At 43.3% G+C, this 65,000-nt stretch overlaps 6 protein-coding genes and 2 long non-coding RNA genes across 8 annotated transcripts in view; 7 read left to right on the top strand and 1 right to left on the bottom strand.

Annotated features, from left to right (window-relative positions):
• Positions 1–1,808, top strand: part of tmem192 (transmembrane protein 192) — a 7,459-nt gene extending 5,651 nt beyond the window's left edge. Inside the window, exons 5-6 of the mRNA XM_083693023.1 lie at positions 846–951; positions 1,531–1,808. Of these exons, the coding sequence (XP_083549149.1) occupies positions 846–951; positions 1,531–1,645 (221 nt within the window). The 3' untranslated portion in view covers positions 1,646–1,808. The remainder of the gene's footprint in view (positions 1–845; positions 952–1,530) is intronic.
• Positions 1,809–3,277: 1,469 nt separating this feature from the next.
• On the bottom strand, positions 3,278–6,534 carry apela (apelin receptor early endogenous ligand). Its single transcript, XM_083693033.1, has 3 exons — positions 5,980–6,534; positions 4,109–4,198; positions 3,278–3,406 (listed from the first exon to the last, which is right to left on the bottom strand). The coding sequence occupies exons 1-2, from the start codon at positions 6,056–6,058 to the stop codon at positions 4,110–4,112; spliced, it is 168 nt and encodes a 55-aa protein (XP_083549159.1). The 5' UTR covers positions 6,059–6,534; the 3' UTR covers positions 3,278–3,406; position 4,109.
• A 5,903-nt stretch (positions 6,535–12,437) lies between these two features.
• Positions 12,438–13,963, top strand: LOC310821008 (uncharacterized protein; the record flags this gene model as incomplete). Its single annotated transcript, XM_083692852.1, has 4 exons — positions 12,438–12,647; positions 12,735–12,803; positions 13,319–13,366; positions 13,673–13,963. The coding sequence occupies exons 2-4, from the start codon at positions 12,750–12,752 to the stop codon at positions 13,961–13,963; spliced, it is 393 nt and encodes a 130-aa protein (XP_083548978.1). The 5' UTR covers positions 12,438–12,647; positions 12,735–12,749.
• Positions 13,964–23,957: 9,994 nt separating this feature from the next.
• LOC310821134 lies at positions 23,958–24,470 on the top strand. The gene is made up of 3 exons (XR_014554857.1): positions 23,958–24,003; positions 24,134–24,199; positions 24,422–24,470. It is a non-coding gene; the product is annotated as an uncharacterized lncRNA (long non-coding RNA).
• A 5,573-nt stretch (positions 24,471–30,043) lies between these two features.
• Positions 30,044–33,236, top strand: LOC310821007 (uncharacterized protein; the record flags this gene model as incomplete). Its single annotated transcript, XM_083692851.1, has 6 exons — positions 30,044–30,101; positions 30,243–30,305; positions 30,513–30,818; positions 31,450–31,506; positions 32,817–33,032; positions 33,156–33,236. Exons 1-6 carry the CDS (start codon positions 30,087–30,089, stop codon positions 33,234–33,236), a joined length of 738 nt encoding a protein of 245 aa, XP_083548977.1. The 5' UTR covers positions 30,044–30,086.
• A 3,938-nt stretch (positions 33,237–37,174) lies between these two features.
• Positions 37,175–37,929, top strand: LOC310821133. Its single transcript, XR_014554856.1, has 3 exons — positions 37,175–37,192; positions 37,544–37,586; positions 37,882–37,929. It is a non-coding gene; the product is annotated as an uncharacterized lncRNA (long non-coding RNA).
• A 1,341-nt stretch (positions 37,930–39,270) lies between these two features.
• On the top strand, positions 39,271–44,060 carry LOC310821006 (uncharacterized protein; the record flags this gene model as incomplete). The annotated part of the gene is made up of 8 exons (XM_083692850.1): positions 39,271–39,301; positions 39,515–39,582; positions 40,475–40,534; positions 40,746–40,823; positions 40,957–41,010; positions 41,475–41,546; positions 43,761–43,790; positions 43,947–44,060. Exons 2-8 carry the CDS (start codon positions 39,529–39,531, stop codon positions 44,058–44,060), a joined length of 462 nt encoding a protein of 153 aa, XP_083548976.1. The 5' UTR covers positions 39,271–39,301; positions 39,515–39,528.
• Positions 44,061–58,410: 14,350 nt separating this feature from the next.
• LOC310821005 (cyclic nucleotide-gated channel alpha-1-like) lies at positions 58,411–62,424 on the top strand (the record flags this gene model as incomplete). Its single annotated transcript, XM_083692849.1, has 4 exons — positions 58,411–58,508; positions 59,555–59,661; positions 60,366–60,976; positions 61,516–62,424. Exons 1-4 carry the CDS (start codon positions 58,480–58,482, stop codon positions 62,422–62,424), a joined length of 1,656 nt encoding a protein of 551 aa, XP_083548975.1. The 5' UTR covers positions 58,411–58,479.
• Positions 62,425–65,000: the final 2,576 nt, after the last annotated feature.

Genomic DNA, 65,000 nt, shown 5'->3' with positions numbered 1-65,000 from the left:
ATGTTACGGGTGTGAGAATGGAGGCTGTAAGTGCAGGATACGACGCCTCATAAGGACTCTAAGTGCAGGATACGTGTGTGTGTGTGTGTGTGTGTGAGAGAGAGAGAGAGAGAAAGAGAGATATGACAGCCGGGGTGTGTTCTTCCACACCTAGAAGGAGGTGTTTAGGGTGATTAGGATGGGTTCTAAGTTCCAGTCGCTACAGGTGAAGTGTGAGGGGATTTAATTTCAACCGAGTTCATCCGAAAACAAATTAAAATGGAGGCTTAAAGTGGTGCATCTGGGTTATTGTATCATTTCAGCCACAGGCACTGACCCGATTGAGCAGAGAGAGGCACACCTCCGTACTCTTTGTAAAGCAAACGTTTGTTTGCGTTTAAACTGAAGACTGTGCGGTCTGACGAGATAAGAAATCGATTAACGTTGTATCACAAACCGTGCAGTCAGCACTAAAGCCCAAAATTGATTGAAGAAAGAATTAGCGACAAAAATCCTGTAGCATCTCTTTAATTCGGGCTAGGATTAATTGTGTATATAAATATATATTTATATGAATTTGAATCTGTCCTATTACTTATGGTGGGCTGAAAAAGGGCAATTTCAAAATGGTGAAACGTATGTGTACACAAATCCCATCAAATACAAGCTGAGTGTCTCCACTTGAACCCCCATAGTAGTTGTTTGATTTCAAATACACACTTTTGGAGTGTCGAGCCAAAAGAAGAAACAATGCTTCACTGTCCCATTACTTATGGCAGGGCACTGTATATATCCCCCGTGTGTGTGTGTGTGTGTGTGTGTGTGTGTGTGTGTGTGTGTGTGTGTGTGTGTGTGTGTGTTCCCAGTCAGGGTGATGCGGTTCAACAGAGAGCGAGCCGGCCCAGACATCAGTCACGAGGAACGCTCTCAGATGTACTGGAACACCAGCCTGCCCACTGAGACTGGCTTCAGGTGTGTACACATACATACATACACACACACTAATATACACACATACACACATGCTAACATATACACACACACACACTAATATACACACATACATACATACACACACACTAATATACATACATACACACATGCTAACACATACACACACACACACACACTAATATACATACATACACACATGCTAACACATACATACACACACGCATACATACATACTCATGCACACACACACATGCTAACACATACACACACGCTAACATTTACACATGCACATGCTAACACACACACACATACGTACACATGCGCACTCGCGATACACAAACCTCACATGCGCTGGCACACACACACACACACACACACACACACACACACACACATAGCAGTAGCAGGCGCAACACCACACTACCTACCGAGACTGGCTTCATAAACACACACACACACACACACACACACACACACACATAGCAGTAGCAGGCGCAACACCACACTACCTACCGAGACTGGCTTCATAAACACACAAACACACACACAGAACGTGGTCCTAACGTTGCTGTGTGGTTGTTTCTCTGACACTCTCAGGGAAGGCTCCAGCCTGGAGGAGGTGGTGGAGAAGCAGGCCGACCTGATTGAGTATCTGAAACAACACAACACCTTACTGAGCAAGAGACTGCTCAACATGACCGCCCAGCACTGACCACAACCTGACCACAGCCTGACCACAACCACCACCACCCCTGCACTGAACACGCAACCCTGCTTGACTTAACCTTACCAAGCGAGAGACAGTCCAAGCTGCCCAGGAAACATTGAGAGGGAGGGACAGAGGGACCTGGGGGTGAGGGGGTTTTTAGAGAGAAAGAGGAGGGGGGGGGGGAAGAGATGTCCTGGATAAGAGACGGGCTCTGGAGATATCCACTGTTTACTGTGTAAGGGAGCTCTGTACACACACACACACACACACACACACACACACACCTAAGCACACAGAAGAGAGAGAGAGAGGGGGGGGGTCCTCTGAAGAGAAGGATGAACGGACTGAGATGAACAGATAACTGAGGAGGAGAGAGAAAAGAGGAGGAGAGAGTGGAGGATGGAAGAAGAGAGGAGGAGGAGGAGGAGATAGGACACGGGTCATAGATCAGAAGGGAGGGGTTTTATTACTGGGTGGTGACCCCAAGTGACCTGTGTGTGTGTGTGTGTGTGTCTCTGTGTGTGTGTGTGTGTGTGTGTGTGTGTGATTGCTCAAGAGATCATGTGATAAGTTGAGATGGTGACAAAGCACTGAAGGAGACAGGAGAGGGGTTGGTCTGATGCTGAAGCTGCCTAAAATGTTATTTAACTGAATAAGTACTGGTGTGTGTGTGTGTGTGTGTGTGTGTGTGTGTGTGTGTGTGTGTGTGTGTGTGTGTGTGTGTGTGTGTGTGTGTGTGTGTGTGTGTGTGTGTGTATGTGTGTGTGTTCTATAGATGGGGTGTTTATAGCCTTCATTTTGCACAACCTCCATGTTTTTCTACTATTTGTCAGATTGATATTGAGTTCCTGTTTTATAATATATATGATAATGTTCCAATTAAATACTAATATTGTCTGTTGAATACGAAGCGTGTGGAGTTTTCTTCTGTCTTCAGTGATCGGGTTGAACACATGGTTTGTTTTTATGTTTATTCCGTCAATGCAGTTCCACTCATTTCTACCCCCCTCCACACACACACACACACACACACACAACCAACTAATTCAAGAGTTAGACCAGGATGAAAAGATTTTTTTATTTTTTTTATTAGAAAGTCATTCATTCAACATATTTGAAGTGCATTACATATATAAACACTTTGTACGGATAATTAACGGACATTGTTTCCATCTCAACAGCAGTCCATGTACTGCAGAACCTGGAGAGATCAGCATTTGGCTCTTCGATGACTCCACCCACAACATGGGTTCTATGGCACTGATATAGAGGTTGTATTTACACAGTGAAGTCAAGTCTGTAGACTCTCAAACACACACAGGCTTATATATATATATATATATATGAGGTTGATATCTATGGTTTATCCTGTTTGGGACTTTGTGACAGGAATCGCCACTGGCCTCAATGGTAGAGAAGGCAGCAGGGAAGAGGGCCGAGGCGGTGGTCCTGTGTGGTCCCAGTGGGCCACAGTTTCTGTCCAGAACCTGTGAGACCCCCCCACACACACACACACACACACACACATCTTCTCAGGGTTCAGTTTGGTGTGTGTCTCCCGCGTTTGAGTCTATGTCTCTGGTGTGTGTGTGTGTGTGTGTGTGTGCGCGTGTGTGTGTGTGTCTTCTCTGTTGGTGACACTTTGGGAAAATGTGTGTGTGTGGTGGGGGTGGGGTCTGAGGGCAATGTTTTGGTCACGGAGGCTTCAGCTGCATCTCCTTCGCCTTTCTCTCTCTTTCTTCACTTCCATTTTCACGCTCACTCCTGTAACAAAAATAAGATTTAGAGAGTGTGACAGAGGCAGGGAGCAGTTTCAGTGTGACACCCTGGTTCTGAGAGTCAATGTTCTGTCTGTGTTTTCTCTGGAGTGAATGTGTGTGTGTGTGTGGAGAGGGGGGGGCATAGGGGTGAGAGGGCAGTGACCCTCAGCTTAAACAAAGGCACATAGAAAACGTTTAAAGCACAGAACCCCCTCTCTCACTCTCTCTCACACACACACACACCACTGCTCTCTCTCTCTACTCTAAACGACCCCACTCATGCACACTTAGATCACCCCTCCTCGCCTTCGTTAGTGAGATTTATGTCTGAGCTCGTTTTTCTGCCCAGAACTCCTGCTGCGTAAGAATACACACCTCTGGTGCTAATGACACACACACACACACACACACACACATTTTAGCTGCCACCTGCCACCACTTTAACCTGTTTCTCCGTGCCATGCATCAGAGGCTCTGGACAGCTCATAACCTAACCCTAATGAACTCACTAACTCACTCACTCACTCTCTCACACACACCGTCTGTTGGCGATCAGGCTGGGTAAGAGATGTGTCTGTATTTGCCCCCACCCCCTGTAGAGTGGTAACACTGTTCACACACTGTGGAGAGAGAGTGTGTATGAGAGAGTGTGAGAGACGGAGAAGTGTGTGTGTGTGTGTGTGTGTGTGTGTGTGTGTGTGTGTACCTTAGGGGAAGGGCACTCTGGAGTGGAGGGGCATGCAGCGTCTGTTGGCACAGTGATGTCTGTGGAACTTCCGTCGAAGGTGCATGTACTCTGTAACACAAACACAGAGAAGTGCATTGGTTAGAATTGGTGTTACACTGATGCAATCTGACGAAAAACATTATGCACGAAATACAAATAATTTCCTCACTGTTTAGGATTATGATAGTGAGAGTAGAAACTGAGTCAAAAGGGGAGGGGGTTCAAATTAGGCTTGGCCAGCACACATGCCGATTCCCATCCCATGCAATTTAGAACAGGTGTGTCGTCTGACAAAGGAAGAAGCGAGTGCCCAAATGAAACCGACACGCAGGACTAGAGCTCCACGTCCCTGTAGGCTACCAAGTCATTTCAGGTAGGCTAGTACTTACTTCACATTCTTACAAAACCGCGGCGAAGTCGAAATGATGGTTAGAACGTTGTATAGCTCTATTCTAGAGTTTTCACCTGCGTAATAACTATCGCCCATTACCTGTCTAGGAAGTTGGGAACTGGCCGTGCACCTATAAAGCCATACGACAGTTTAAACCCAGTAATTAAATATAAGTAGACCTTGCCACCTTTATGGCCAAGAACGTGAGGCCTAAATTGATTGTTTTAAACCTCCGTAATAAACCAACCGTTACTGCTACCCATAGTTCCCACGAGTCAAGCACAGGAAGAGATAAAACTACCGGATGACTTTATGACCGAGAGCGCTCCCCTCTCCTACCTCCTCCTCTCTGTCCCCTACTATCATCCCCTATATTCCCCTTATCCCTCCCTCTTCCCGGAGTAACCTCACCACCCCCCCCCCCCCTCTCTCCAAAAGTATAGGTGCTCCCGCTCCATGTCATGTTAATCAGACTCGCGCATTAGCATTGCGTTAAACACCATAATTAACAATAGCCCTGCGCGCGGGAGCGCCGTCGAACGGACAATAGACCGGTGGGACTACTGCTGTGCCCCGGCGGCGGTCCCCCGGTCTCCCTCCCTCACTCACTCTCTACTCCCTCTCACTCATACACAGCTCTCGGCCTCCCTCTCTCTCCTCCATCGCGGCAATAGAGCCTGCTGGCAAATTAAGCCTGGTCACCTGCACCGGTGGCTCAAAGTCACCCCTCATAATACACACACACGGTCCTTATGAAGTTCCAGGCCGCAGAGCGCGACCCCAGAACGGTTCTGGTAAATGTCTGGCTTTCGCCAGTCCCGTCTCATTACCTCTAATTAAAGCGCGCACAAATCATCGGGAGGGGTCGAGTAACGGGACAGGCGCGTGTTTAAACCGGCACCGTAGACACGCGGCTGCTGTAACCTGACACAGAATGTTCCTCTCCGCGGGTGTGCACAGAAACATGAATTACACCTCGTTCTAACATGATACATATGTTGCACTCTTGGTGGAATCTGCGCGCTCTGGAACTCCTGTAGCGCGCAACGGTTTCCCCTTTTGGCCTAGGTTTGTGTTGATACTAAAGATGCTTCACAATGTGTCCCTACTCGTCTGCGTTCCTTTTAATGAATGAAGGTTTGCGGTGACATATGGTTGATGTACTAGTGGGCTATAGGCGTTACACAAGTTGTTCTTATTTAAATATAACTGTTACCACTTTCTCTCTCTCTCTCTCTCTCTGCTGAAATAACACCAATGAGGTGTATGGGGTATAGACTAAAGCATGAAATGGTAATAATGAATTAATAATATGATCGTTTGTACAAACAACAATGGACCGTGTATATCTTGTATGTCTTATGTCAAATATAATTTGAAAATGTCATTAAAAAAAAAAGAATGCATTGCTCTTGAGTCTAGATAAATCTACTGATCTATATAGTGCTTATCTCATTACCTGGTCTGGGAGCAGCAGAGACTGATCCTAGCACAGCTGCCAACAGCAGGACCAGGTAGAGCAGGTTGAGAATCCTCATGGCTGTGTCGTAGTGGCTGACCCAGGGTCAGGGGTTATAGCGTTGGGGAATGAGCTGGCTGGCTGGCTGGCTGGGTGTCCAGGGTGGTGATGCTCCTCTCTTTCCCCAGGACTGAGTGTCTCTCGCTGGGCAGGCTCTCGCTGTTGGTCCCCCCTGCTCAGTCTCTCTCTCCTCCTCTTTCTCTCTCTCTCCCTCCCTCTCTCTGTGTTTGTCTCTCTTTCAACCCTCCTCTGTCTCCTCTCTCTTTTCTCTGAGAGATCCAGGCCGCGGGAGAATCAAACACACTCCAGTCTTCTTTTCTCTCCTCTGTAGACAATCAGTCTGTCCCTGTGGAATGTGTGTGTCCAGAGTGTGTGTGTGTGCCCAGTGTGATTGACTCTGTGACTAAGAGCAAAGTGACAAAGCTACCCCTCTACCCCCCCTTTATACAGCCATCAGAGGGAGGGGGGTAGTGGCCCTACCCCACCCCCGACACACACACACACACACACACACACACACACAACACACAACACACACACACACACACACACACACGTGTATATACATGCACTATGTCTCACACACACAACCCAAGCTGCACATATTGACCCCACATGTAGGTAATACAAGTGACAGGAAACCCCCCCCCCCCCCCCCCCCAACAGCCTTAACACACTCTATACTGCCTCACTCTGTGTGCGTGCGTGTGTATGTGCATGCATGCACGTGCGTGTGTGACGCACACAGAGTGTACTAAGGAGGAACTAAGGTCCAGTGTGTGTGTGAGTTCAGTAAGTGCTTAAATAAGGGTGTGTATGAGGGAGAGTGCAGAGAGACATCTGTATATGTTCCTCTGTTGCTTTTACTGCTTCTCTCCCCTCTCTCTCTCCCATTCCCCCTTCCCCCACCCCCCTGAACCCCTAACCATGGGGACACACATCTGGGGAAGGGGGGGGGGGGGGAGGGGAGTAGAGACTGGCCTCTGATTGCTGAGACTCCAACGTGGCATAGAACCGACTAACACTAGTCTGGGAACAACAATGATGGGACAGTGTTTACCGGTGTGTGTGGTGTGTTACATCTCTGTATGTGTGTGTTGTGTAGCATCTGTAGCGTAGGCCTATACATTAACTACAGCTGTGCGTGCGTGTGTGTGTGTGTGTGCTAATATAACTGCAGTGTGTATATTGTGTCCGTGGTATATGGTGTGTATGTTGTTGTTTCTCAGTGTGAATGTGTTTAGTAGTCTGCAGCATGTGTGTCAGTGCAAAGACAAGTTTTATAGCCTCATGCAACAACAGCACAACTTGTTGAAGGCGCTGGCAGGAACAACTCAAGATCCAGAATGGATAAACGGCCAAATAAATAATAAACAGATAAACTTAGAAGGACGACAACCGACCTTGCACATAAAAGTCTTTGATTCAGCGTAACAAATGGAATTGCTTAAAAACAGTGTACACTCTGAAATATGAAAAAGAAAATGTGAACTATGGTTGGTCATTGTCTTTCCAAGTGTGTGGATGTTCCTAATATTTTGGATCTGCTGTGTGTGTGTGTGTGTGTGTGTGTGTGTGTGTGCGCGCGCACGTGTGTGTGTGTTTGTTGTGTAGAGAGCAGCTATGCTAGTTAGCATCAGCTCCCTTAACGTCTATGCAAAGAGAGGGTCTCATTAGCGTGTGTGCTAACGGCTGACTCTGTAGACTGAGCCCCTCCATTCAGCACGGCCTGCTAATGAATTAACACATTAAGATGAAATGTCGGCCATTACATGTGAATGAGGATTAGAGAAACCACAGGACACTAATGGACCCGGGGGCACAAAATGGCCGCTGAGACTTTGAACAAGCATCTGGACCCATCAGCTCACTTTATCAAGGTCCCAGAGAGGGAGAGCGGGAGGGAGGGAGGAGTGTTGTGGTTTTGTGTGTGTGTGCGTGCCCTTGGAAATGTGTTTTTTATTGCTTTATGATGTTTGCAAAAATGTTGCTCTGACTGTTACACATTCCTCATGGAACTGACCGACACATACCCGCACACACACATATGGACAGTGTGAAGTCTAGCTGAGGTATTTGGTTCATTCAGTCACTGTAAAGCTGTAGTTTGCACATCAGGTTCTTTTGTCTTTAAAACTTTTATATTCCTTATTTGCATATGTTAATGAATGATCTTTTGTCATTCAGACACCGATGCCTACAAGTACAAGTCTCAATCTCTCCCTCTTTCTTTCTCTCTCTCTCTTTCTCTCTCTCTCGCTCTCTCTCTCTCACTCACTCACTTGCTTAGAGCAGACACAGGTGTACAGATTGCAGGATTATTTGTGTGTGTAGTGTGTTGTAATGTTTGCTCTGCTTGGGGATTATATGTCTTTACAGGGATTACCCAGTCTGCTCAAACACTCCTTACAGTTGCAGAGCGAGAGCACACACACACACACACACAGACGCTCACACACCAGTTTTAGTGTTGAAATGTCACCGTGTCACAGTATTTGCTCTATTGTTGATGGTGTTCCAGTGATACTCAAGCTCTTTTGTTGCTGTGCTATGCATTGAAATTTGTGGTGTGTTGTGTTGGCCAGTGTATTCAAAGTAGTGTGTAGTGTTGTGTAGGCTAACTTGTGTGTAGTGTTTTGTTGGCCAGTGTAGTTTACTAGTGTTGTGTTGTCCAGTGTAGTGTACTAGTGTATAGTGTTGTGTAGGCTAACTAGCGTTTAGTGTGTTGTTGTGTATGCAAACTAATGTGTCGTGTTGTCTGTAGTCTAACTAGTGGTGTGTAGCGTTGTGTCGGCTAACTAGTGTGTGGTGTGTGTTAACAGAGTTATTGTGTGTTATGGTGTAATAATGGGTGTTACTGCCTCTCTGGTAGCTGTGATGTTTATGACTGCAGAGGAAGCCCTATCTTCTCTCCTCCTCTCATCCTGTCATCCCCTCTTCCTCTCCATTCCTCTCTTCTCCAGAGTTGTAGAAATAAAGAGCTTCCTCCCTGATAACACTCTCACTAGTGACACACACACACACACACCTCACCAGAAATTCCCAGGTTGACAGCGGTCCACACACAAGTTTGCCTGTGGTTGTGTAGGTGGGAGAGGAGTGTGTGTGTATGTGTGTCTGTCTGTCTGTGTGTCCGTCTGTCTGTCTGTGTGTCCGTCTGTCTGTCTGTGTGTGTGTGTGTGTCTGTGTGTCTCTGTGTGTGTTAATTGTGGTCTGATGGGTCAGTCTGATTCTCCGTCGTTAGTCTCAGAGTGCCTCTGTTGTCATGCCAACGAGGTCGTCACCCCTAACGAGCGGCGTGGCCTGGGCTTAATTGGTCTTAAGACCCTTCAAGTCTCAAATTGGTCAATACAGACGCCAATGGACAGACATGCACATGAACGCACACTCTCACACATCCAATACGCACTCACACACACACGCACACTCACACCCATGCACACATAGACTCAACACACATGGTGAGCGATATCACACCACCTTATGTTCCAGAATCTAGCTGACAGTCTACTCATGATGATGTCATCGCCATTCTGGAGCAAACAGGACAAACAACACTTTTCAGTCAGGCTTTACATCCAACAGGGCCGACCTGAACCATGCCGCGCTGGCCCGGATAGTTTCCTTTCACACCGTCACCTTTCCAGCACTGTTTCAGTAACTGTGATTGGTTCTGAAATATTGTTTTCCTTGCCCGCTGTCTTGGACCAGGTCTGTCTTGGAAAAAGAGATTTCATCTCCATGAGACTAACCTGGATAGATAGAGGTTACATAACACACAAGCTATAGTCGATGTGTAGCCCAGCCCAGTTCAGCTCAGGTCAGCTCGGTTCGGCTCAGTTCAGCTCAGCCCAGTTCAGCTCAGGTCAGCTCGGTTCGGCTCTGTAGTGTGAACGTTAGGGTTTAGTCCTAGTCTGGAGGCAGAGTTCAGCTACAGTCTGTTAGCCTAGTGGGGTCTCTGTCCCCCGCCCCTCACCCCCCCCCCCCCCCACCCCTCCAGCCTCTAGACGGGTGACAATGAGGAACGGGGGGGGGGGGGGGGATCAGTCTCAATGGAGGCGAGCATCACCACCCAAAGAGGGCTTGGGGGGCAGAAGTCACTCAGTCATTCCCCATAACACACACACACACACACACACACAATCCTCTTCTGTCAAATCTTTGCAGTAAACATCATTACTATATATATATATATATTACTATATAGGATTATATTAGTCATGTCAGGATTATGGTAATAACTGATGATGTACAATGAGTTGTTGGGTTGTGTCTGGTGGATGAGCAGAGGAACTTAACCACAAAGAGGCAGTTTATTAAGGAATAGCGCCACCCAGTGGCAAACAACTGATGCTTCATGTATTCACATGTGCGTGTGTGTGTGAATGGCTTGATGAGTGGTTTTTCGGTTTATCACTCGCTGCTTACTCGCTCTTCGGGACTTCTCCTTGTCTTCACATGCCTCTTTCTCTGCAATTCGACACACACATTCATGATAACGATTATTTTCATGTACGTTTGTGTGTGTGTACGTGTGTACGTGTGTGTACGTGTACCTTGATCGGTGCAGACAGAGACCATGGCAAAGAGCGTTAACACGATGAAGGCGATGATGATGAAGGTTAACTCGAAACCAGAGAAGGGCAGCTCCATCTGCACAAATGCACATCACACAACACACACCACTCAACATTAACACACATATACACAACACACACCACTCAACATTAACACACATACACACAACACACACCATGCATTAGCACACATCCTAAACACACAACATGTATCTTCCAAATTGTTCTACACTCGTAGTCAACGTCAATAAACGTCATTAATTTTGTAAAATCAACATTATTGAATTAATCTAAATTATATTTTTCTGCAGTCACTGGACTGTGGCTTCGTAGAGCATTCCTTACACTTGGGCCTCTAGCTGAACCTAAGCTGATAACAGGAGCTTTGATGGGGAGCTCCATATCACTATCCTCAAACCCAGCGTAAAATGAATTTAGCTCCTGCTGCTACAATAATTCTGTATATTCTATGTATTATTTATTTGACTGTATTACTGTTATGGTGCTTATATTTATGTTTACTTTTTCTACTTATTACACTGTATTGTTGATGTTGGTAGATGTTGTTGAGCTGCTCTGCCTCAAGCATTTTGTCTGTTCCTTGTCGATGATGTCATGACAAACAAACTTGAAACTTGAACTTGAGAAGAGAGGGAGAGGCAGAGACTGTCATAGCCAGACTTACTCTACCTGTTGAAATAAGTGGGTTGATCCAGGTCAAGATCCAAAACAGATGATCACATACATACATACATACATACATACATATTCACACACACATACTCACCCACACAGAGGTCTTTAAATTGGTGCATATATCCAGTTGTAAGTGTGTCAGTACTGTCCAGGCCAGTGTGTTAGTGTGTGTGTGTGTGTGTGTGTGTGAGACAGAGAGAGTGCGACAGCAGCAGCCACTCCTCCAGGGCCTCATCCTGGAGGCAGGTCCTCTGAGGCAAAGTACACACACAGGCCAATAACACACCCACACCCTGAGTCAGGTGCATAGGTCAGAATTCTGTGCTGATGCAGGCTGGGCATGTCTCCTCCAATCAGCACTCTGGAATAAATAAAGCCTTTCTCTGAGTGGAGAAACCACAGCATCAGCTGTGACGTGTGTCATTTAATACATCAATGAAACGATGATTAATTACTATTACGATTGCAATTGATTAGCAATTGATACTGATGGCAATTGATTAGTAATTGATACTGAATTGTTTTAGTGTTGATAGGTAACAACTAAATATTTCTATCATACATCCTGATGGGAATAGTGATGAGTAGTTATTATAATATATTATAAATAAATGACGCATTGGTGTTCCAGTAGTCGGACCGGTTATAGGCTACTTCCCTTTGTCTTTCTCTCCCTCCAAAGGTATTTGTTTTGTTTCAGGCCAAGCTGCTGGTTCCGTTCCCACACTTGGCCTGTGCCCCAACCTTCAGCATTGTATCACATGTTGACCTCGAGATGGGCACCAGCAGGCCATGTGACAAGGCAGACAGCGAGAGAGGGGCTGAGTGAGGTCATTCCATTTGTGGTACTTTGGCTGTACAAAAGCTGCTGTATGTGCAACTCTCTCCCTCGTACTCAACCTGAGAAAGACTCTTGTGATCTGATTTCCTCTTTTTTGATTTCACACATCATACCTGAATCCAATCATTTCCAACCGTCATGGGTGTTAGTGCTGTAGTGTCACAACATGGAAGTGCTCTCCGAAGAGCCAGCGCCAAGGACATGAATCATACAGTTTCAAAACCCCTTAAATCTCTCAAAGTTTCCTCACACCTGTGAAACATCCATTGTGGACACACACACACACACACACACTCTTTCGGCCTGTCTACCAAAATAGGTAATTTCATCATATTTTGAAGTCTTTAAAAACAGAATGGATCATAACAACATTGTTGAAAGCTGATTGGTCGATTGTTGGACCTAAATTGTATTTAAAAAGGACTTTCTACCGATGCCAAGTTACAATCCAGCTGCAGTGTCTCCATTTTGAAAATATCTTTCGTCTTCAACAGGTAAGATTTTCAAAGATGAAACATTATTTTTTTTTAACAAGTTTAGGTGACTGCAGACAGATCTAAGTGTGCTTCTTCTCTTGACAGGAGCCGTCGACAACCATGAAACTTCTCTTCCTAGTGATGAGTCTGTTAGGGCTGTGTTCTACCATTCCTGTGAGTACTGTATAGACCAGGGGAGGCTGGTGGAGGTAGACATCGGAGGACGGGCTCATTGTAATGCATGGGATGGAAAAAGGAATGTGTTTGATACCATTTCCTCTTTCCATTCCATGCATTACAAGAAGCCTTTCCTCTGATCTTTACCAGATTTTCAGCCTCCACTGGTATAATCCCCCAAAACATATTTAGATTCTGAAATTGCCTTAGATTTGAGAACTGCAGCATGTGTAAACAAATAGCGCAGTACTAGAAAGCCCAGCAGTAGAAATTGTTCAGGCTTGTTCACTTGTTCAATTGTCATGACATCATATACAAGTAAAAAGCTATCGCTAATGTTTTTTTGTCTGTAACGTACCCCAGGAAGACCTTGTTGTTGCTTAGGCAGCAGCTAATGGGTATTATACAATTATTGCACTCCTTGTTTCTACGAACATTTTGTATGTTGATTGTATAAAACAAACTGGTTGTTGATTGAATTAACTTTTAGTTGTTGGTTTGCTTGTGTACAGGTGTCTGAAGAGGAGCATGATCGAGTGGAACGCTCAGCAAGTGATGAGGTCAGAGTTTACCCTCGCCACTGTACCCTTTTTATTTACTGAACTTATACAACTCTTCATTTATTCTCCCTTTCTAGAAGGAAAACATATGCACATCCAACAGGTGCTGCACAGAAAACACTCGTGTAATGGAAAAAAGACGAGTGGTATTGTCTGTGATATTCTCCTGTTGGGATTTAGTTTGACACACAAACGGATAGCATTTCTATCCTACTGAGATCTTCCTCAGGTCAAGGTATTCAACCCTAACCATTTCTCTTTCTCTCTCTACCCCTGTCCCTCTCTCTCTCTCTCTCTCTCTCTCAGGGGTTCCGGGGGTTCGGAGGGTTCAGAGGATTCGGAGGATTCGGAGGGTTTGGAGGGTTCGGAGGAGGTTTCTCCCCCTATCTCCCACAGCAGCCTCAGTACCGCCCCTCTTTCATGCCCTACCCAGTCCCCTCATACATGCCCTATGCCCCGCCCCTCCAGCCCAACTCCAACTCCAACTCCAACTCCGCCCTCCTCACTCTTCTGCCCTTCCTATTGACCAACCTAGCTGCGACCCCTGCTGCGACCCCAGCTGCGACCCCAGCAGCGGACGCGGCCGCAGCAGAATAATGAGATGGCTGATTATTATAATCAATAAATGAATTGAAATAAAAAAAGAGCTGTTCTTGTCTATATTTGTTGTATTGTGTGGGGTTTCCTATTGGTTGAATGTGAGTACACTCTTGTGTAGGACACGTGGGTGTCACCTTTTGGATAAACAGTTTCCAAATCAGACATTTCAGAGTTTCCTATTTCTGAGAAGCACATGAACACAGCATCAGTGCTTGTCAGAGTTGGGTTGAATTCCATTTCAATTGATGTCTTCTCTAATATGGTGAGGTTGCCATGACACTAATCACATGTGGAATGGGGCAAAAGAGAAGCAACAACAATAAGGATGTCTGTTCAATTATAAATCCACCTTCCTCAAAGAGACCTCACGGATTCAATCCAGGAAGAGATATTAAACTTCTTTAATATGGGGAGGAAGCCCAGAAATAACACTCTAAAGTGAACAAATATGAAATCATGAAGTTAAAAGGGTTAAAGGGATGTTTCTGGGTTTTTTAACCATATCTACTGTATGTATTCTACTCACCAGCAGTGCTGTCGATCCATGGGTACTGTTTTTTAACCTGTCTGTCCTCTCACTCATATAGAGCTCCTTCACCCGATAGCATTTCCTCATGAACCACAATGCTACTGCAAGTACACAGGGCAACACGTTCAGTCTGTCCAAAAAGCACCCAAATAAACTGCTAAATAAATCCTTAATAAATCCTGCTAATAAAATATATATTAAAAAAACTATAAAAAAAACTAGCCTACTGGCATTACGACTGCCAATGGCCCCTGGTGTGAGCATTGATTATTTTGTCTTATGATGACTGTTGGATAGATGATTCACTTACTTAAACAAATGTATTTGTTGTACGTCGCTTTGGATAAAGGCGTCTGCTAAATGCCATGAATGTCAAATGTAATGTAAATGTAAACTCCACATGACACTTGCAACTAATAATAAAACTGCGGCATACCATCGAAGATAATTAGATTTTCAATACCATCATTTTGAAATCAAATTTAACGTTCAATCCATTACTTGTGGTGGAACTTTTTTTTCTTTTCTTTTTTTAGTACTCATGACTGTGTCCCTCCACGTAGCAGCAGCGGAGGGATACGTTGTGCCCTGCGATACAGTCTCAGTCTACAACGTATCCCTACGCAGCTGCTGGGGGGCATGAAGTTCTTATGGGTGTTCTTGGGGACCCCCAAGGATGTGAGAAAGAATTAGGGGGGGGTAGTAGACAAGGTGTCGGCCATGTGTCCTTCAGGGGGAGGAAGGCTTGGCCTCCTCCACTCTGGCATAGGCTCGTCATGTTGGAGCCCCCCCATTTTGTCCTTTCAGACACCACAGCTGGGGGTCTTTGCACAAGAAGGAGCTGTATGTCGTGACAGTCAAGGCTGTACACAAAGATGCTTTGAGTGGTAAAAAGGCTTTGAGGTGGTCGGGACGTTTGGGGTCTGACACCACCCTGGAAGGATACTGACCCCTAACGAGCGGCGTGGCCTGGGCTTAATTGGTCTTAAGACCCTTCAAGTCTCAAATTGGTCAATACAGACGCCAATAGACAGACATGCACATGAACGCACACTCTCACACATCCAATACGCACTCACACACACGCACACTCACACCCATGCACACATAGACTCAACACACATGGTGAGCGATATCACACCACCTTATGTTCCAGAATCTAGCTGACAGTCTACTCATGATGATGTCATCGCCATTCTGGAGCAAACAGGACAAACAACACTTTTCAGTCAGGCTTTACATCCAACAGGGCCGACCTGAACCATGCCGCGCTGGCCCGGATAGTTTCCTTTCACACCGTCACCTTTCCAACACTGTTTCAGTAACTGTGATTGGTTCTGAAATATTGTTTTCCTTGCCCGCTGTCTTGGACCAGGTCTGTCTTGGAAAAAGAGATTTCATCTCCATGAGACTAACCTGGATAGATAGAGGTTACATAACACACAAGCTAGTCGATGTGTAGCCCAGCCCACTTCAGCTCAGGTCAGCTCGGTTCGGCTCTGTAGTGTGAACGTTAGGGTTTAGTCCTAGTCTGGAGGCAGAGTTCAGCTACAGTCTGTTAGCCTAGTGGGGTCTCTGTCCCCTGCCCCCCACCCCCCTCGCTGCTTACTCGCTCTTCGGGACTTCTCCTTGTCTTCACATGCCTCTTTCTCTGCAATTCGACACACACATAATTGATACTGAATTGTTTTAGTGTTGATAGGTAACAACTAAATATTTCTATCATACATCCTGATGGGAATAGTGATGAGTAGTTATTATAATATATTATAAATAAATGACGCATTGGTGTTCCAGTAGTCGGACCGGTTATAGGCTACTTCCCTTTGTCTTTCTCTCCCTCCAAAGGTATTTGTTTTGTTTCAGGCCAAGCTGCTGGTTCCGTTCCCACACTTGGCCTGTGCCCCAACCTTCAGCATTGTATCACATGTTGACCTCGAGATGGGCACCAGCAGGCCATGTGACAAGGCAGACAGCGAGAGAGGGGCTGAGTGAGGTCATTCCATTTGTGGTACTTTGGCTGTACAAAAGCTGCTGTATGTGCAACTCTCTCCCTCGTACTCAACCTGAGAAAGACTCTTGTGATCTGATTTCCTCTTTTTTGATTTCACACATCATACCTGAATCCAATCATTTCCAACCGTCATGGGTGTTAGTGCTGTAGTGTCACAACATGGAAGTGCTCTCCGAAGAGCCAGCGCCAAGGACATGAATCATACAGTTTCAAAACCCCTTAAATCTCTCAAAGTTTCCTCACACCTGTGAAACATCCATTGTGGACACACACACACACACACACACTCTTTCGGCCTGTCTACCAAAATAGGTAATTTCATCATATTTTGAAGTCTTTAAAAACAGAATGGATCATAACAACATTGTTGAAAGCTGATTGGTCGATTGTTGGACCTAAATTGTATTTAAAAAGGACTTTCTACCGATGCCAAGTTACAATCCAGCTGCAGTGTCTCCATTTTGAAAATATCTTTCGTCTTCAACAGGTAAGATTTTCAAAGATGAAACATTATTTTTTTTTAACAAGTTTAGGTGACTGCAGACAGATCTAAGTGTGCTTCTTCTCTTGACAGGAGCCGTCGACAACCATGAAACTTCTCTTCCTAGTGATGAGTCTGTTAGGGCTGTGTTCTACCATTCCTGTGAGTACTGTATAGACCAGGGGAGGCTGGTGGAGGTAGACATCGGAGGACGGGCTCATTGTAATGCATGGGATGGAAAAAGGAATGTGTTTGATACCATTTCCTCTTTCCATTCCATGCATTACAAGAAGCCTTTCCTCTGATCTTTACCAGATTTTCAGCCTCCACTGGTATAATCCCCCAAAACATATTTAGATTCTGAAATTGCCTTAGATTTGAGAACTGCAGCATGTGTAAACAAATAGCGCAGTACTAGAAAGCCCAGCAGTAGAAATTGTTCAGGCTTGTTCACTTGTTCAAATTCACGTTTATTAGTCATGACATCATATACAAGTAAAAAGCTATCGCTAATGTTTTTTTGTCTGTAACGTACCCCAGGAAGACCTTGTTGTTGCTTAGGCAGCAGCTAATGGGTATTATACAATTATTGCACTCCTTGTTTCTACGAACATTTTGTATGTTGATTGTGTAAAACAAACTGGTTGTTGATTGAATTAACTTTTAGTTGTTGGTTTGCTTGTGTACAGGTGTCTCAAGAGGAGCATGATCGAGTGGAACGCTCAGCAAGTGATGAGGTCAGAGTTTACCTTCGCCACTGTACCCTTTTTATTTACTGAACTTATACGACTCTTCATTTATTCTCCCTTTCTAGAAGGAAAACATATGCACATCCAACAGGTGCTGCACAGAAAACACTTGTGTAATGGAAAAAAGACGAGTGGTATTGTCTGTGATATTCTCCTGTTGGGATTTAGTTTGACACACAAACGGATAGCATTTCTATCCTACTGAGATCTTCCTCAGGTCAAGGTATTCAACCCTAACCATTTCTCTTTCTCTCTCTACCCCTGTCCCTCTCTCTCTCTCTCTCTCTCTCTCTCTCTCAGGGGTTCCGGGGGTCCGGAGGGTTCAGAGGATTCGGAGGATTCGGAGGGTTTGGAGGGTTCGGAGGAGGTTTCTCCCCCTATCTCCCACAGCAGCCTCAGTACCGCCCCTCTTTCATGCCCTACCCAGTCCCCTCATACATGCCCTATGCCCCGCCCCTCCAGCCCAACTCCAACTCCAACTCCAACTCCGCCCTCCTCACTCTTCTGCCCTTCCTATTGACCAACCTAGCTGCGACCCCTGCTGCGACCCCAGCTGTGGCCGCAGCAGCGGCCGCAGAAGGGGACGCAGCAGCGGCAGCAGAATAATGAGATGGCTGATTATTATAATCAATAAATGAATTGAAATAAAAAAAGAGCTGTTCTTGTCTATATTTGTTGTATTGTGTGGGGTTTCCTATTGGTTGAATGTGAGTACACTCTTGTGTAGGACACGTGGGTGTCACCTTTTGGATAAACAGTTTCCAAATCAGACATTTCAGAGTTTCCTATTTCTGAGAAGCACATGAACACAGCATCAGTGCTTGTCAGAGTTGGGTTGAATTCCATTTCAATTGATGTCTTCTCTAATATGGTGAGGTTGCCATGACACTAATCACATGTGGAATGGGGCAAAAGAGAAGCAACAACAATAAGGATGTCTGTTCAATTATAAATCCACCTTCCTCAAAGAGACCTCACGGATTCAATCCAGGAAGAGATATTAAACTTCTTTAATATGGGGAGGAAGCCCAGAAATAACACTCTAAAGTGAACAAATATGAAATCATGAAGTTAAAAGGGTTAAAGGGATGTTTCTGGGTTTTTTAACCATATCTACTGTATGTATTCTACTCACCAGCAGTGCTGTCGATCCATGGGTACTGTTTTTTAACCTGTCTGTCCTCTCACTCATATAGTGCTCCTTCACCCGATAGCATTTCCTCATGAACCACAATGCTACTGCAAGTACACAGGGCAACACGTTCAGTCTGTCCAAAAAGCACCCAAATAAACTGCTAAATAAATCCTTAATAAATCCTGCTAATAAAAAAACTATAAAAAAAACTAGCCTACTGGCATTACGACTGCCAATGGCCCCTGGTGTGAGCATTGATTATTTTGTCTTATGATGACTGTTGGATAGATGATTCACTTACTTAAACAAATGTATTTGTTGTACGTCGCTTTGGATAAAGGCGTCTGCTAAATGCCATGAATGTCAAATGTAATGTAAATGTAAACTCCACATGACACTTGCAACTAATAATAAAACTGCGGCATACCATCGAAGATAATTAGATTTTCAATACCATCATTTTGAAATCAAATTTAACGTTCCATTACTTGTGGTGGAACTTTTTTTTCTTTTCTTTTTTTAGTACTCATGACTGTGTCCCTCCACGTAGCAGCAGCGGAGGGATACGTTGTGCCCTGCGATACAGTCTCAGTCTACAACGTATCCCTACGCAGCTGCTGGGGGGCATGAAGTTCTTATGGGTGTTCTTGGGGACCCCCAAGGATGTGAGAAAGAATTAGGGGGGGGTAGTGGACAAGGTGTCGGCCATGTGTCCTTCAGGGGGAGGAAGGCTTGGCCTCCTCCACTCTGGCATAGGCTCGTCATGTTGGAGCCCCCCCATTTTGTCCTTTCAGACACCACAGCTGGGGGTCTTTGCACAAGAAGGAGCTGTATGTCGTGACAGTCAAGGCTGTACACAAAGATGCTTTGAGTGGTAAAAAGGCTTTGAGGTGGTCAGGACGTTTGGGGTCTGACACCACCCTGGAAGTGCTCACACACACACAGACACCGTCTGTGTGTGTGTGTGTGTGTGTGTGTGGGGGGGGGGGGGGGTTTAGCAATCTGCAAGAGCAGACAGCATAATGTTCTGGTGGCGGGGTCAATGGTCATGTTGATTGTATTGTAAGTTTTGCCTATTGGTTGTACTTGTGTGATTATGTGGTTGATTATGGTGGTTGGTGCCAATAAAGTTTTTTTTAGAATTAAAAATCTCTCTCTCTCTGTGACATGTTAAAGCTCGTTTCGTCTCCGGCTCCCGGAAGTTCTGCTGTAGGGAATGAGATTGAGATTGATGTTGAGATTGAGATTGAGATTGAGGTTGAGATTGAGATTGTACGATGGTGTGTTTTTATTTTAGCATCAAGCTGTTAAACTGTCTCCAGTTCTGACCATACAAGCCTATGGTCTTTGATTATAAATTCTAAGATTATTGACTTTGATATTGAGGAAAATAGAGAGGACCCAACCACATATTCGATTTGAAGATGTTACACTGCAGGTAGCCCTGTAGAAATGCAGCATTTCGATCTTCAGCCGTGAGTGACACTGTGTGTGTGTGTGTGTGTGTGTGTGTGTGTGTGTGTGTGTTATCGGCCTGTATAAGTGGTTGGCATGTGTGTACTTTGCTTCAGGATATGCCAACCACTTATACAGGCCAATAACACGCGCACACACACACACACACCCTGAGTTACAGTGTCAGGTTCATAGGTCAGAATTCCGTGCTGACGCAGTCTGGGTTCAACTAATCAGTCTGGGCATAACTCCCTCCAATCAGCACTCTTATTCACAGAATGAATAAGACGTTTCTCTGGTTGGAGAAACCACAGCCGTATCTCAAACCAAAAAGTATATCCTAGAAAGATTTGTTTTGTCTCAGGCCAAGCTGCTGGTGCCTTTCCCATACTTCTGACCTTGGGATGGGCACGGCAGCCCATTTGAGGCAGAGAGCGAGATAGTGGCTGAGCGAGGTCATTACATTTGACCTCGCCGCCCCCCCCCCCCCCCCCCGAGACAACACACCACCCCGCCCCCCTGGATTTTGTATTCCACATGACTACCCTGTTGTGTTTTTCTTTATTCAATCATTCGTAATGGTGTAGTCACAACACGTAACTGCCCACCACAAACCCAGAGACAGGGACATGATTCACACCATTTCAAAATGGCTCAAATGTCTAAAAGTTTCCTCACACCATTGAGACACACACACACACAGATTATTTAGGATTATCCACCAAATAGGTAATTTCATCATATTTTGAAATCTTAAAAACATGGGTCATTGTTGAAAGCTGATTGGTCGATTGTTGGACCTAAATTGTATTAAAAAAGCACCTTCGACCAGTGCCAAGTTACAATCCAGCCACAGTGTCTCCATTTTGAAAAAATTCTCCAGCAGGTAAGAATCACATAAAACATGACTTGTGTCCACGTCTAGGTGAGTGCAGACATCTAAGTGTGTTTCTTCTCTTGACAGGACCCAATGACAACCATGAAACTTCTCTTCCTAGTGATAAGTCTGATAGGACTGTGTTCTACCATTCCTGTGAGTACTGTATACACACAAACATGTTTTAGATTCTGCAACTGTCCTAGATTTCATGAATCTATCTTCTGAATTATTTAAAATGAATGATTTCAATCCTTCAAACACTGTCCAATAATCAAGCTACAGTTGCTATTGCATGTCTTTACATCTGGTTTTTGTGGACCTCAGGAAGACTAGTTGTCTCTTAGCTGTTTTACGAACAGTTTGTATGTTGATTTGACAAATCAAATTGGTTGTTTATGAACTTTATTTGTTGGTTTATGTGTACAGGTGTCTGAAGAGGAACGCTTAGCAAGTGATCAGGTCAGAGTTTATCCTCACCACTGTACCCTTTTATTAATTCACAATAATGCCAGAGAGGCTGTGATTCATGGTGAATATTGTTAGGCACGAGTGCAGGCACAAACCCCTACCAAGTGACAATACTGACCATAACTCACAGCCTCAAGTGCATTACTGCCTTTATAAAACGGTTACACAACAAATCCGAAAATTGTGACAGGAAAACAATGCTTTAAGTATTTATTTTGTGATAGATTGTGGTGGTTTATGCCCTCCACGGAGAAATATAGTTCCCTAAACTACAAACGTTGAAACGGGAACATGATACTGCAAATCTACTGCGGAGTAGGAATATCATAATAGGTGATTTAAAACATGACATTATCGTTATTGATTCACGGCTTTGTGCACCTCTCAGCCAATCACAATGCTTGTTTTCATCAACCCATTGTTTAACTGAACTTATATGACTCTATTCATTTATTCAACACCCTCATCAACATCGAGAAGGAAAACATATGCACATCCAACAGGTGCTGCACAGAAAACACTAATGGAAGAAAGAAAAGAGTGGTATTGTCAAACTGTCTCTCATTGAGATTTAGTTTGACACACAAACAAATTACAGAGCTATTGGGATCTTCCTCAAGGTATTCAAGCCTAACCCCCCTCTCTCTCTCTCTCTCTCTCTCTCTCTCTCTCTCTCTCTCTCTCTATTCCCTCTCTCTCTCTCAGGGGTTCGGAGGGTTCGGAGGTGGGTTCGGAGATGGGTTCGGAGGAGGGTTCGGAGGAGGTTACGGAGGAGGGTACGGAGGAGGTTACGGAGGAGGGTACGGAGGAGGTTTCTCCCCCTATCAGTACTTCCCCAATGCCCCGCCCACTCAGCCCGACTCTGACTCCATCCTACTGGCTCTGCTGCCCTTCCTATTGGCCAGACTAGCCGCCACCCCAGCTGCGACCCCTGCTGCGACCACTGCTGCAGCGGAGTGACTAATTAGCCATTAATAAGGGCTAACTATTATATCAAATAAAAAAAGAGCTGTTCTTGTTTATATTTGTTGTATTGTGTGGAGCTTCCTATTGGTTGAATGTGAGTACACTCTTGTGTAGGACACGTGGGTATCATCATTGGATAAATAGTTTCCAAGTCAGACATTTCAGACTTTCCTATTTCTGAGAAGCACACGAACACAGCATCAGTGCTTGTCAGAGTTGGGTTCAATTCTAGTTCAATACATTTGTATCCAGGATGAGATACAAAGCTTATCTGGGGAGGAAGCCCAGAAATAACACTCTAAAGTAAACAAATATGAAGTCAATAAACCTTCTTAAAGGTACAATATTTAACATTCAAGCTTTCTAATGGTCCTAATGACTGCGGTAAATCGGCGGTGATCAGGGAATAAGATCCCTTGAAAGAAATGTTCATTGTTTTGGTTCTGAAAAAGCGCTTTCTAAAATTGAGTCTCTAGGGGTAACACAGGTTTGTTTACAATTGGCAAGGGGTGTTCTAGGGGGAGTCGACTCTGGGGCACATGCGACATATCCCGATGGTTCTGGCTTGAGAGTGTGTAAAACTGTGCAGAAGAAGGCTTGACATCGAAGCGAGTCCATAGTGAACATGCTGATTATGCATTAAACCATCATTTATGTTTCTATTTGAGAGTGCTGGCTGTATGATTGACTTGCAGACCTTTCCCCCTGGAGCTTTCATGAAGATACAAAACATTCTTCTCTGGTGGTTCCTAAGAAATGTTTGAAAGGGTTTCAGTTGGTCACAACCAGTGGAGGCTGGTGGAGGTAGAAATTGTAGGACAGGCTCATTGTAATGCATGGAATGGAATGACGAATGGTTTCAAACAAACCAGTGGAGGCTGGTGGGGGTAGAAATCGGAGGATGGGCTCATTGTAATGCACAGGCTGGAAAGAGGAATGGTATCAAACACATGTGCATTACAATGAGCCCTGGTCACAACATATTGTCTTTCAAAACATGGACAACGTAACAGACAAGCTACCATGATTTCTTTGCTAAACATTCAGTGAGTGACAAAGTTAAACTTTAATATCACACATTGACGTTCTTCATGCAAAGTCATCCCAGGCCATCACTGATACTCCATTTTGGATTAGTTGCGATCTAGTTTTTTTGTCTAATTTGTTTGCCTGTTTTGCAATGTCCATGTTGCATGCTAAGCCCAGACAACACCCTTCATTGCAACACATAAAGGATTTTTAATCAAGGACTGTGATTGGGTGATGAAGACTATATATTGTGTTACATTAACAAGTAAATTATTGCATATACCTGCTACGTTGACACTGAGAAGGCTGTTGTACCTCGAGCTACGTTAAGGTATGCCATCTTTGTTCTAATAATTGTAATACCATTGTTGGCTCCTAAAATGTGTATATTTATATGTATATAGTTCACTGTTATTTGTTTGTGATATATGGATGAAATTAATCATAATACTATTTTTCAGATGCAGACTTTTGGCATGAAGGTTGTTGCTCTTCTTGGGTTCATGATGCTTTTCTCTGCTGTTTCGGTAAGTCAGCCCTGTGGCTCCCAGTAAAGTTCAAAGTTCTAAAGCTTTATTGTCCATTTATATGGTACATTTTTAAATTTGTATTCAGCTTCCATGGCTTATATGAAATACTCGTCTAAAAAGATTGTATGGTTTGGATATCAAAGCCTTTATTAGCATTTATAGCATTTATTTCAATGCATGTACGTTCTTTTTGTCATCGTCATACTGTTGTTTTTGAAGGCTGAGCATGACCACATCATTGAGAAGCGTTCTTCAAGTTCGGAGGAAGTATCCGTGAGTATTAAGATTGCGCTCGATACAGCAGAGAAATGATCCACATCAATATCAGTCTATACTCTCATTCATCAGCGTCTCACACAAACTTCACTTTTGATGATCTAAAACCCATCATTCTCTCAACCAATGACGTGAATGTTCAAACATTTTCTAGCAGTAGACACAGGGACGTTGCAACTGTGATTCAGTGAAGGCTGGTGGAGGCAGAGATCAGAGCATGTGCATGGAACGGAATGAGGAATGGTATCAAACGTGTGTTTGATACCCTTCCTCATTCTGTTCCCATGCATTACAATGAGCCTGTCCTCCGATTTCTACCTCCACCAAGCCTCCCTTGCTTTGATTAGTAGCCTTGTCACACTCCTGAGCCAAGTCAAGCTGAGCTGAGCTGTATTGTGCTGGCCTGGTTACACAGCCATCAAAGGTTCTGGAATAGCGCTGGAATGTAACAATGTGAAAAGAACATATCTGAGCCACCTCAGAACGGTTCGGGTTGGTCCCGTTGTGTGTAAAGCCCCCAAAAAGTGACTCGATAGCTGTGCCCATCCTCTGTGTCATAAACGTGTTGTTACAACCCTCCTGTCCTTTGTCTCTCTCATGTAGAGTCATAGTGGTATGAGGCACAGACCCAGTATTTACCAGCTTCTGCTGCTGCTGCAGAGACTGGGTTTGAAACTGGCCCCAGCCCCGGCTCCGGCCCCGGCCCCAGCCCCGGCCCCCGCCCCGGCCCCCGCCCCGGCCCCAGCTCCGGCCCCCGCCCCGGCCCCCGCCCCGGCCCCAGCCCCGGCCCCCGCCCCGGCCCCCGCCCCGGCCCCAGCTCCGGCCCCCACCCCGGCCCCCGCCCCGGCCCCCGCCCCGGCCCCAGCTCAAACCCCAGCCTCAGCCCCAGGCCTAACTGGACGCTAGAGAGGGATATGACCCACTACTGGTCGACACCATGCCTATTGTGATCCATGTGTGGATAGGCTGTGATAGGTCTACATGAAATGCAATAAACATAATTTGAAATGGAATATATTCTGCCTTTCATGTTTTTGTAACCAAGAGAGGGAGGAGAGAGCCAGAAATAGAGAGAGAGGGATAGAGGAAGACTGGGTGGAGAGGGGGAGAGAGAGAGAGAGAGAGAGAGAGAGAGAGATTCATCTTCCCTGCTCATGAGAGATTGAGTAACAGTTAAATCTGAAGATTAGCTTCTTGTTTTGCCCAGTGATCTCTCCTGATCTTCTTCTTGTTGCATTGTAATAGATGAGATTAGCGCACACAATGACATCCACCCTACTCATCTCACATCCCTGCATTCTCTTTCTCCATCAACATGGTCCTTCCATTAACAAATCCCAAAACCACAGTAAATGTGTGTTGTATTTTCATTGTACTTCTTAGGACTTTTCATGAGTCAGTGCACCAAATCTCTATGGTGCTGAGTCACCATAAACCAAGCACAACAATGTTAGCCTAGATCTTCAAAAGGCAAAGGTAAACATTGTCTCTTGAGTCAAGACATCTTTTGGTTCCAGTGTACAAACATGGATACGGGGGTGTTGCAAGTAGCCTGTGTGTGTGGACATGCCTCTAATGTCCTATTAGGGTTAGACACACACACACACACACACACACACACACACATAGTGACATGTTAACACTCGTTCTCCGCCTCCCAGTAGTCCACAGGTGCTCAACTGCTGTAGGGAAGGAAGTTGAACCTTTATGTGTTCCTGTAATTTAGCGTCAATCTGTCAAACTGTATTGATCATATAAGATAATGGTTTTGACCAATAAATTCGAAGAGTATTGACTTTGATATTGAGGACAATGGAAGGGACAAGCATGTCTGCTCTATCACAGGTGAGTGGTCTTCTAAATGCATTGCAGTGTTTAATATTGACTGCAGACTGTGCATACTGTACAATAATAATAATAAGACACAATTATGAATGTTGGGCTTGAAGATGTGACACTGCAGGTAGCCCTGGAGAAATGCAGCATTTACATTTTTAGTCATGAGTGACACCGTGTGGTTGAAGGTCGCACTGAGTGAAAGAGTGTGTGTGTGTGTGTGTGTGTGTGTATGTGCACATGTGCACGTCATCTTAGTTCAGCTGAGCTCACTAAACCCCATGAAGACACATTTGTAAAGAGACTGACTCATTGATACATTTTTAGTTTGAATTCATTAATTCACTATGTCAGATTGATGTGTAGAATGATTTGCTGTACAAGCCAGACGGTATATTAACTCCCTCTCTCTTTCAGCAAGCTGAACACAAGAAGATCTTTGATCAATGAGACAGATTAGTGTATGACATCTGCTATTATTACTGATTGACTCTTTACTATTTTACTTTACTTTACTTTAATATTTACTTAGGGGTTGCCGTGACACCCACCCCATGTGGAATGGGGCAACAGAAATTGAAGCTAAAGGACAAGAGAAGCAACAACAATTAGGATATGTCTGTTCAATCATAACTCAAATTTCCACAAAGAGACGACCTTACGGATTTAAGGTAAATACAAATTGCAACCATAACGGCAACAGAACATAACGGAAAAAAAGAGAGAAGGGATTGATTCATTGAGAAATGACATTTTTGTTGATCATTTTGTGTTCTAGATGTGGAAGTCTTCCAACATGATGAATGTTATATTCATCATCCTCCTCCTAGTTATCATCCCTGGAACTGTAAGTGTAAAATGACTCTATAAACTGCTATTGTTCTTGTCGTTAAATAGATTGCTTTGATTGTGTGTACATCATAATATATGTATTGTGTGGTTCATGCAACGAGTCTGGTATAGCTAGATAATACATGCAGACATTATTTCGTCTGCCGAAACGTATTCATTTGGAAACTAAGTTGGGTTCATGTATGATTACCAATGCTCTAACAGACAAACCAAATCCTTTTGGCAGTGCTGTGGTCGTCATGACAGCAGTTATTCTGACAGTGATGAGGTAAACATACAGTAAACAGAAATATCATATTATTTATTAGATACATATTTAAAAATATATATTATTATATTATCATATTCACAAAAATATTACTGTTATTATTACTATCATTATTATTTGTATTATTATTATTATTATTATTATTTTATAGTTAACATTATATGTTATGTTTTTGTTTATAGAGATTTTACCTCGTCCGATACCCAATCCCAACATTCCACTTGCATCCTCCAAGGCCGCTGCCTCCCCAGCCCCCGTTCCCCCGGCTCCCGTACCCCTGGCTCCAGTTCCCCCTCTGGCCTCTGATCCCTGGGCTCTTCCCCTGGCCAGCCCCTGCCCCAGCCCCAGTTCCGACCCCAGGGCCCGGTCCCACAGCCGCCCCCGCAGCCACCACCCCCGCACGGGGGGATGCAAGATAGCCCTGCCTGCCTGCCTGCTTCATCACAATGTGTCAAAGTCAATGGATTTTTTTTCCAGGAAAACCTGCTTTTATTCTGAAATACAGGAATATGTTATCAAGGGCAATGTATTGCTTCAAGTCTATTTGTTTTCCAGTTTAATCTCATTTCTATTTGACTGCATTATATTGTCCTCTGTTGGGCACATATTCTGTCCATATTTAAATGCTATTATATTGTTTACATGGGGAACTTTTCAACAATGTTATAGAATTAGCTTTTTACTGGCACTGCAAAAGATGTTTTCTTCTTAATTTTCTTGTATGTTTGTTTCGTCTCATTGACTATCTGTCAATGAGACTATCTTTTTCCATTCACTAAAACGACTATCTTTTTCCATTCACTAAAATCAAAGAAATGAAAGAATAACAGGAACATTCAGTATCTGAACAGTTAAACATCCGAGACACAGCACAGTTGCCACAGCTGTGAAGGCGTTGACCAGTGTGAGTCAAAAGATAATGACAGCCTTATTCTGGGTGGGTCTGGGGAAGGCAGGTGATTTCACGTGGGATTACACAGTACGCCTGTGGGAGGGTGGTAAAACCCCTGGATTAGGCCCACAGTGTGGGCATACACCAACGTCATGGGATTAACACATTTTAGGATTGAGGTCAGGGCTGGTGCTGTCATTCATCTGGGTTTATAGTAGCTTCGTATCACAAGACACATCTGTATAACTGTTTGATCGGGTTGTGGGTGACGGCAGACCTAGTCAGCGGGACGCGGCCTTATCGCCCTGACAGGGGAGGCTGGTGGAGGTAGAAATCGGAGGACGGGCTCTTTGTAATACATGGAATGGAATGAAGAATGGTATCAAACACGTGCGGTCTTCATAGAGGGTTTATGTTGAATACCAGTTAACATTATAGCAGATATTTTTTTCCTATGTGTTCAGATCAATGGTTCTTTCTCCTCGTCGTTTCTTTGGTGTTTAGAGATGATGCTTAACCTCAATACTTATTTACGATCACCTTTGCTTGGTTCGCAAATGTAGAAGTGACTGACCAAAATAGTTGAGTCTTAGACAAACCAAACTAACTAAACAAAGCACATCGGCTCATCAGCCATGTCGCAAGTCAATTCTCTATGCAAACTGGGGCCTGGGATCAACTGTCTTTTGGTCAGTTTGCCCTCTGGTGGCTCATTATAAACATTGCATAGCTTAGGGGGGGGTATGTACTGTATGGCAACACCCGTTCCCTCCGCTAAGAAGTTGTCACCTGTGGAAGGCCACATCCTCTCCTCTAGGGAGATTCCTCTGGTATGTTGTATGATGGGAACCTGGCTTGGCCCTGTCTTGTCTGCCTGGATCTCAGCCTTATCTGATCTGGGATTCAGAGCACTGTGACCACAAATACTGCGCAAGCATGCACAGACACAGACACACACGCACACGCACACACACACACACACACACACACACACAGACACACACGCACACGCACACACACACACACACACACACACACACACACACACACAGTGCGGTTAGGCCCTATTGTGGTAACATAAGAGAGAGAGTATCTTTTTTAAGTTTAACACAATACCATCTAGAAGGTCATGACCACCCAGTAATGCAGTTGTGTTTGTTGCTGATTGTGTGGTGGTACACAAATATGATTACCCTCAACATTTCATGTGAGAAAAAGTCGACAGAACCCTAGGCAGCTCTTTGATTGTACCTTAAAAAACATCTTAAAAAATCTATATAAAATGAATCGACTCATCACATAACTTCAAAGTGATCCAAGTCTGTTGAATATGTGTCTGTCTGTCATACACCGTTGCTCAACAACATAAATGACTTGTTGTCTCGACAACACGTCGACCCTCCGGCAGTGACACATGGACCACGAACCAAGGTGTTGTCCACAATAGGAATACAAGTGATAAACAGCGGCCTTTTACGTATCTGTTTAACTGTCTTTCTCAGACATTACACCATGACAACAGAATGAGGCAACTCAATTAAATGTAATCAGTGGTGTGTCTGAGGCCGCTTACTCGGCAACCTGAGTCAGTTGAGGAAATTAGTCTGAAATGTACCTGTTTTCCTGTTTTCCCTGTGATCCGATTGGTCGCTTCAAGTCGGTGGACAGTGCATAAGTTTCGGTTCTCTATTTACATTGTCACATTCGAAGACGACTTGAAGTTACTGTGGGTCAATCTTTTCCACCCAGGTTTTTCTTCAATGTTCAAAGATAAGGTAACAAATGTATTTTTTCTATGAAAAAAAACCCTGAATGTATCTTTTCATTAAATGTGTAAATTGAGCATCTTAGGCGTATGTTATGGCTATGTTTTGTGACACTGAATGGTGAATTCAAACATGGTCATGTTCTTCAAGGTCTTTGAGATGGAAGTGGCCATCCTACTTGCATGTCTTGTAACAGCAGCAACTGCAGTGCCTGTAAGTATCCTTCTATCTGACGAAACCTTGCTAGTCCAGGATTCCTCTGGAAATATCTCACAATTTCTAAGTGTCTTTAATACGTACAGGAAATCTTTCATGTTTTGCTTAGTGCTAGTATGGTTTGTTGGAAATGAAGGCTGTCATCTTAACCCTCCTATTCCCCCCCCGGTCCTGTTCACTTTGACATTGGACTCCTCCACTCAGGTAACTCTAGACCCAGCTCTTCAACAGCCACAGGACCTCCCTGTGCAAAAAGCCCCATCTGTTGAGGCCTCTACACTGAAGCCTGGGGCTCAAGCACTGGCCCAGATTCAGCCCAGTGTGCAGCAACCCCAGCCTCAAGCCCCAGAGTACCAGGTCCTCCAGGGTGGCTACCCGTTCCTCCTGCCCATGCTGCCCCAGATGTGGGCCCCACCGGAGGGAGCCCAGGCCATGACTCCTCCTCTCCAGCCAAACACCCAGAATGCCCAGCCTGCCGTCCAGCTTGAACCACAGCCCCAGCTAACTCAGGTGAGAGGGTATCCAATGAATGAATGAATGAATGAATAAATGAAATAATGAATGAATGAAATAATGAATGAATTACTTTATTTTACATATTTAATAAAAACGTATATAGAGTCGCCTTAGCCATTTGAGTACAACAATACACAGATTAACAATCATCACAGATTAAAGACAGAATTGAATCCACTGATTTATTTCCACTGTGGTGGATGTTCATCACTGACTTCATTATTTGATATTAGACTTAGTATTTTAGCAATGCAAAATAAGTTTATTCGTAAGTTTCTTCCATCGTTAATGTAAGACTACTACTGTAGGAGTCAGATTACTTTGTACCAGGGTACTTTCACTCAGCCTCAAATACAGGTATTTGTCTGAGGATATTCAATCATAAACAGTGGCAAAGCCAGAAAAAGTTTAGAAATAAACATTACTTTATTTGACATACTTTAAATGTACACACTGTACAGTATACAGTCATTGCAAAAACAATAATTGCAAGAGTTGAGAAATGAAAATAATCAAGGATTATCATCATGTGACAATCAGTTGTATTGTATTTTTATTGACCATACTCAAGGTAATAGTTAGATTGCACACTTTTAAAAGACATGATCTTGGTTTGTTTCCACAGAATGTTCCGCCATTTCCATACCTCCCTATGTTCTCACTATCTCAAGGAAATCAGCTGGTAAGATAATTATCGTGAGAACCCTGTCTGGTCTCATACAATATCATTACGCTGTACCGATTACAGTACTTACAGTACTATAGTGCTATGGTGTCCTTCAAGAGAAAAACTCACTCCAGGTTTCCATCCAAAACCCTCAAACTTAATTAACTTGAAACATTTTGCCCTGAAGGGCTTACCCTTCATCGCTCTTCTATAGGTTGGGGGGTGGAGGGGGTTCTTTAAGTGTTGCTGTCAAAATATTTAGCAAACAGAAACCGTTTAATGTCTGTCCTTAAGCTGCCTCATTAGAAGTTTGATTTGTTGGGCGAGACTTGTGACATCAAAACCTGTGAACTCTTTGACTCGATCTGACAGATATTGAGTTATGGCTCTGGAGACCTGCAACGCAACGTGGTAATTTATGACCTTGCGAATGAAAAAAATGAGAAAGTGCTTTTTTGTGCTTGTCTGAACGTACACTAGGGAGGTCATACAAGGATGAGGAACAAATCCTAGACGATTGGCATCTCTTTTGTTGATAGCAGCGAGAACAAAGGTTTATAAAGTATCAGTAACAAGTGAATAACTAAATATAACTAATACTCTGGAGAATGCTAGTGAATGAGTAGTAGTGCAAATGTACATATTTATTATAAATACCATATTATTTTCTTTCTTCCCAGTTCTCCCCATATAGAACACCCATGTTTTACCCACAATTCCCAGCCAATCCAGCCCCAGTTGGCCCAGTGGCACCGGTGAATGAAATGTTTTTTTCACTGTTCTACCATGTGTATGTTACCATAGCGTATATTATAACCCCAACTCCCCCCACACCCCACCCCCACACACAATGCAGCACTCATTTGGGCAATTACCTCAAGACTCTTACTCAGATTGTCTTGATTAGGAACATACAACTCTCCCTCTCCACTCCATGAGGTCAAACCCTGGAACCCCATTTACATGAGTCACACAACAATTTGGCCAAATGGTCTCTATTTTGAGTCAAAATGTGTGTGTGTGTGTGCGTGCGTGCATGTTCAACAATAGGTGTGTAGAGCACAGGCTCAATACAAAAAAAAAAAACAACAGTGTTTGATGATTCATATCTTTACAAATAAGCAAGAGGTTCTGTTTGTGCTTAATAGAGATTGAACCTATACTTTAGAAAACAATGATCTACATTTTTTAAACAAAGGTTTATAAAGTATCAGTAACAAGTGAATAACTAAATATAACTAATACTCTGGAGAATGCTAGTGAATGAGTAGTAGTGCAAATGTACATATTTATTATAAATACCATATTATTTTCTTTCTTCCCAGTTCTCCCCATATAGAACACCCATGTTTTACCAATCAGGGTTCCCACTATTTCCACAATACCAACAATACCCACAATTCCCAGCCAATCCAGCCCCAGTTGGCCCAGTGGCACCGGTGGCACCAGTAGCACCAGAGGCACCAGTAGCAATACCCTCGGGACCAGTGCAACCAGAGCAACCAGCACAGACACCACTGGTTGACCAACCACAGCAGCAGGTAGCTAGAAAGAACGCCATTCTGTAAAAACGCTACACAACTACATGACACTTTGTCATATCAAATGGCTGTGTGGTTTCATTGCGACTTTGTTATGAGTGCTTTTATTTCTTTCACCCGCAGAATCCTCAAATTATCTACATGTATCAGCATCCGATGGTAAACACACCACTGAAAACCCATCTTTCATTTCTAAACATTTAATTGAACATAGGTAGGATTATGTCCTCAGTAGTTGGAAGACAAGGTTTGTGTTATCTGATGCAGAGTCTCATTGTCTATTGTGTGCCCATCCCATTCTAGAATGCTCAGTTTGGCGGTCTGAGTTCAGAAGAACTTGAGGAGGTAAAGCAACCAAGATCCTTATCAACTTACAGTACACAGGTGTCAAAACAATGAACCCAATGAACTGAATGAACTCAATGACAGAGATGTCTCTCCCCCCTCCCTTTCTCTCTCTCACATCCTCCCCCCCCCCCCCCACCCCGACCACGTCTCCACCACCCTCTTCTCTCTCTTCTCTCCCCTCCTTTTCTCTCCCTCTCTCTCTCCCCCTCTCTTTCTCTCTCACTGTCTCCCCTCATCCCCCCTATCTCTCTCTCTCTCTCTCTCTCTCTCTCTCTCCCTGTCTTCCCTCATTTTCTGTCCCTCTCTCCCTCTCTCCCTCCTTCTTTCACAGATGGCAGGTACAATGAGCCGGATGGGCATGTTCCTCCCAGGTTTCGGGGCCAACGTGCCTGCAGCTGCAGCTCCCCCTGCCAACCTGCCCACTGGCACCATGCCCAGCACCGGAGGTCTCCCCCTAGGACAGGGCATCTACCCTGGGGTAGGCACCGTGGGTCTGCCCATCTCTGGAGCGACTCACCCTGTTGGTCTGGTGTCCCCGGTCCAGGATACAGCCCATCCTATGCTGGTGCCGGTCCAGGTCCAGCGTGACCCTCAGGGGAACGATGGTGTCACTGCAGTGACACCACAGAGTGTTGCTATGGAGACCAACACGGACATCTATCCCTGAGAGAGATACCTTTTTCTTTTTCATTTTGGAATAGTGAAACTTTCAAGTGTTCAGAGTTGATTTCTGTATTTATATTAATTAATAAGAATGAAACATGTACAGCATACACAATGCCGGCAAGGCGTTACATTGATGTCTCCTTACACTGCTTCCGTAGTATTTCGGTTTAAAAAACTTATTGATTTAACAGGAGTGTATGTTATTACTTTGAATGTTCAATAAGTTGCCATATCTATTTGTCTTTTTTAGAATAATGTTCATAAAAACCTTGTACCAAAATCCTGACAACCTATCCTGTCTTCCTCAGTCTCATAATTACTGAAGGACATTGCTCTATACATTCCTTCAGTCTCCTGTCAGTTTCCTGTCTTTCTTTCTTTCTTTCTTTCTTTCTTTCTTTCTTTCTCAGCCTGTCCCTCTGTGGAATTTTTAAAAAATCCAATCAATTCAAACAATTAAATCCAAACCGACAGTAACTACAGCTTAGGATAGCTTTAAGCTTCAAGCCCCCTAAACCTTGAGGTCACAGTGTTGACACATGAATATGTTCTAAATACACACATACATCAATGAGACAATAAGCGTTTACGTCCCCTCAACACCTCGATTACCCACTCAGAGGTTCTCAGAAGATGAAAAACCGAGAGAAGACCACACCTTTCCCCTTGAACCAAATGAGTTGTGTCCTCTCCAGGCACAGGTAGATCCTGTGGGGTGAACCCTCTTGGGACGATGCACCATGTTATCACATGGACGTTATTGTATGATTTCTATGTACTTCATCTTTTTTGTTAAATGTTAATGTAAATGAATTAAATATTCATGAATTAAAAGGAAAAAAAGACATAGATATACACAACAATATGTACTTATATGTTCTAATCAGTGGGCCAGGAAGGCTCAGTTCTGAGCCAGTTCTAACTTGGGCCTAGAAGCATTTTTTAGGCTCTAGGATCACAAGACCATTTGAATGCGTTCAGTTGGGTCACAGCACACAAACAACTTTCGAAACCACTGCTCTGAGTCACATCACCAAGCTTTTACGAGTTACCCACATCCATTTAAATCTATGACCATGGAGGTAAAGCCAGGTCTGACAACTGGTGATGTCTCGTTGGCTCTTTTCTTGGTCATATATTTCATACATTCATCTTCCCAACCATGGGTGATATCATTAATTTTTTTCCACAGTCTCAGAGGCCACCTGATAAAACACAGGATGAAAGTGAATCTGTAATTAATGTACACAGCCAAAATTATCTTTTGGAGATGGCTTCTGATGATAACGCGATTGCTGCCAAAGCACATTTTTGAGTTATAAAAGAGAAGGTTTTTTGGCAGGTCACCAAAACGGTCTGTCAGAACTTTGATGGCCTTTTGTTTCTGGAGTGAATAAAAGGGAGCAAGTTTCTCCTCCACTCATCACACACATCACCAACCATCCCTCGATACTCTTGTGGTGCTACACTACCAAAGGTAACGTATGGCTGGAACCTCGCAGGCTTGTTGAGAAAACCTTAGCAGGGCCATGTTGAGAAAACTGAGGTGCAGGGAGCTGCGCTTTTTCGAGGAAGGGTTTGAGATGATATAGGATATAGGTGTGTTAGTGTTAATGCTACAGGTACTGAATTATTGTTCCTGGGTACTGTGATTTTTCAATTGCTCAAACATTAACATTTTAATTGACGTGGACATCAAATCTTCTTCTTTTTCGTCCGCAGCTACATTCAAGATGAAATCCTTCCTTTTGGTCGCCTGCATCATCGGGACTGCTCTCTGCGCCCCTGTGAGTTTATTTCTTCAGTAGTTGTCTTATATACTGTATTTTCCTCTCTATTTGTTATTGATACATTCTGCTCTCTTTTGCAACTTTCATATAACTGCACAAAATCATCATTGAAGGAGTACAATTTGGAACAGATCAAGAACAATCTGTCTGTCTGTCTGTCTGTCTATCTATCCATACATACATACATACATGCATCTATCCATCCATCTATCTACCTACCTATCTACCTACCTACTTATCTACCTATCTATCTATACATCAATCAATCTATCTATCTATCTATCTATCTATCTATCTATCTATCTATCCATCTCTCCATCTATCTGTCTAAGTGAGTAAATCCTCCTCTGTCCCCCACAGCAGCAGATGTTCATGGAGTTTGACTTGCACCAGGCCGGGGCTGCCCAGGTAAGAAACACTGGGATACAATGGCAAACAACACACATACACACAAACACGCATGCACGCACGCACGCACGCACGCACGCACGCACGCACGCACGCACAGATTTGAATATGTTGGATATGACACATTATTACAATATCAATGATCTGAAACCATTTAGACAGACGTTTCTATGTATAACGGCAATGTTGTCCGTTTCTCCATAGGCCCCTGCTGGAGCCAGTATAGAAGTTGTGAGTCTTTGACAATACCATGATTTCAAATAATAACGATCGGTTTTCATTTTGGGTGAATGTCAAACATCTGTTTTTACTGGTCTGTAATAACCATCATGAACATTCACACTCTACAGCTCCTCCCTGTCGACGCCAACCGCCAACCCGCTGCTGTACCTGTGAGTAACCATAGCAACAGGATTATTAGATGACATGAATATTAGAGTGTATACATGTATACCTGTGCACTTAACTAAGAGAGAACCCCCCCCAGCCATGTAAATCCTAAATCCTAAATAAAGTCAGTTACTGTATTGAAATGTGGAATTCATGATAAAGATGTGTTTTGTGTGTGTGTGTGTGTGTGTGTGTGTGTGTGTGTGTGTGTGTGTCCATAGGCCCGTGGTTTCATCAAGAAGGAGATTCCCCAGCCAGGCGGCGCAAAGAGCATTGAGATCGTGAGTGATCACACATACACACACACACACTCACACACCATCCCCTCACATGAACAGAAACATATACCGTACCCACACACACAGTTGTTACATGTACAGTACACATGATGAGTCTGCATGACCCACATACATTTATGTCCATGTGGTTCTGTGGATATCCATCCCTCTCTTTCCTCTCCTCCTCCAGTTCTACCCCTTCGGCTTCGATACCCCAGCAGCCCCCGCTGCAGCCCCCGCTGCACCTGCGGCTGCACCTGCGGCTGCACCTGCGGCCAAAGTAAGACTCAAACGCAATCAATAGCTATCGCCCTCTGCTGGGCTCTTTGCAAAACTACACTAACTGTCATCTGAAAGAGAGTTTAAACTCAATCTCATGCCTTGTATGATTTTAGTGTAACTTTTGTGTGTAGAGTTGGTTGCTACATGTGGGTTAGTTATAAAATGTCCAATGATAAGAATAAATAGGTTTAAAGTTGTTTATTTGGTTGGTTGTTTTTATTTAAATTGGCTGAATTGTCTTCTACTTATTTAAGCCTGTATGAAGCTATAAATGGATAAACTGACATCGCATCTCAGCTGTGGCTGTCTTGAGTGCTGATTGGCTAATCGGGGACCTTTGTCGTTTTAGGCTCCCAAGAAGAAGAGCAGTGATGAGGAAGACGAGTAAATATGTGAGTGTACACATACACACACACGCACACGCGCACACACACACACACACACACACACACACACACACACACATACACACACACACACACACACACACACACACACACAAACACACATGTTTGCATTGAGATGTACTGCAAGGCTGAATTACTTACTGTTACTGTGTAAAAAACGACATTAAACAGGGTTAACTTCTAATACCTTGTGTGGGTGTGATCAGGATTTAATTTCTTTTGAGAACTAGCCTTATTTTCTTTTTCTTTGTATCTTTCTTTCTGTATTTTCTTCTTTCAGGTTGCCAGTACATTGAGTCCAGCAGTGCCCCCATGGTGAAATAAGATGTCACTCCAAAGCTGCTTGTAGTGCTCTTTAGACATTAAAATGCAATTCTTTAAGTGCTGAACCCAATATGCTAAACTGAAAACCTATTGGTGGAAAGCTTTTGAAAGTTGATTTGCTAAACTGCATAACCCCTTTTTCGTCTGTATGGCAAGTTTGTTATCGACCTGTTTGCTAATAAATGTCTTTATCCTATCCCTGATGTTGCATTTGTGTTATTGTTTATGAAAGGTTTTAACTGTTGTTGGATATTGGTGGTTGGTGGTTGACTTTTATTTTGAATACAAACATTTAAAAGCTGGTTACACACACACACACACACACACACACACACACACACATTACACCACAGTATTTGAAGACAAGAAGAATTACGCTAATTCAGAGACCACATTTGTCTCCACTTGAGCAAACTGCACCTTCTAAAATACAATGAGCCCACAATACAATGAGCGTGTTCTCCGATTTCTACCTCCAACAGCCTCCACTGGTATATACACTCACCAAGCACTTTATTCGGAACACCTGTACACCTTCTCATGGTGGATGTGGTGTAATGGTGTGGGGAATGGTTTCTTGGCACACTTTGGGCCCGTTAATACCAATCAATCATTGCTTGAATGCCACAGCCTATTTGAGTATTGTTGCTGACCATGTGCATCCCTTCATGGCCACAATTTACCCATCTTCTCATGGCTACTTCCAGCATGATAATGCACCATGTCACAAAGCAAAAGTCGTCTCAAACTGGTTTCATGAACATGGCAATGAGTTCAGTGTTCTTCAGTGGCCTTCCTAGTCACCGGATCTGAATCCAATAGAACACCTTTGGGATGTGATAGAACAGGAGAGTCACAGCTTGAAAGTGCACCTGAAAAATCTGCAGGAATTGCGTGATGCAATCATGTCATCATGGACCAGATTCTCAAAGGAATGTTTCCAACATCTTGCGGAATCAATGCCACGAAGAATTGAGGCTGTTTTGAGAGCCAAGGGAGGCCCTACCCAGTACTAGTATAGTGTTCCTAATAAAGTGTATATATCCAGTATAAAAAAATGACCTGGTTTGTGATATCATATCCTTCTGATTGTACAGTAAGCAGTAAATGTGCTGAGGCAGGCAGTATGGAAGACTGAGTAATCAAACATAAACTCTGCAATCATAGTGATAGCATGTCTGCCCACTGGTCATTTAGCAAAGCTCGGGACTAGACATCAATATCCACTATACTTCCTGAGTGATGTCATCACAGGGCAGCCCTGGTTGGCTAGAGGCTTAAATGAGACAGTATAAAAGTACAGGTATCTCTCTGGACCGTATGACCCTGCTACAGTGTAGTCCTCATCTCTACCCAGCTCTCTGGTACCAGCCAAGGTGATGTATGCTTAAGATATTCAATTTGATGTATAGGTGTTGTATACCAGGGGAGGCTGGTGGAGGTAGAAATCAGAGGACGAATCAGCCTCCCCTGTTGTATGCTGATGAGATCTAGTTGTATGGTGTTAAGTGTAAGGTGTCAGTTTGTTTGTATCATGCTTTTGATGCTTTATGGAACTGACAAGATCCTTTCTGTTTGGATATCATTAGTAACTCCAGTAACAATGAAGATCGCCATTTTGTGTCTCTGCCTGGCCACCGCTGTGTCAGCTGCCCCAGTAAGTTTTAAAGATGGCCGCCACTACACCAGGGGAGGCAGGTGGAGGTAGAAATTGGAGGACGGGCTCATTGTAATGATGCCATTCCCTATTCCATTCCATGCATTACAATGAGCCTGTCCTCTGATTTCTACCTCCACCAGCCTCCCCTGGGGCACTTATATTTGTTGAGTGATGGGACTGTAGTGTAATTGAGAGGTTGCAAAACAATAACCATGGTAAATATTGTTGATTTAAAGGTTGATTATGTCGATGTTAGCTTTAAAATAGTGCTAAATGGCCATGATAAATCAGTAGCCATCAAGGACTGAGAACACATGGTGATAAACATTCGGTGAGGAGTGCTATATTAGTCCAAGAAAAGCATCTTTTAAAATCTGGTGTCGGGTTGGACACTGGCCATTAAGTGTAACTAATAGTCAATCATTTGGGTTTGTACTGTAATGAATCATTTCAAGGGACAGTTTGCTACAAAAGCGAAGTTGATCAGATATATTCAGACCTTAAAAGGGGTCTAATATCAATATGAATCCACATCCCAGACTATCTGTTATGTAGATCCCAACTATATTGCTCAATCCCAAATGAATGGGAAATTCGTACGGTACCATCAAATGACCTAACTTTGCTGTGCTTTTAACACAATATTGTTTTATCCTGTTTTGTCTGTCCGTCTTTGTCCGCCTGTGTCTGTCAATCTGTCTGTCTGTCTGTCTGTCTGTCTGTCTGTCTGTCTGTCTGTCTGCCTGCCTGTGTACAGTATGTCTGCATGCCTGCTTGTATGTCTGTCTGTCTTTGAAGCCACTTGTTGCTCTATCTAAACGGTCGATATTGAAGTCAAATGTGTGTTAGTTTGACACTAAGTTGTGAACACTTATCTTCTCAACTTCAGGGCTTCTTCCATTACCTGCCTCATTACGGAGGCCCAAGACAATCAGCACCTCCCACACAGGTAAGACAACATGAAGGCAACGATGCATAACGTAGCATTACATTAATCCATCGAGGTACCTGCAACGTCTGACTCATTGAAAAAAGAAGAGGAACATTTAATTTCACCACAGAAATACAATGATGAGTACACGTTTGGTTGCTTAATGAACGTCTCTGAAATGGTTTTATGTATGTTTTTATTCACATCTATGTCTTTTTCCCCAATGAAGAATGAAGGCCAGGTGTACCAAGGTGGCCTTCCTCTCCCACACGGTGGCATTGTCAACTCCCCTGTCAGCATGGAAATAGTACGCTGTCGTCCTCCTTCCTATATTTATAATGACTGTTTTAAAGCTGTAGTTGCACGGAAGTTAGTTTGCAGCATAGCTATTATTATTTGACTACGTACTGTGTAATGGACGGCCGTGCCTTGTTCTTCAGGTGTTCCCACAGAGATTCCAGAGCAGGGGTACTGGGGCCCAGATCACAGGACCAGTAAGTGCATATTTCACTTGTCTTTTTTAATAGGTTTTTCTTTTATAATCATCATTTAGGTTTTTGCATTTAAGTCATTTAGCAGACGCTTTGATCCAAAGCGACTTACAATAAGTACATTTGTCTAAGTAAGTGAATCAACTATACATCAGCCATGTAAGTAAAACCTTATTTAGGGTGTGTGTATATATATATAGTTCAGGTAATATACTATAGGGAGTTAGGGGTGGAGAGCGCTGTGGAGGAGCCCAGGTGAAGCCTAAAGAGATGGGCATTTAGATATATTCAGATTTATAACACAATTGTAATTGCACTGAACTGTTCACTCCTACCCTCCCCCCTCCACCCATGGTTACTCATTCTGATCCCAACCTGTATCACCATCACACATATACACTTGTTAGATTATCCCCATTGCACTTTTCACCTTCACTCTCTCTCTCTCTCATCTTGTTTTTCTTCAGCAGTCCTACCCCTCCCAGGCCTTCATTAAATACTCCCTTCCTAAGGCCCCGGGAAGGAAGAGCGTGGAAATCGTACGTACCCTTCCTCTCATCCTAACAGTAACCATAGGTGCTCAACCATGTGAGCCTCGTCTCTTCAATTACAGCTGAGGAAAACAGGATAGATGCTAATTAAAGTCTGCTGACTCATGACATTCGCATGTACAATACCAAAAAATATACAATATATACTAAACAAAATGTACAAGATAACAAAATTTAAGGCAGCAGGTGATAATAAAAAAGCAACAATAATAATAATAAAACAGTGCAAATGTAGGCAGTGCAATTATGCATGTGCAAACTGAAAATTTAACAGTCGGGTTCAGTTATACGAGGTAGTACAGTTATATGAGGTAGTCCATGATTATAATCTCCTATGCGTTGTTTAGGAGCCTGATGGCAGTGGGAAAGAAGGAGTTCTTTAGTCTGACAACTAAAGGGACTCCTGTATAAAGTCTTACTTAGTTGGAGCTACAGTTATGGCAAGCAACACTTTAAATTGCACATAAGCAAATGAGGGTTGTTATAGTCACTGTAAGTGAAAAATACTTCTGTATAATGTCTTCAGTGTTGGGGAGTAGTTCCACTACATGTAGCTCAACTATTAGTTTATCTATATTTGGCTGTAGCTTGGTGGTAGTTAAACTAAATTCAGATCTTAGTAGTGTTTTCAGATATTTTATAGATATAGATAGATATATTCCAGGCCTTGGACTTCAAAATGTCCTCCCACCCCCCTCTTTCCACTTGGTTGCACCTCTCTCTCTCTCCTGTCTCTAGTCTTGTAATTTAATTCATTTGCGCACCTTCTTCTGTAACACACATACTAATCAGTTCCACCGAAAAGACTTGTGTTCACATGTGAGCTGTGCAAACCCAAAGTTAATACTTTCCACATCAAAGACGTCGAACACAAACTTAAGAACCCATCTGTAGGTGAGTTTGTTAGCTAGCTGCCCAGTACAGTAGATGTCTCGTAGCTATCGGGCAGCCATGTGTCTGACTCTGGCTAGCCTAGCAAACTCGATATTTCAGCTAACTAATTAACAACATCATTTAGACTCAAATGGCAAATGTTAGCTAATGGAATAAGGGAGTTTGCAAGATTTGGATGAGAGTTGGTAGTATGACCTAGATTATCTATAATTCCTACGTGGAGTTGAAATATGCATAAACATTTTTCTGTAATTGAATGTATTGTCGGAATCCATTGCATAAGGAGCTGTTGTGTACAGCTATCTTTAATGGTGGTTAGTGAGGTTATTGGCCTCTAGCAGCAAGATGGTAAAGTTCTACAAAGACTTGTTTACAGTGTCCCTGCCTGCTTAATGTGAGCAACACTTCGATGTTGGGAACGATCAGTCAAAACAGTTATAAAGTCATTATCCAACTGTAACCGAGTTCAGATCGTAAACTCACTCCTCAAGTTTAAATGTACAGAGGTCGCAAGTCCGAGGCTCGGTCGGAGCAAGTCGAATTGCGGGGCTGTTTGCAACAACTTGACGTCTGTTTCACAAGTAACAGGGTCTAGTCCTACAAATACTGATTCTTTAAATTCAGTACATGGCCCGATCTGCTTCATGTGAGCAGCATTTCAGTGTCAGATAAGGACAGTATTTGTTATTGGCCTAGAAACATGTTCTACAAGTGTTTCAACAATTTGCCTCTTTGTGTAATAAATTACACATCCTGTTAATATTAGACTCCAGAGTGATCTGTTCTTGCAGGCATGTTTCTAAATTTTGTATTATTTCATGGAGTAGTTTTGATGTATTGAGTTACTTTTCAAAGTAACTTTAGTTTGACCAACTATATTTCTCTCAAGGGTTGCTTTGGTGTAGTTTAACTTCTTCAATTGTAAAGTAATTGGTAATTTGGTTAACTACATTTTCTGAGTAGCTTCCCCAACATTGAATGTCTTACTCTGGCACAGATTACAGTGCATTGCATGTTCCCACTATCTAATTGTTGAGCCTTGAGTTAACATCTTGTTTTTTTAAATTTTCAAATACTACCCCTCGGAATTCCTAGCAGTAATCATAGGTGCCATGCTGTGTGTGAAGAGCTTAATCTTTTCAACACCTGAGTCGCTTATTAAAGCCTGCTGACTCATGACACTCGCATAGACTTGCGCATTAAAAGGCAACTAAATGGACTCCAGTATAATGTCTTAGTCTTGCACAGATCACAGTGCAGTGCACTTTCCAACTGTCTAATTGTTTTTTTTCACTTTTCATTTTCTAGTACTACCCGTATGACTTTGTGCAGCAGAAGGTAAAGGTTGTGTGTAATCTGATATATAACATACAGTATCTTACTGTACCTTGATCTTGTCTTTCCAACATCTAAGTTTGAGCGCTCTTTATCATTTTATCTTTTATTTCATTTCTCTATTATTTATTTATTAATTTTTGTTTTGTTTTGTTTCAGATGAGGCCCAATCTCCCCCAGATGCCCCAGATGCCTCAGATGCCCCAGATGCCTCAGATGCCTCAGATGCCCCAGATGCCCCAGATGCCCCAGATGCCTGATGTGAGAATATGATAAACCAAACCATGTGACATCATCTATGGATGTGATGTCTGAATGTTAGTTAGTTAATAATTATATTGATGCATCGAAATATACTGTATGTTGTTTATTCTTTGATTGTCCTTTCGCAGATGTTCCCGTATGAATACCCTCCCAACACCATGCCCCAGCAATTACCTAACGTAAGAGATCCAGCTCTTGTCCTGTCTTCCTTTAAAAAAATCTCTCTCTTTCTCTCTCTCTGTCTTTCTCTCTCTCTCTCTCTCTCTCTCTCTCTCTCTCTCTCTCTCCCCAAAGCAACTTACAGTACACTGCATGTTTAGATTAGATTAGATTAGATTCAACTTTATTGTCATTGTGCAGAGTACAAGTACAGAGACAACGAAATGCAGTTAGCGTCTAACCAGAAGTGCAAAATAGCAGAAAGTGCAATGAACAGTATTTACAGGTAGTGCAATATATGATCAGTAGTAGTGCAGTATAATATAGCAGTGCAGTATAGCAGTATATGAGTAACAGTAGCATTATAGCAGAATAAATAAATAGTTACAGTATGAACAGTGTAGCAGCATATGAGCTGTATGGGTAATGCAGTCTAGCAGTATATATGTATTAACAGTAGCATGAGGTAGATGTGTTGAGTATACTGTATAGTCCCGCAGGAATCGAACCTACAACCTTAGTGTTTTAGTATCATACTCTACCAGTTGATCCATCTGATCACGTCAGACAGCTGTTTTGTTCTTGGGCAGCTTGATTTGTCTGCATTTGAATACAGGTACTGGGGAGGCTGGTGGAGGTAGAAATTGAAGGACGGGCACATTGTAATGCATGGAACGGAACCATTTGCGTTTGATACCATTCCTCCTTCCATCAGCCTCCACTGATGCAGGCCTCTGTCTTTGTGTAGATCCCACCTTATGATGCAAGACTTCCTCAGTCCCAGGAGCCAATGCAACAGACTCAGCAGGAGCAGCCGAAGCGAACAGGCCAGGTTGGAAAACCAGCTATCTATGCTAATATCCGTATTTCTACACCAGAACGTTGCAAATGTACCTCATACTGTAGGAACAGTAATAATAATAATACATTTTATTTCTAAAGCACTTTTCATTTGATCAATCTCGAAGCGCATAGAACTGAGTGCATTTAAAAAGCTAAAATAAACAGAACAATACACTATAAACAACTAAGAAGACTACAGGAAGGCCTGTCTGAAGAGGTGAGTCGTTAGTCCTGTTTTGAAGCAGGAGAGTGTGTAATGGTGGACACTCTAATTCACTTGCTCTTATCCCATTCCATCTCTGTATGACTCAGTAAGTACAATAATAACAGTGAAATCTTTCTTTATATGCAGGTGCCTGTGCAACCATAGGATGGTTAAAAAACGTAAGTCAAGATTATACCATATAAAGGTAACCTCCTAAAGGTAGTTTTGTAGTTTTGCATGTTGCTGCACCCACACTGAAAACGTGCATATCTTACGTTTTGTAATAGCGCCAAAAAACATATCCTTGTAAACAAACCAAAATAGGCATGTAAAGGCCAGTGTCCTACCCGACACTAAATGTGATCTCATTCCTTGATGGCTACCGATTTATCATGGCCATTTAGCACAGATTTAAAGCTAAAATTGAAATACTGATTTAATACTGTAATTGTTTTTTGACCTCTCAATAACCGAATTGTTTTTGCTGTCCTTACAGGGACTGGCTTGAAAGAACCACAAAGCGACCTGAGCAATAAGCTCCAGATTTGTTTTGTTTGTTGTTAAAATGATTTATTCATTTATTTACATTAATCCTGAATATTTAGTGGATCAATGGATGGTTTATGTCTTTAGAGGGAACAATGTAACATGTAGAGTGGAGGCTGGTGGAGATAGAAATTGGAGGACAGGCTCATTGTAATTCATGAAATGGAGTGAGAAATTATCAAAGACATGCTCCCCATTCCGTTCCATGCATTACAATGAGCCTGTCCTCCAATTTCTCCATCCACCAGCCTCCCCTGTTAGGACAATGCTGCACCTCTCAAACTGTTTCAGTGTTTGTAATAGAACATATGTTCTTTATTAACCTACTACTGTATACTTAGCAATTGTCAAAATATATATCTGATCTGTGTGTGTATGCTGCTGGTATCTGAGACCTGCATTGTAGCAATGAAAGCGGATTAAAATCAATGTTTTCAAGCAAACATTTCAAGCTCTTTTTCATGCATTATGCTCTATTGTATAATATAGTATTGGGACATGGACAAAGTGTAATTTGATCAGTCAGTTTTTTTTTATTGAATGATTCGATCACATTGAATGACAGCATCATGTTCACAAATATCAAGTTGATAGCATGGACAGATGGAGGTAAGCTTGATTAAAACAATGCCACTGACAACACTAATTTTACAGACGTCTACAATGTATTGTAGATTATTGACTAGTCAAGTAAAAGCATAAGCAGGCAGGTAAGCAGATATAATGTATCGTTATGGTTCCTAACAGCCATTTTCCTTGGATGAACCTATAACAGAAGTGAATACGAGATTAAACGTGATCGACAAATAGTAGAACTTACAGTACATACTAATACATTCTCTATATATATATATATATATATATATATATATATATATATATATATATATATATATGTACTAATAAAATAACACAAGACAACCCAGGTCCAAACCCTGACATTCACACCCAGATAAAAACGGGTCTTTCACACCCAGACTTCATGTCTATGTTTAATGATCATGGAAAACCCAATTCTCCCTCCAGGGATGATTTAAAGTTCATTCATTTCAACGGGATCATATCTCACCACAGCAGTCAAATTCACGTGTTGGCCTAGTCGTCGTTCTCCTCGTCCTCTCCTTCAGGTGCCGGGGCCTGTGAGGACAAGTCTATCGTGAGTTCGCCAGCTCACTCTCATTCTTCAAAGACAGAAGGATAGACAGATTCCATCTTTTGAACTCATTTATGGGACCTTCCCCCCCTTCGCAAGTCCTTGCCTAGAGTCTTCGACTGTATACTGCACTTACTAGAACATCCTAAAGCACAACAGTATTGGTCAACTCTTCAGCCAATCAGAGTTGCCATTACTCAACGGTTAAAACCCCTTACAACCAACTCAATACCATAACACATGTAGAATAGTGACACGCAATTTTATATTACCGCTACTATCTACTAAATGTTCAGATAGATTGTAAGCCTACCCAGAGAGCCTGAAGGTGTGCAACTTGACATTCAATACATCAGAAAACAGGTATACTGTATATTAAAGGACTCTGTCGTCTATATTAAAGAAGATGAGCTGACTCTGGCACAGTTTCCCCTCAGTACTGTCTGAGACAGTGATGATTATGCATTGTCCCTGTTAAGTTAATTATTTAAAAAAGAAAGAGCATAAACAGCATAAACTTACAGCAGCAGCTGGAGCCACAGGGGCAGCCTGCCTGTAACCGAATGGATAGAGCTGGAGAAAGAGATCAGAAACATGACAATATTATTACAGATGTTATTACCTCAACTTAGAATAACTATTTCCCCCAAAACATATTTCATATTTCATTTCAAAATATGTTTCTTTTGTGATGTCGGTAAATCTAGGTAAACCCACACACACAACAATGCATTCTCCACTTTAAAATACCCAGTTAAAAAACAAAGCATTTACGGCAACCCAGTTTTTAGTAAAGTGCATTTACTGCGTCTATCAGATAGTTAAAGACCAGGGGCTAACTCAATGCTAGGTCTACCAGGACCCGGGGGCTAACTCACCAGCTCAATGCTAAGTTCTACCTGGACCCTAGTCTCAGTCGAGTTAAACACCAGGAGCTAACTCACCAGCTCAATGCTAAGTTCTACCTGGACCCTAGTCTCAGTCGAGTTAAACACCAGGAGCTAACTCACCAGCTCAATGCTAAGTTCTACCTGGACCCTAGTCTCAGTCGAGTTAAACACCAGGGGCTAACTCACCAGCTCAATGCTAAGTTTACCTGGACCCTAGTCTCAGTCGAGTTAAACACCAGGGGCTAACTCACCAGCTCAATGCTAAGTTTACCTGGACCCTGACCTCAGAAGTGTTAGAGACTAGGGACGAACTCACCAGCTCAATGCTAGGTCTACCAGGACCCTGGTGGATCTCCTGCTTGATGAAACCCTGGGATGGAAGCATCTGAGAAGTGGAGCGTAACAGAGAAGCACATATCACACTCTCTCTCTATTTCACATTGGCTAAAACTTAGTCAGAAAGGGTTCTTCGGCTGTCCCAGTGGGAGAACCGACTGGACGAGCCAGTTCCATGTTGTGCAGAACCCTTTTGGGACCCCACAGAAGGTTCTACATGGAACCCAGAACATCTATGGGTAGAACATGCACATGTAACAGGCCTATCGGCTATGGCGTTAGCGAGCTACTTACCGGTTGCTGGGCGGCGCCGACAAATGGGATCATCTACAATGGAGATAAAACATCAACATTTCAGACACTGTCAAAAATACAGGATTTGATGCTGTGTTGTGAACACCATAGAGGTGTAGCCATTATCAATAGGTCGTCGATAGACACAATGTAAACGTTTAATTGTTCATAGTAAGGAGGTACAGCACAGCAATATTATGAATGAAATACATAGCATCTGGGGATGCTGTTGGCCACTCAATGGAATGAGCTAGGAAAAAGGATGACACGCCAGGAAGTGATTAGTAATGACTCCACCAGGTGTCAAAGGGAATTGCATATGACTTATAATACTTACAATCTCCACACTGGTGTGTGCTGGTCCACCAGCGGCCTGCTGAAAGCAGAGAGACAAAACAAATGTTAACTGGTTTGAACCGGAAAGTAAGTTAAGCCTCTTAGGCGTTTTCTCACATAATTCTCTGACTTCTCTGAAGTCTGATGAAATGGAAAGTGTCTAGTCCTGAGTATTCGCCCTCAGGGAAAGCCAACTTGACTTATTCTTGATGTTAGATAATGTATGCTTTCTTTGGTATGCATTTTCTCTCATCTCTCTGCAAGGCAGTGTTCTTGGGGCTGGTTTCCTAGACACAGATTAAGCCTTTTCCGAGACTAAAATGCATATTCAATGGAGATTTTCACTTGAAAATGTTATTTAGTCCAAGACTATGCTTAATCTGTGTCCAGGCCTTAGATGTTTAAGAGTGATTGTCGGTGGTTCTGCCAGTGGTCCCACAGTGAAGGAGGAGATGCAGTAGCGCCTACCTGTTCCTGAGGTGTCAAGTAAGAGCGTTCATACTTGATGAACTGCATCGCCTGTGAAAAGATTAGGATCATTGTGAATAAAATGCTGCCGTTTCACTTGATTTTATAAGTCAATTGTACATCTCAGTATGTAGCAAGGTACTTACAGGCACACAGAGTGCAGTGCCAGCGATGCATGCAAGAAGAATAGCGATGAAGGTCTTCATGGTGACTGAGGTGATCTGACTTAGAGATGTTACTTCAATCTGAATAAGCAAATAAAAATTAAGAACAATCTGAATTATATGATGAACACTATCTCTGAGAGAATATATTTAATACTAAAATAATGTTCTGCAACTGCCTTTAGCATAAAAACTTCAAAACTCCAATAATGACAATTACAGTATATCATATTTTATCATATTTTACTGTCTTTAGGTGATATTACGTATTAACAAAGTATATGTTTGATAATACATGAAGACCAAACCACAAAATGAAATGCTGCTGTCAAACATTCTAGAATGTTCTCAATAAAATAAAGTAAAAAGATTCCTGGAATAAATTAAAATATATATACCATACTACAGAACAACATACACACCTTGGATGGACAATGAAGTTCTGAGGATGCAGCTGTGAATGTGTTGACTTGAGTCTCTTCCTTTATATTTGCTCCAGAGACACACAGATGTCAATGGCAGCCAAGGAAGTTTTGATGAGCCAGTAAAGGAAATTGTAAAACGACATTTTGTTTTGGAAGCAGTTTATATAATGGTTATCATGAATTGTACATAATCGGTTTGGTTTTCATTAATTGCTACATCAAACAATATGCTTACGCACACTAACTGCTGTACTTCATTTAAATGTGGTGTACTATATGGTATCTTCTGCCTGTATTTTCTGCAAGATATGCATTTTAGACCAAATTAAATCAAATCAGAAATGACTCCTCACACGCACAGGATACAGATGTAAACGGTACAGTGAAATGCTTGAAACGAGCAACCTCTCAACAGTGTAGTGGAAGCAAAAGGATAGGAATAAAAGAGAATAATAACAAACACAATAGGAAATACAATACCACAAATACAAACAAGCAACTGTTAATGCATACATATCATGCATAGAGTTAGTGCACAGACATACCTGTCATCACCTGACAGGATTAGAATGCAGTCATCCTGAAACCTATTGTGCATTGATCGATATACAGCATTGACTGATTTTAATAAAACAAGTAACAAGTAACATTAAACATCGTACTTCACATCTGAAATATAGAAGTGGAAGTGTAGCGAAACATAACCTTCATGAGACAAGCAATATGTTTGATATGCTACAGAATTGTTTGCGTGGTGTGACGGCCTCTGAATGGGACAGTCCACTCCAAAATAAACGTTTATCAGACCTTTCCAGACCTAATGTTAAGATCATGAATACAGCTCTCATGGTATTGAGAGTGTACATCCTGTTATAGGCCTGAACCGCAAATAAATGGAAAAGATGAGCATCAAATACAATCAGGAAATGATAAAGTCTACCACTTATCTTTTCCACTCATTTGGGACTGTGGCTTTCTGTACATTCTGAACATCGAACTACACAACATATGGCAGGGGACGGAGACATTTGATAAACCTTATGAATTTTAAATTTTTAATGTGAACATCCCTTTAAACAATTCAATTCTAAACACTCCCAATTTCTACCACCGCTCTCCCTTGAGTACAATAGACTTTTTCATCTCACCAGACAAAGACCACCAGAGTGTAGAAAGGTGGCAAGATATTTATCTTATCTCAATCAAAGTCCCGTTCTCAGCGTATTCTTAAGTGGCAGCTGTGTATATTGAGGAATGTCTAGAATACTGCATTTGTTTTTGAATATGACTGTATATAACTCATCGCTTATCTGATTTGGAACCACAAAACGACCATGGCGCTCTCCCACCAATGATCGAAACCCCCCGGGGGCATCTCTGGTACGAACCAGACAAGCCTAAACGAACCGGTGGGGTGAGGGAACGGGGAACCCAGACGCCGGTACAAAAATAAACCTGTTGAATATCTGACTGTGTCCATAACAATGGGAAAGGAGATGGATTGATTTTGCGTAATTATCAGCACCATCAGCTGTGGATGAGTCTGTCATCTGTCTCGAAATCAAGAAGAAAAAAACATTGGAGGAATGTGTTCTTTTGAGCTCTAACCTATCTATCAAGGCCTTTGTTTAAAGTTGACTTGGCACTTTTCCCCATTCCCGTTTGAAGATCATTGCCCGAAATGAATACAGACTGACTGTGAAGCACTTTTAAGTCCAACAGACACACTTTATTGATATAACTCCTCCAACATAGTTCGAGTTCGAGTCCATTGATGCTCTTCATATTTTTTGGGGGGTGCTTTGGCATGTTTGGGAGGGAGAGTTGTGTGCTAAGCAAAGTCTCACAGTATGTAATTAAATATAATAGGGTCATTAACCCCTGCAGTACACAGTCTTGCTGGGGTGTTTTGAAGATTAAGGAGATTTCATCAAACAACAGTGGCATGCACATTTCCCAGGATGCAAGGATGTGATTGGTTGTCTCGGCTGGATGTAGAGTATAAATGGCATCCAACTGAGAAAGTTTGGTACTTAATTTTTTCTTCAACCCAAGACTACTTCATCAGCTGCTCTCGTTAGCGACCAAGAAAGAGGTGAGATTTTTAATTTCACTTACTATAGATGTTCATCCTATTTACCTGGGTGATTCTTGTTGAATCCTTTGGAAAATATTGGAAAAATATGCAGTGTTATCTTGGATGTGTTTGTTCGAATCGTCTTTTCTATCCTTGCCTTTTGAATTTACCCATCCTCTCTTGTGTTGCAGAAATCATGATGAAAGCGGTAGTGTTCGTGATGTGTCTGCTCGGCACCACCCTGGCTGCGCCCGTAAGTTTCTGGACCACCGAGTAATCTTTTCCATCTTAAACTAGTTCTAGTACACTCTTAGTGCTTGTTACCCAGACACAGATTAAGACTAATCTATGACAAAAATGCATCTGCAATGGATATTTTCTATTGAAAATGTGATTTAATCTGTGGCCTCAATTTAAGCAAGCGCAGATAGTGTGTTTCCAGGATGGACAAAAAAACCAACAGATTTTTTCTGTGCAGTTAATGTGTACTGTAGATGAATGTCCTCAACAAAACGGAAATGATGTTACCTGCATTTCAAATTGAACATGCTCTCTTGATGCGTACAAGAAGAGTCACATTGTTTAGTTGTCTTGGAAATCACTTTGGGCCTACTGTACGTTTAATACCTTGTTGTTGATTAATATTGCAAATGCACAATGCAAAACTTGGTGAAAAAGTAAGGAAAAGTTACGAAGTGTCTTTGGGTGCTGTATTATTTACTTACTAAACTTGATGATGCACTACTCAAAACTATCACTCTGTCTTACAGGCTCAAGAGAGTGGAAGCAATGAGGTAGGAGGATTTCTGTGTTGAATGTTTTGTGGCATTTCACAAGATCATGCTATCACGCCACAACATGCCATCAAAGACATGACATAAGCATGTGAAAGGGGGATCTTAAATGACTTAATTACAGCCATTTACTGTAACGACTTAATTGTCTGCTGCCGTGTCTGGTATTTCCTAGCAGGTTGCGGCGCATGCTAACACGGCCCTGAGGTTGATGGAGCTGTACAGAATGTACGGAGCCCTCCAGCAGCAGGTTAGAGGGCGGCCATCTTGTTTTCAGATTGAATGTATTCGTGATGTGTTCACATGACCAAGACATTCATGTCTAACAGGGGAGGCTGGTGGAGGTAGAAATCGGAGCCTCCCATGATGTCTAAGTACTGTACATGTTCAGGCTTTATTGAAAGAAGGAGACGTTTTTCAACATCGTTTCTAGAGTATACGAATTTACATTGAAGCCATATTTGTTGCTAAATTTAGACCAGATTCTGGTCGTACCACTAGACATCTAGATGCACTGGAAATACAGAATTACAGGCTCATCGAGATGTTCAAATATGTATTAAATCAAAGATGCATTATACACTGCTATCATGTGTCTGTGTTTTATCCAGGGAATGGGAGCAGCCGGTGGCAACCCCTTCCTCCCTCCTGGTGTGGTGAGTGACTCTTTCTTTCTTCTGACACACACACATGTCCCTTGATGCACACACACAAGCACGCATGCACGCACGCACACACACACACATGCACTCCTATTCAAGATATAAGCTGAATCAATATGTAAGATGTTTATTGATGGATAAAAGACATAATGGTGAATGCATGTCTCCACAGGCTGCGCCAGCAGTACCACCCATGGCAGATGTAAGCTCTTCCAATAATCGTTCAATAATCGTTAAACATACATTCAATGGATACATTGACTATTTTGCTTATAAAACTTTGTTGTACCCCTTTAGCATTTGACGAAATGCTCTCGTTAGAGTGTCACAATATATCTGGATGACATGCTTAGTGTGGGCTGAACGAAACGTCTCTGGTTTTAAACAGGCCCCAGTTCCCCAGGCCCACTCTCAGGCCCCAAACTTCTTCTTCCCCGCGCCAGTGGCAAACGGAGATTCCGATGAGGAGGCAGCGGTGAGTTTCTCTGGAGGAGATTGAATGGATTTTGAGGTGTAATTCGGGATATAGTGTGTGATACTGATCAGCCATTCTGTCTGTGCTCAGCTCTTCTCCATGCTCTCCATGTATCTCCCCCAGCCCCATTACGGTGCACACTACGGCTACCCCGCCCCTGCCGCTCCCGCCGCTCCCGCCGTCCCTCTGAACTCTGACGAGGTCGGCGAGGATGCGGTAGCCGAGGCGGAGCCAGCAGCTGCCGAAGGGGCGGAGCCAGCAGCAGCACCCGAAGGGGCGGAGCCAGCAGCAGCCGAAGGGGCGGAGCCAGCAGTAGAACCCGCCGCTGTCGATCCCGCCGCTGTCGATCCCGCCGCTGTCGATCCAGCTCTCGCCGTTCCCGAGGTGTCTATTGATGTGGTCGCTGTTCCCGCTGGTGCCGATATCCCCGCAGCCGTGGACACTGTCGCCGCAGACGCCATCGCTGCAGTTGCCGCCATCGACCCCTCCCTCCTTCCAGGGGGGCCACTCGTCATTGATATCGACACCACCGTGGTGGCCACGCCCGCCGACCCAGCTCTGTAGGTACTCACCATGGCAACTGTTACCGGCCTGGGTTTTGTTCCGTCCCGTAGTCATCACAACAGCTGGTAACAGCAGTAAAATGGGGTGGGGGCAAGGACAGGTCAATGGAATCAGTTGCAGAACTGGGACTGAAATGATAATTGGTAAATACCTGTAGTTGTTGAAAAGGATTAGGATCTCTAAGTAGATGATTTCTGTGAACCTCCTTGTGAGATTGAGCCTCTACTGTCGAGTCCAAAAAAGAAACAATGATTCAATCTTTAACCTGTGATCTTTTTTTCATCCTTTGAATAAAAATGCTTGTTGAGATATATGCATTTGGCATCCTCTTTAATTGTTGTTTGAGTGGAAAACAAGGCAGAAAGAGAAACACAAAACAGTGATTGATTCAACACTACAAAGCAGGGTATGTGTATTCGGCAACACTTTATTTTAGTGAACACACATAAGACACTCATTTGTACAGTAGCTTAAGTGTTTGCTTTCTACCCGGACCCTCAAGACACCCACACAACAATTGTATTGGGGGCAAGGTTGGCCCTGAGATTAGGGAGGCTCGCAAGTAACCACAAGGTTGCTGGTTCAATCCCTGTGAGTCGGGTGATTGGAGGGTCGAAATGGTCAGCTCCTACATGACTAATAACATGAGAATAAGAAAACACTAATAAAGACTTCATAATAGCTAGTAAAACCAAAAATAATATATATCAATACTATACTATAAATGCCTTATAAGTGTTCCGATACTAAAGTGTTACAGTGTATTCTCTAATCTATCTGGCAAAAATTCCTGAATTAGTTTCCAACAAGCAAACAAAAAGGAGTTGTGGCCTTTAATCAACAACTACACTTGACCACCGCTGATATATTGTAAAATAAGTGTCCGCTACAGGGGAGGCTGGTGGAGGTAGAAATCGGAGGACGGGCTCATTGTAATGCATGGAATGGAATAAGGAAATGTTTGATTACCATTCCTCAATCCATTCCATGCATTACAATGAGCCCGTCCTCCGATTTCTGCCTCGGCCAGCCTCCCCTGGTTCACTACTGCCACAAGGAGAAGCTCTCATGCCACAGTGCATACGAGCACTAACCCAGACTAGGATGGCCCCTAACCGCTGATACAGGGTCAGATATGACTTCACTCCCTAATGGTTGAGTTTAGGATTGGGGGGCAGGGTAATCTGATCCTAGATCTGCGGTTACAGGGTAGCTTCTGCTGTACCTTGACGCAGCTGGCTTGTTTTAATAGGATTAGAGGGATATGATAGAGAGTGCTGACGGGGCAGGAAAGAGAGGGAGGGAGGGAGGGAGGGAGGAGGGGGAAGGATGGAGGGAGGGAGGAGGGGGGTAAAGCTGGCCCCAACCCCCCACACTTCTCCTACTGGGACTCAAGGTGAACAAGCACACGGACTGGGTCTAATAACAGACACACCTGGGTCAGAGTACTGTTGGCTTTCTATCAAATGATGTAGGTGCGCTTGATTTATACTTTCAAGCACACTGGTTGAGCGGGTTTGCACTCGTCTGGGACAGTTCCATTGATTCCTGAGCTGAATCAGCCACACAACTGTATTTGAGACAAAACAAACACTGTTCTGAAAGAAAGCCTAAGCAATGTCTCATCATCAACTCACTTGTCAGACTTGTGTGTCAGCAAGTCTCAAATATGGCTGAGGGGAAATCTGCACGATATGAATCTACCTGGATACATTTCCATCCATTTTATCCATACATAGCCAACTGTAAAATGTGTCATTATGAGCAAGTTAGAAGCATGAAAAGATGGGCAATCAAATGTAACTGTAACTAAAGAACTGTCTCTGTTCATGAAGAGGGGCTGTGTAGTAAATGGTTCCCATGGTGTAAGGTGGTTGGAGGAAGGTGAGTGACTTTGGCACAGCCACTTTCATCTGTCGCCCTAATCCTCAAATCCCACTCAGGGTCAGAGGGAGGCTGCGACACAACTGCTACACAATGGTGCGTGGATAACAATTGATTTAGCTGTATTTAGCTATGGTTTGTATGCTAAAAAATATTTAATCATAATATATAATGGTTTGTGACTGTATATGATCAATTTATCTATTGCCACAACATTTTTGGATTAAGTGTCTCTGCGAATCGGTGACTCATTAAGACAGCTTGCCACAAGGGCTGAAGACAATGGACTGTGCATTCCGCGAATCAGTGTTAAAGGTAAGCTACGTTAACCTGAGTATGCTGTATTTAAGTCAGCAAATAGAGTTTCATAACTCTTCAATTTCATTTGAGAGAACATTTTAGTATTTGTAGCTGTGATATTTGTGATCTGAACAAAGCTTTGGGGTGAGTTTGATTGGCTAAGGCCCAATGTGTCAACTCTCCATTTGGTTTGTGTTTGACAGGCTCTATCGTAGATCTGCTGCCATGGCGACCACCCGAAACGTTCACGCGTACCTGGCTGTGCCGCCCCGCGTCACCCCACAAATGTCCGCGGACAATGAGGACGACAGCCAGGACAAAATGTAAACAACACTCTGCTGACCTATTGGTTAGGGTTAGGGTTAATTTTACAACACAAATTTCAGTGCAGACAAGTTGTTACATTATCCACTCCTAACCCTAACCCTAATGTTATAGTATCTACTGTATGTACAGGAGCCTAAATATTAACATTAACATTAATAGGGATTAACATGTTATTTTAATGAATGTTTGTATTTGCTATCTATGTTTGTCATATGGATAGTGTTTCTGTTTACCCTTGTCCTTGATTACTTGTTCCCAGGGAGGACCGTCGTCCAGGCCCGGGGCGTCTGTTCAATGTAAACAAAAACAACAACAACAGTGGCGAAGAGTGAGTGAGACCTTAACCCAATATAGCTATTATACACTCTGGAACATTTCACATTTTAAAAACATACACATGTACTGTGTTTGGTGATGAATCATAACAATGAACTTGTCAAACGTCATAGACGGAGCACAGGTCCAGGCCTTGGACATTAAACTGAGCTATGAGAGCATGTAGGAAACAGGGGAGGCTGGTAGAAGACAGGCTCATTGTAATACATGGAATGGAATGGAATTGTGTTTGATACCATTCCTAATTCCATTCCATGCATTACAATGAGCCTGTCTTTCGATGTCTACCTCCACCAGTCTTACCTGGTAGGAAATAGGCCAGTTACATCCTGCTAACTGCTAATTGTAATCAGTTAATTGTTTCACTAATGAACTGATTTGTTTTAAAAAAAAAAAAAAATACAATTCATATGATTGAATGATGGTCATTTAATCAGGATCTCAAAACATGTCTTTCTCCAGGGAAGAGAAGAAGGAGGAGGAGGAGGAGGAGGAGGAGGAGGGGGGGGAGGAGGAGGAGAAGGAGGAGAAGAAAAAGAAGAAAAAAGAGGAGTAAGACTTGCAATAACATTTTCATACATCCAGCACAATAGTATAGAGGAACGTATGACACTGGATCTGATAATGTATGGGTTACATGAAATGAATAAATCAAACACATTCTAATCTTTTTCCAGGAAGGAAAAGAAAGAAAAAGAAGACATGGAAGAAAAAGAAGAAATGGAAGAAAAAGACATGGAAGAAAAAGAAGAAATGGAAGAAAATGAGGAGAAAGACAAGGAAGAAAAGGATGAAAATGAAAAGAAGGAAAAAGAAGAAATGGAAGAAAAAGAGAAAAAGGAAAAGGAAGAAAAAGAAAAGAAGGAAAAAGAGGAAAAGGCCAAAAAGGAGGCAGAGAAGTGAGTTTGACAATGTCTCACCATTTCAATCTTGCAACATCATCAGTATGCCATTCATCATTTAGGATGGAATCCTAAATTGAGATCTGTGCGCGTAACTCAGACATTCGCTTAAATATTGCGTTGATGTCAATGGGATATTTGTGCAATGAGTCGAGTTATGCTCGTGGATCCCGAGTTAGGATCCCACACTCAATCTTTTTTCCCCCCTGCAGGCCCAAAGAGGTGTTTATCATCAACCCTGCTAGCAGTCTCTACTACAACTGGCTGTTCATCATCTCAGTACCTACTATGTACAACCTGACCATGATCATAGCCAGGTAACCCTACAGTATGTTTGATATGTGTATGCCTGGGGAGGCTGCTGGAGGTAGAGATCAGAGGACAGGCTCATTGTAATGCATGAAATGGAATGAGGAATGGTACACATATTTTCTGTTTCCGATGTCTTCCGATGTCTGCCACCACCAGCCTCCATTGGTGTATGAATATGTGATACACTTTATTTGACCAAAATTGTTTCCACAGATCCTTTTTACCTTCTGTTATAACACCGTTTTATATTGATTGATGATTAACTGCTTTTAGTGTTTGTCCTTTGTTGCGTTTTTATGATGTGTTGTATGTATTGGCTGGTGGTCTTATCTTACATACTGTATTTAATCACGTAACAGGAACACAGTCCAAGGGTGGGTAGATTCCTGCCACACAGTTATATGTATGACAGGGGAGGCTGGTGGAGGTAGAAATCAGAGAACAGGCTCATTGTAATGCATGGAAAGGAATGAGGAATGGTATCAAACATGTGTGAAAAGATACCATTCTTGAATGTGTGTTTGATTCCATTCCATGCATTACAATGAGCCGTCCTCCAATTTCTACTTCCACCAGCCTCCCCTGATGTATGACTATTTGATAACCATACATTGGTTTCTATGGTGAAGGGGAGAACAAGTGGTTGGATCCCCAGGTCAGCCACCTACTGTTTGGCTTCTCCTCTTTCTCTTTCTCCCCTTCTGTTTCCCATCAGTCTGAATAAAACAAACATGATTCTCGTTCTCGAAAATGCCTGTGTCGAAAAATATATCCAGACCTGTCATGTGTTCAATACTCTAATTCACACTACAGAGCTAACCCTAACCCTTTGATACCATTCCCCATTCCATTCCATGCATGAGGAATGAGCCCTCCGATTTTACTTCCACCAGCCTTCCCTTGTGTAAAACCCGTGTGCCCTGTCTCCTCTGATTTCTACCTCCACCAGCCTCCCCTGGTGTAAAACCCCTGTGTGCCCTGTCTCCTCTGATTTCTACCTCCACCAGCCTCCCCTGGTGTAAAAACCCTCTCCCCTGTCTCCTGAGTGCAGGGCCTGCTTCGAGGAGCTACAGCAAGACTACCTATACACCTGGCTGATTCTGGACTATTGCTCTGATGCCATCTACCTGGCTGACGTGGCCTTCAGAACCAGAACAGGTGAGTAGAGTAGATCGTCTTTATTATCTCTGAAGGGCAATTCGCTTTGTAGCAGGCAGTCCATGTGTCATAGACAGATGAAGTCATGTGTCATAGGCAGATAAAATCATATGTCATATGCAGTCATGCAGATACATGATAGACACATCACAAAAAATTACTTCCATAAGCAGTAAATGATAATACATAGGGAAAGACACGGTTATATAGGGAAAGACACTTGCACATGGTATGCAATGCTCCACAGCGCTTTTAATACTGCACCAAACAATACCAGTTACTGTTTAAGGTAATAATAAGGTGTTGTTTGGGTGCAGTATTAAAAGCACTGGGTCGCATTGGTGTACTGTGTACAGGCTTTTTCTTTCTCTATGCAGATCAGTGGAGTCTAGTGGCGGTAGAATGCCATTCCTCATTCAATTCCATGCATTACAATGAGCCCGTCCTCCGAGTTCTACCTCCACCAGCCTCCCCTGGTGCAGATAAATACAAACACAAACAACATGTAGACAAAGAATACTAAAGACAATAAATTGAATACATCCTAAAACACAAACACAAAAACTATAGTTATGGAGCTGATGCAGCGTGGGTAGTTCGCCGAACGATGCTTGTGTGATGAGCTGGCACAGGAACCTAGGTCTTCACACTGATTCAGTCCAACTCAATCCAACCTCAAGCGTTTTCCTTTCCTCCACCTGCAGGGTACCTGGAGCAAGGCCTGCTGGTCAAAGACGAGAAGTTGCTCCTCAATTCTTACCTGGAGAGCTTTCAGTTCCGCCTGGACGCTGTCTCCATGGTGCCCACCGACATCTTCTACCTCTTCCTGGGGATGAGATACCCGGAGATACGCCTCAACAAGCTGCTGAGGATAACCCGGTTGAGTGAGTTCTTCAACCGCACCGAGACCATGACCAACTACCCCAACATCTTCCGCATCTCCATCCTGGTCCTGTACATCATCATCATCGCCCACTGGAATGCCTGTTCCTACTATTCCTTCTCCAAGTACATCGGCTTTGGTGCCGACCCGTGGGTGTACCCCGCTGTGGACAACCCGGAGGAGCCCGAGTTTGGCGATCTCATGAGGAAGTACTCCTTCAGCCTCTACTGGTCGACGCTGAGCCTGACCAACATTGGGGAGACTCCGCCTCCAGAAGTGGACTCTGAGTTCCTCTTCCACACGGTGGACTTCCTGGTCGGGGTGTTCGTCTTTGCCACCATTGTGGGAAACATCGGCTCCATGATCTCCAACATGGGTGCCGTCCAGGCAGAGTTTCAGGCCCGCATTGACAACATCAAGCAGTACATGCAGGTGAGGGACATAGAGTTGGAACCACTAGAGGGAGCACTCCCCTAAATTAACTGTGGTTTTATCATAGAGTTATAACCACTAGAGGGAGCACTCCCCTTACATTACCTGTGATTATATCATAGAGTTATAACCACTAGAGGGAGCACTCCCCTGAAATTACCTGTGATTATATGGGGAGCGCCATGAAGTCAACTTTTTTTCATGCAGGATACAGGTGAGGGAGAGACGACAAAGTCCAACGGTCATTGACAGCCACCAGCTTTTTGCCTCTCAATTTAAATGATAACTTATCCATAAGGACGTTTGTCAATAGCCTATATTCCACAAGGGATATACTGGCCATAGTAAGTAAGTTAGCTATAGAGTATGAATCTGATACAAATCAAGTGGGTCATGGGTTAAAATGGAGGCCCAATGCATATCATATGCCAGGGAATAGTGTGTGCTCACTTTCCAGTGCCTTATTGTGATTTTGTGTATTGACACATGCAAATGGACAATAAAACTATATATATATTGACTTCCTTCTCCCTCAACAGGTGCGAAAGGTTGACAAGGAGCTGGAGGACCGTGTCATCAATTGGTTTGACTACCTGTGGAACAACGGAAAGGCTCAGGACGAGAGGCAGACGCTGAGATACCTCCCCGACAAGCTGAAGGCCGAGCTGGCCATCGCCGTCCACATGGACACCCTCAAGAAAGTCCGCATCTTCGCCGACTGCGAGGAGGGCCTGCTGATCCTGCTGATCCTCAAGCTGCGCCCCCAGGTGTTCAGCCCGGGCGACTTCATCTGCAAGAAGGGCGACATTGGCCGCGAGATGTACATCATCAAGGACGGCAAGCTGGCTGTAGTCGCCGATGATGGGGTCACGCAGTTCTGCGTGCTGAGCGGTGGGAGCTACTTCGGCGAGATCAGCATCCTGAACATCAAGGGGAGTAAGGCGGGAAACCGGCGGACGGCCAACATCCGTAGCGTCGGATACTCTGACCTCTTCTGCCTGTCCAAGGACGACCTGATGGAGTCGCTGACGGAGTACCCAGACGCCAAGGAGATGCTGGAGGACAAGGGCAAGCAGATTCTGATGAAGGACGGCCTGCTGGAGCTGGACCCAGCCAAGATCATGCCCGAGACACAGGAGATTGAGGAGAAGGTCAACCGCATGTACAGCTCCCTGGAGCTGATGCAGATGAAGCTGAAGAAGCTGCTGGCAGACCGCAGCATTGCCCAGAAGGCAATCAGGCAGCGCATCGCCATGATGGAACGCTTGACCGGAGAAGAGGTGGAGGAGGAAGAAGACGAGGAGGAGGAGGGAGAGAAAATGGAAGGGGAGGCAGAAGAGGAGAAAAAGGAGGAGGAGAAGAAGGAGGAGGAGGAGAAGGAAAAGACAGATGAGGAGAAGGAGGAGAAGAAGGATGAGGGGGAAGAGAAAGATGAGGAGAAGAAGTAACCATAGAGTTTTTGTCTCTATAGAATCTTGTTAAAGAGAAAGAGATATCGCTCTAAATGTGACTTGCCTAAAGAAATAAAAACAATGAAAAAAATAAACGAACATGTCAATAATCGTTCTCTCAAACAGAAACTATTTAGATAGAGACGGTGACATTTGAGAAGTTTAGGGTGACGCAAAGAACATAGCAGGAGAATAGTTAACAGTGAAGTTTAAAACAATCAAGGGAAATGACATCAGTGTTCATATTGTTATTAAAATCAAAGTGGAGTGATACTAAGAACACCATATATGCTAACGAACGATAGAGGTCATTACTTGAATAAAAATCTTGGATTAAGTTTGTCTAATGTGTTATGTTCAAAGCCCCATTCCAATGATTGATTTGATCACAGTATAAAACCAGAGATAATTGAACAGAGACTCCAAAGACTGACTTGTATTGCTGACAGCAAATTGGCTGGTGAAGGTAGAACTCGAAGGACGGGCTCATTGTAATGTATGGAATGGAATAAGGAATGATATCAAAAACATGTGTTGGATACCATTCCTCATTCCATTCCATGGAATACAATGAGTCAGTCTTCCGATTTCTACCTCCACCAGCCTCCCCTGGTATAGGCATATGTCCTGAGAACTTGACTTCTAGGATGCAATAGCTGAATAAAAACCACTAGAGGGCATCGGAGACCACATACATATAGCATGAACCCTGTCCAGAAACACCCCCTTGCCCCCTTATCCCTTGACACAAAATGCATCATAATTATTCAAAGGATTGGATGTGAATTCAAGATGGCGGAGATCCCATCTAACCTATCAGGGGGCCTCTACCATTTTGTTTGTGTAGTATACATTTGATCAACTATAGACTTATTGATCATGTAGCAACGTCAAAACCGCTTGTTTCGGTGATGAAGTGTATACTACAACGACTCTGCCCCTTCATGCCTACGCATGTATACTACATTTGTTGATATGTATCCAATGTGATCAGAACCACTGAAGGGGAAGGAGCTAGGGGTTGTTTCAGGACATGGCCATTGAACTCCATCTGACCTCTTGAATATATCCATGTTCTCATGTTCTCTTGTTATCTGGTCCTGTCAGATCTACTGGAGTGCTTAAGGGGTTTATTTGGAATTAAGCCATTGGGTCCTCTACTCCTCCCGTTCTCCTCCCTCGCTTCCTTCTCAAAACACATTGGAGGAGAAAATATAAGGTTCCTCCCATTGGATGTTCTCCTCCAATGTTGTGGATGTTCTCCTTTTTGAGAAGGAAGCGAGGAGAGCGTGCATGAGGAATAAAGGGACGGGACCACTGTCATCACTTCCTGATGAAAGAAGGCGGAGCCTCAGACAAGCCAACCCCTTAGCAGGTTATGATTACCTCACCTGGGGGAGAATGTTTCACGGCCAAACATCCACAGGCTTTGTTAACAAAGCATTCATTCAGTAGCAGAATATTCTAACTAGCCTCTGGTCAGTGAACCGAAGTAGGTTACACAGTTTTCCCCTGGCAAAAGGATAACATTTTGTCATTCTGTGCGTTTACATTCATGATAAGACTCAAAATACTACACAAATGTGAACCCTCCCCCCTTCCCGATATGAACTGATTGAAAAATATATTGAGGTGTAAATAACTATACAACTTTGGGACAGTTGTAAGTTCCAAAACTTTTGGAACTTCCACCCAACAGTGGAATTGGCTTCTTGGCGCTTGTCCGAAGGAGAAAGACGCAGACATGATGATGCAGACAGACACCAGGACAGGTACGTTTGTTGACTTCACTATGGCAGTGCTACAGTACTTGACAGGGTTTGAACCTGGGTCTCTCATTCCCTAAAACACTTTCTCAGCCTGGCCAGCTAAAGCCTAGGCATTATGGGTTGAATGTTAGCTGATGACTACTGTCACGATTTGACGTTGTGTGTGTGCGCGTGTGCGTGCGTGCGTGCGTGCGTGTGTGTGTGTGTGTGTGTAAAAAGTGCTGCTGTAGCTGAGAGTGTGTGTGTGTGTGTGTGTGTGTGTGTGTGTGTGTGTGTGTGTGTGTGTGTGTGTGTGTGTGTGTGTGTGTGTGTGTGTGTGTGTGTGTGTGTGTGTGTGTGCGCGCGCTCTCAGCTATAGTGGCACTTTTAGCCCAACTCTGTGGTTGATTCAGCTGTTTTAGCGTTAGCTGCTAACTCTGCAGATCAATTGCTCCTTGGCCTATTACTCATACAGGCCCTATTAGCATCTGCTATTAGCATCTGCTCATCAATACTATCGATCAGGTCCGCCACCAAGACACATTGGGGAACAGAGGAGATGTGGGGAAGGAGGGAGGGAGGGAGGAGGGAGAGATACAGAGGGGAGGAGAGAATGCTTAATCTAAGAAAACGGCAGAGTTGTAGGATGCTTTTGTAAGAAAAGATGCAGGGATTCATAGCAGTTTGAACCCAAGGTATCGCCGAGCCAGATAGCATCCTCCTCTATACAGGTCAATGGACAGATAGTCAGAGACTTTGTCATGTATCGAAATAAAAATACTAAATTACTAGTTTGTAATTTAAAGTCATCCAATTGTCTTCTTT

This window comes from Argentina silus, assembly GCF_951799395.1.
Source record: "Argentina silus genome assembly, chromosome: 21".
Classification (NCBI taxonomy): domain Eukaryota; kingdom Metazoa; phylum Chordata; class Actinopteri; order Argentiniformes; family Argentinidae; genus Argentina; species Argentina silus.
Note: the sequence above shows the minus strand (reverse complement) of the source record. Positions and strands in the feature narration are given on the sequence as shown.

Bases quoted from the DNA above. Each gene is read 5' to 3' on its own strand.
- apela (XM_083693033.1), bottom strand. From the start codon at position 6,058: ATGAGGATTCTCAACCTGCTCTACCTGGTCCTGCTGTTGGCAGCTGTG. The intron at 4,199-5,979 runs GTAATGAGATAA...TTTGTGTTACAG, and splicing joins CTCTGCTGCTCCCAGACCAG to AGTACATGCACCTTCGACGG.